Genomic DNA, 68298 nt, shown 5'->3' with positions numbered 1-68298 from the left:
TCGTTGACTAGTCAACGCGTGCATGGTCAACGGGCTGAGGCCACGGAATCCATCAAGTTATGTAAACGCTTATCATTGACACTCCACGCAAGATATGATAAAAGGACTCGAGATCTCCGAACGAAGCAAACGCAAGCGATGTCACAGTGTGCAGTCGCAGTCTACTTGGTGAACTCCATGACCCAGGTGTTGGCAAAGATGTAGCTCGCTTTGAATCCGGAGAAGCCTGCCTCCTTGGCCAACCCCTCGAACTCCTTCTCCGTCCTCTCTTTCCCTCCCCGGTTGTGCGCCAGCATGATGAGGTCGATGTTGAAGACGCCCTGAGCTCGGGGAGTCGGCTCCGGCACCACGGGCATGGCGCATTCCACCACTATCACCTTCCCCTTCTCCGGTACTGCATTCGTTAGTGTCAATCTCAGTTGGATTGCATTGAAGGAAACATGCACTCTCTGACCTTCATGAAGATTGCATCTTCGCTTGGGACGCTCGCGAACATGTCGCCGCCGACGTGTTCCACCCCTGCAAGGCACCATGCCGAGAGAATGAGAGGTGAGACGTATCAGGTTGCGGCGGCGCAGAACAGAGGAGGCGTTGATGGGGGGACCTGGGAAGGGTGGCGCCTCGGAGATGACTTGAGGGAGGTCGAAGTTGATGCCCCTGTTGTGGGGGTGCTTGGCGGTGATCATGTAGAGGGTGGCGCCGATGCCTCCGCCGACGTCGACGAGCACCTAGACGCCCTCGAAGCCGCGGTAGATGTCGAGCAGCTTCTTGGTGAGGATGGTGGAGTGGTTCCTTATTCCGTCGTTGAACACCTTGTTGAACCGGGCGTCCGTGCCGTGGTACTCGAACGCCGTCATCCCGTACGCCTTGTTGAAGGGGATGCCGCCGTCCAACACCGCATCCTTCAAGTAGTACCAGCTCTCCATGAGGACCTTGTCCTGGTTCATCAGGGCCAGAGCAGCCATGGACACCCCGTCCTCGTTCTTGGTCACGTACTTGCACGCCGACGCGGCGCCGTACTTCGTCGATGGCCTCCCGTCGGCGTCGGTTCCGACGGTGCTCTGCTGCAACCATTGCTAACCATTACTACATGTTTCCACAATCTCTCTCTCTCTCTCTCTCTCTCTCTCTCTCTCTCTCTCTCTCGTCGTCTTTGTGTAGACAATTTTACCTTGATTTGTTAAAGGAAAACATAATCTTTAAACATGAGAGAAAAAATAGTCATTACACTGCTGACTTTATAATCGCATACTGTCATGAAACGATATGTACGGAAGAGTTTGTGCCCCCTCCCCTATAGTTGCCGGTAGGTGCACGACCCTCTGGCCGTGTTCGCCTCAATCTTTGGGAAAGCTGCACGAGCCGATCACTAGCAACATTAATACACGACAATGAGGCTCATTGTCCTGATTTCTCCCTTCGGGTCATGATCCGTCATTCTCGTCGATCATGAGAGGGTTTGTATGTCCGGACTCAAGAAGCATTAGTCCTAACTGACATGATTCGGTTCTCCTTTCCGGATACCTAACACCGGGGACCATCTCACCTTATCTTAGATAAACTATAGCCATGATAAACGACACTCTCATAATCATTCTCTCCTGACTCAATCCTCAATGAGATGTGCTCATTGGCTACCAATATAAATGAGCCCCTAACGACACGAGGGGTTCCAAGATGAGTGATCGGTCGTCCTCCATCAGTTACTCAAGTATAAAAGTTAGCCCCAAAGCCTAGAGAGGCAAATGCTCTACTGTTATCACTGCCTTACTAACTTTACCATAGGAGGGTTCGGGTTGGGAATATTATCCTAACGCTGATTGATTGTACAGAAACCTCAGCGAAGTTCAAGCGCACCTTGAGGCGATACCAAACTCGCTCATAGCAAGCAAGCAGCATCTCGGGACTATGCTAACTAGGTCTTCTTCCCACTCTTACTATCTCATGTGACCCCTTAGGGGCCCCCTTGGTGATCAATCAAGCTGTGACATGTTGAGAAATTTGGGACAACATCATATGCGCAGTAAAAGAATAAAAAACAAAAATTTCAGATTTTCATATAAACTAGTTTCTTATCATCATGCGAAGATTGGTGCGTAAATACCTACAAAACTAAAAAACCATACGTGTTACCATATATCCATAAAACCCTATAGCTCTATAGTAGAAGATGAAGGAGATCACATTCCTCCTCTCTATTAGTGATCCACATGATAGGGGCTACAAATACGCTCCTCAAATCACTGCACAAACCTCCTCTTCACGTGCACTATAGGATCAAGAAGGGGCCAACTCTTCTTGTTATCCACACGCCCTAAACATAGGTTGTTGGCTGACGAGGAGAGAGAGAAGAGTATAGGTGGTAACTAAAAAGGGTCTAACTTATGGCTTTTTGGTTCCCTCTTATTTATAGAGGTTTCTATAAATTACCATAATGGATCATGCCCTATTGGGTACTAAATCTCTATCCAACTACTCAAATCTCTTACTCTAATGGATCCGGCGAATATCTCATATCTGAACCTCTACTCGTTGCAACACCTATTATATGTGTATGACTCTCTAGGCATAATATCAAGTTGGATGTGAGTCATATTTGTCAGAACTCCTTTTGGCTTAATAAATTATTATCTCAATAATAATTCACTCGACTAATCGACTACAGACATATTAGGCCACTACGCCGTAGTCCCCAGATGATACAAGAAAATCCAATCCATTAGTCATATCTATCCTTAGTTATCATGTATATATAGTCTCTTATTCATCTAATATCCCAATGACTGAATATCGGACATGGTATTATCAGACCCATATGGAATCTACTCGAGTCTCACTCTAATCAGATTCTCTTAGAGAACTCTTTTCTCTCTCAATCCAAATGACCCTAGCTAAGGATTTACTTGAGCAAAAACACGTAGGACATTCTTCTCTCATGACACCGAGAGTGGATGATGCTCTATTGACACTTAATAGTTTTTAGGGACCCAAATTAACTTATATGGACCATACCTCTTAAATAGAGCATAATATCCAAATTTGTAACAAAGTTAGATTTATTTCAGGGTAAAATATGTAAAGTTAGACCTTTAACAAATTTGGTTAGCTTTTGGTGAGTGTTACTTACAAAGCCGATTCTATCTCTTCTATGATCATGATCCTTTTTTGCAAGGATCATGTTTAAAGATTTGCTTCCTATTTCAAAATTTTCTAAGGTTTCATGTAGTAGCAAATTTTCTTGAACATGTTTTATACAAGGATGCAATATTTCATTATCATGCTTAATATTTAATCTATTGAATTCACTAACAAGAGAGGCATGCTTATTTTTTAATAATTTATATTTTTTACTAACTAATTTACATTCATCAAATAAATCATGAAAAGTATTCAACAATTTATCAAAGGATAAATGAGCTTCGATCGAGTTACTTGCCTCCTCACCAAGTGCCATTAAAATGTAGTTAGCAACTTTTTTTGTTAGTTGGCTCCTCGTATTCAAATGTGCTTGAATCATCCTAAGTAGCTTTTAGCATTTTCTTCTTTTTCGGTTGCTTCTTCTTCACTTGGGGACATTCACTTTTAAAGTGGCCCGGCTTCTTGCATTTGTAGCAAATTATTTAGTTTTTTTTTATGATTTTTTTGAATTTTCTTGTTAGAAGTGCCAAGTCGTCATCATCATCATCATCATCATCATCATCACTTAGTTTTCTCTCAAGTGGTATTCTTGAGTTCTGAGTGTCAAATCCTTCATATTCTTTGGAAAGTTATTTTCAAATTCTTCATATGCATTGTATGTCATTTCGTAAGTCATCAATGACCCGATAAGTTCTTCGAGTAAAAAGTTGTTCAAGTCATTGGCTTCTTGAATTGCAGTTACTTTATGATCCTAACTCTTTGGAAGAGATATTAATATCTTATTAATAAATTTAAAATTAGAAAGACTTTTACCAAGTGCTTTTAGACCATCGACAAGATCCGTAAATCAGGTGTATATGTCTCCAATGGTCTCGCTTGATTTCATTGGAAGCAATTCATAACTATGAACCAAAAGATTGATTTTTGACTCCTTAACCCTACTCGTGCCTTCATGTGTGATTTCAAATGTATGCCAAATGTCATAAGCCATTTTGTAAATAGAAATTCGATTAAATTCATTTTTATCCAAAGCATAAAATAAAACATGTATAGCTTTAGCGTTCAAAGAGAAAGTCTTCTTCTCCAAATCATTCCAATCATTTATTGGAAGAGAAGACTTTTGAAATCTGTTTTGAACGATATTCTATAACTCAAAATCCATATAAATCAAGAAAATCCTCATTATAGTTTTTCATTATGTGTAATATGTTACATTGAACATGGGAGGATGTGTAATAGAATGACCCTCATGATTGCCAGCAAAAATAATCTCTCTTGGGTTTTAATCCAAATTGAAAGTAACATTGCTTTCATACCAATTGTTAAGATTAATATGACATTAAGAGAGAGAGGGGGGGGGGTGGGTGGGTGGGGGTGTGAATTAGTGTAGCAATAAAAATTACGATTGTAATTCCAACTCTTTTCAAGTTGATAAAAATGTAACGAAGAAATCATATCGAGAAGATGTCAACTTGAAGTAAATGAACAATGCATAGTGCAGCTAAGTAATGAAAGTAAGCAACAAGCAAAGAACACACCAGATTTATAGTTGTTCAATCGTTGTGACCTACGTCCACTTTTGATTCTTCATTCGTTGAGGTCATCGGCATCCACTAATAGTCTTTCTTCAAAAGACGAAGACCAATCACATTCTTATAATACTTTCTCCTTTTTTGGGTTTAGGAGACAATCTTTACAAACCTCATACCTCACTTGAATGATCATAAGACATAGAAAGGGAGGAGGAGGACACTTAGTACTTTTACAACACTTTAAGATTTTATTCACACTTTTTTGCTTCCTCATGCAGAAAAGAGTGGGGTATTTATAAGCCTTAATGACTTTAAAATTGGAGCAAAAAAATATTTTCGGGGTACTAGCAGTGGTACCGCTAGTACTAAGCGATACCATCATCTGACACTCTAACATTAGGTGGTACCATCGTCCATTCTGACGGTACTACTGCTTGACAAAGCCTCGAAGATTGGGCTCTAGCGGTACCATCGCCTGGCAGCATTAAATGCTAGTGATACCACTGCCCAGACCACCTATGACGTTGAGCCTCAAGCAGTTCCATTGCTAGCTCCGATAGTGCCACCGCCTGACATGGCTTCAGGTCATTGTTTGGGCCATCAGTCCGGCCTAAACCAAATCGGGCTCAATTGGCCCCTAATTAAGTTAGTGAGATTATCTCTCAATCTTAACTCAATCTAAGTTCTAACTATGATAATTAAGGCATTAGCTAAGTAATCTTTGTCCAATATGTCAATTGTTCTTCCAACGAAGTCTCAACGAACTTCCGTGAACTCTCAGCAAGCTTTTGACGAACTGTTAGGATTGAGTCGACACTAAAGGGGGGGGTGAATTATTGTATACGTAAAAATTGAGTCAATTTAAAAAACTTCATGTGATGAAAATGTATCAGAAAGATGCTTGACTTGAAAATGTTCATAAAAGTAGTGAAAATAAGAATTCAGTTTGTAATTAAAATGAAAAGCTTAAAGTAAATGCAAATCAGATTTTTATAGTGGTTCGGTCGTTGTGATATACATCCACTTCTGATTCCTCTTCACTTAAGGCTATCGGCTTCCACTACCGATCTTCTTTTAATGAGTGAAGATTTTTATACATCTTTTCTCATTTTTATAGGTTTAGGAGATAACCTTTACAACCATTCACCCCTCTCTTAAACTTCACCCAATTCTTAGAGAGCTTGAGAGGAGTTCTAACAATATTATAATAGTGTTTTCCTTCTTTTTTTGCTCTTAGTTGATGTGCTTCTAAGTAGGGATGAATGAGGCTTTTATATGCTCCAAATTGATTCAAACTTGGAGTCAAAAAGTATCTCATCCCCGAATTTCGGGGTACTGGTGGTACCACTACTAGTACTGGGCATTACTATCGCCTAACACTTTGACATTAAGCAGTACCACCATTTGACAACCTTTATGGCCGGCGGTACCACCGCCTAGTACCACTTAAACCTCCTTGAAGGCTGAGCCTCAAGCGGTTCCACCGCCCACTCTAGGTGGTGCCACCGCCTGGCATGGTTCTAAGTGGCCGAGTGGGCCCTCTATTCGACCCAACTCAGCCCTTACTTAGGCCTAATAGCCCCCCTAATTGAGTTGGCTTAATTTTAATCCAATTACATCTTAACACTACTTTGATCTAGATAATTATTACAAGATATTAATCAAATATTTTTCTGCATATCATTAGTTCATCGGCGCTTCGTCCAATCCTTCGGTATATCACGTCCTCTTTTGCGGTCTTTGCCCAATCGACATATTGACCTCAACAACTTCGATTTCCTTGGCGTAATGTTCGCTCTTCTAAGCTCGATGCCCGAACTCATGGCACGAAGCCTTCTACTAATACATCGACCGATCCTCTGGCTCGACGTCCAATCTTTTGACATGTTTCACTCTGACCCAATATTGATTCTTCCTGCTTTAATTGTCTCTTCATGATCGAAGCTAGTCCTACGTTACTCAAAAATGTAGATTAGATCATAAACTCTATTAATTGGTTTCATAATCAAAATCCAAAATTCAACAATCTCCCCTTTTTTTATGATGATAATCAATTGATGACGGAGTTTAAACTAAACTCTCCCTATCAATATGTCATATTGATATAACATTTAAATTTAGAGAATTTAAGTATTTCACCATTGCATGCATTATGAATATTGAAATAACCAATTAATCATATCATGTAACATAAAATCATGCATAATCAAAATATCTAAGTACATCATCCCATGCATGATTATCATCATATCTTCTTATCATGATTCAACTCATCATTATATTTTCTCTCTCTTTGGCATCAACAAAACGAGAAATGTAATTAGTAATTTTTGAAACATTCAAGTTCTACTTCATTATAAAACATGCAAGCTTAGCAAGTTTTATAGATATGCAAGATAGCATTTTTGTCTCTCGTTGAAGTGTGTATGCAAGCTAGTAATTTTTGCTTCCTTTTATAATATGTAAGTTGTAAGTTTTGCTTCTTGAGATAGGCAAGATAGAACTTTTGCTTGAGATTGCAAGCTAGCAAGATAGCAATACATCATTTTAGAATATGCAAGTTAGAAAATTTTACATCATTTTAGAACATACAAGCTAGCAAGTTTGCTTTCCTTTGTGATGTGCAAGCTAGTGTGATTTGCTTCTTCTTGAATTGTGCAAACTAGAAAATTTTGGTTCTCTTGTGAGATGTGCACACTAGCAATCCTTTTTCCCTCTTTGTTATTGGTAAAAAGAAGGAAAGAATACAATAGTACAATTTATCTCTTTTTACATCAATGATTCAATCATATCATGAGATATACAAATCATAAATACATGAGAATTGTACATAATAAAATTCGAGTCATAAACATTAAAAAATCTAGATATAGATATATATAGATATATATATATATATATATATATTATTGGTTTATTTGGATAAATCTTTCTAAATACCAAGAAGAATCATATGAGAATAATTAATGAAAAATCTTGATTCATATAACATAAATTTCAATTCATAAGTATCAAGTGAAAGAATTAAGATTTATTTAGATAAGTCTCCTCTTTAATAAAAAGAGAGAATTATGCGAGAACAAATATGATATCTTAGTTCACACAAAAGAAATCTCAAGTATCAATCATCGAGAAATCAAGAATTTAACATGCATAAGTTTATCATTCCAACTAGCACTTTTTGCTTTCTTTTGTATCAATGTTCTAATCATAACATAAATACAAAGGAGTCATATAAAAATTATGACATAAAAGATGAAAGATCAAGAAAGATCAATTCATGAATGATTCATCTAGACAAATCTCATTTTTAGTAAATAACAAAAAGAAATCTTAGAAGATTAAATAGTCAATGATCTTCAAAAAAAATCTTAAGTTATGAATTCCGAGAAATCAATATCATGATTTGGATTAATAACTCATTCAAATTCAAATTGTCAAATAATCAAAATCACTTTCAAGATATTCATAAAAATAATATAAATAGATTCATTAATTTCTTTTCGAAAAATCGATAAGATAGTGATATAGAAATTTTCAATAATGCATTCCCTTTTTAGTTGTTTCAATTCATGTGATTGATTTCATACAAGCATGCCCAAATTTTTGTTTTTTGTTTTTATATCAAAATCATGCAACATGTGTAAAACTGAAGTTCATCACAACAAAGATCAATAGTATAACATAAAAAAAATTATTATTACCTCAAATCATCTTGCATCATTAAATTATCGGTTTCATTGAACATAAAGCATCTTCAATTAAGATCAAAACGTAATATGAAAATTATCAAGATACACATTATTGCTTCTTAAAAATATACATAGGATTAATCGGTGTACAAGTATTAGATTTAAATCTAATATTTTGTTCCTTTATCATAAAGAGATGTAATTATCATGATTAATTTTTTAATTTTTTTAAAACACTAGAAATAAAAGCATGATCCCCTTTTATTTATTTATTTTTTATATTTTATATACTAATTTAAAAATAACTTATGAAATACATCAAGTAATTTCATAGTAAACTAAGGGGGTTTTAGTTATCTCATCGTCGAAAGTCATTAAGGTGTATTTGGTCTTTGTTGGTTTGCTTCTCATCTTTGGATGGGCTCAAGTTAATTTTATTCTCAGTCTCATATTTTATAAATTTTATAAATTTACTTGTGAGGAGTTCTATGTCATCATCACTTGAGCTTTCGCTCGAGTGGTCTTCTTTTATTCTAAGTGCAAGTCCTTCCTTTTTGTTGAAAGATTATTCTCAAGTTCATCACGTTCATCATATGTCTTGTATGTTCTTTCATATGTCATTAATGAACCAATAAGTTCTTCATGTGGAAACTTGTTTAAGTCTTTTGCTTTTTGTATTATCGTTACTTTGGGATCATTTTGGAAGGAATCTTAGTATTTTATTAACAAGTTTAAAATTTAAAAAAAAATTACTAATTACTTTTAAACCATTAACAATATCCATAAAATGGGTATACATTTCTCCAATGGTTGTACATGTCTATAATCTTATGATATGTTTTATTTCGGCCCAACATTGATTCTTCCTGTTTTAACTATCTCTTTATGATCGAAGCTAGTCCTGCATTACTCAAAAACATAGATTAGATCATAAACTCTATCAATTGGTTTCATCATCAAAATCCAATATTCAACACGAACTCCAGATGAATTATTGGCGAACTCCCGACGAATTCTTGGCGAACTCTCGACGAACTCTCGACGAGCTCCCGACGAACTCTCAACGAACTCTCGACGAATTTTCGATGAACTCTCAGCGATCTCTCGATGAATTCTTGGTGAACTCTTGACGAATTCTTGGCGAACTCCCGATGAACTCTCAATGAACTCCTGATGAACTCCCGATGAGCTTCCGACACATCGTCTGAATCTTCGACGTATCGTCCGATCTTTGACTCTGGCCCAACATATGCTTTATGCCTTATTCATTATCATAGTTAATCCTGCAACACTTATCTCAATACATGGATTAGATCATTAATTTATTAATTGATTTCATCGTTAAAATCCGAGACTTAACACTAATAAGTAGTGCCCTTGTAGTCATCCTCCGCTGACAACGCACCTTAGGGAACTGTATGGGTTAGCTGTCCACATAAATGTGCCACAAGATGATGTATAGGCTAGTCTCCATCAACCATTGTTCCCCCTTCATCAGTTTCCCTGGTATAAAAGCTAATCCCAAGGCCTGAATAGGAGATCAAACTCAAATCCTCTACTATTCTTACTCCACTAAAACTAATTTTATCATCAGAAGGGTTGAGTTCAGAAATCTCTTCACACTGACTGCTTGTGCAGGATCCTCAAGGAGACCAAGGTTTACCTCGGCTCAACCCCAAAACCCGAAGAACCGACTCAAGAATTGCCTTAGATGCTCAACACTCACCTCGAGATCGTTTTGATCGAACCTTTTTCGACTCCAACCACCATGCTCAATCGCCACATAAGCTATCCAAATAATTTTATGCTTTCATGGAATCAAATTATGTGGATCCACGATCAACAATATTAAAACAATAATAACAATTACCTAGAGCCCTAGAAAAAAATTCTGGGGAGTTCCTTCCCTAGAAAGCCACCTCAAGTCATGGGTAAGCTATATCTCGACGTGGCATGTGAGAAATAGCTGCAGGACTGGTGAGTTTTGAGCTTGTAGGACTGATTAAACTATGTTGTGGTTAGAAAGTTCATCAATGGTGTTAAGTAAAAAAAAGAGGGCTGATTGTTGAACTGTTCATTCAAGTATCCACCATGATCCCAACTTTCTATAGTCCTTGTTTTAAATGAGTTGACTTACCATTGGATTGTTTAAGGTAGCTTGTAGCAGGCGCTGAAGTCCTCTATCCACATGGCTACGTTGGATAGAGAAGTTATCGTCTATGTACTCACCATAAGGTGTAGCCATCTTTGCAGAAGAGTTTGCATTTGAACAAGAGAACTGTGCCTTGCTGTTGCTTGAAGTATGAAATATATGGATGAAATATATGACATATGTGGCAGATCAGGGTATCATTAAGTTTAGAGACAGACACCCACAGTTAATTCTCGAAATGTCTACCAGCCAGTTCTTCAACTTTTTTTGTTCTTAATCATAATAATATCTGCTTCCTTTGAACCTTAAGTTCCTTATCTGCATTATTGTCTTCACCATGGTCATGCACGAACATGGCATCTGGATTGTGGAAGTCTAACCAGTTTCACATGCATCATCTGAGGTGAGCATGCATGATGATGGAATAGTTATGGTAAAACCTTTGTCAAAGGAGGGACAAATGTTTATGGGAAAATTAATCTAAGAACAAAAGAGAAACTTGTAGAAAGGGAAGAAGAGGACTTTACATATTGTCTCCATTGGAGGTTTGGAAGTAGCATATTTGCCCCTAAAAAATTTTGGATTATGGTATCACTCCAAATTTTGAGAAGATTAAGGATTATGTTATACTTTGTATAATGTGAAAAAATTCCATCATTTTAGATTCCCCAAATGAGTCATGGGACATTCAACTGACTTCCAAGAAAATAAAATTTTGTTTCAAATTCATAAAGAAAATAAAAAGGAAGTATATTTTTTCCTATATAGTGAGAATGAAATTTTACTATTTTATATGTCTATCATAAACTCTTGAGAAAATAAGAGTTATATTATCATTTCATGATTGTCTCTCTGATAGCAAATAAGATTTTTCCAACTATACGAGGAAATCTCTTTACTGAGAAAAATTTTCTATTCTATTGAGGAAAATTCTCTCTCCTAATCTGTATAAATAAGAGAAGGAAATGTTAATGTATTCAAGCTAAAGCTTCTTTAATAAAGCTTCTTCAATAATTCTTTTTATCTTCTATCTTTCCAACACTCTCGTGGTTTCACAAAGACAAATAAGTGGTCTTACGTACTCTCACAAGTGACTTGAAAGTTGTCGGTGTAGAAAATTAGAAATTTGTGGGCCAAGCAAGACTTGTTCAACCTCCTTGTCGTTGACAGCATGGATTTTTCCACCTGGAAAGATGTGTTAAAGTTACTCTATAGAAAATTAGAAATTGGTAGGCCAATCAAGACTTCCAACCTTCTTGTCATTGTCAGCGTGGATTTTTCCACTGGAATGATCAGCTTGTTCACATCAAGTCAAAAATATTTAGAAAGTAAAACCAAGTTTGTTCACTTATATTTTTTTTTTAAAGAATAGACGATGAGATTTGAGTTTAAGATCTTACGATTAATTATCAAAGTTTTTAATAGTTAAAATTATTGGCACCTTAAAAAAAATGTCAAATAAGATTTTAAATTTTTTGATACATCATCAACATTTAAGGTGTAAAAAATATTTGTTAATGTTTGGAACCCTCCTCAACTTTTGATAGGAGAGTATAGGATACCTACCACCTCTAAAGTAATGTTTAAAGTGTAAAGTATATCAATTGAGGTTTTAAATCCTGACTTTGATAAGAGGATTTGATATATTATTATTAAAATAATATTTAAGGTGTAAAAATATATCGGATAAAATTTTGAACCTTCAACCTTCAAGCTTCGTATATCACTATTAAATCAATATTTAAGATATAAAAATATATTGGATAAAATTTTAAATCCTTAATATTTGATAAGAGAGTCGGATATACCATATGACAATGCTTAAGATGTTAAAATATATTGAATAAAATTTTGAATAAACTTACTTACATCACTATCGAATCAATATTTAAAATATTAAAATATATTGGATGATATTTCAAACCGTCAATCTTTAATGGACTAAACCTACATAAGCTGCCAAAAGATTCGGTGGAACCACCCACCCCCACGTTGACAATTGATGTTGAATAGCATTAGTACTTGTCACTGTTATTGATCATCATTTGAACATTGACATCATATTCTCATACAATTTCTTCTTGCAATTACAGTGTGGTTTAGTTTGTAAAGATGCATATAGCAATAAATTAACAAATGTTTTCGTTGGATCAACAAATCACTTTCGACTCTCCCCTTTGTGTGGGTGAAATCACTTATACTTCCATCTTATTATTTGGAGAAAGTAACATCATGATAGAAGAGAATCATAGGCCAATGTTCTCTTTAAGGATAATGCTAGGTAGAACCTAAGTGCATAACATATCCCCACTCTATTTTGTGATCTCAATGATCCATGTATTAGCGAAGATGTAAGTGGCTTTGAATCCTGAGAAGCCTGCTTCTCTTGCCAAGCCCTCGTACTCTCTCTCTGTCCTCTCCTTCCCTCCCGGGTTGTGAACCATCATCACGACGTCCAAATAGAAGACTCCCCGGCCTCGCCCCATTGGCTCCGGAACCACCGGGAGGACGCACTCCACCAGTATAACCCTTCCTTTCTCCGGCAATGCCTTCCAACAGTTCCTCAGTATCTTCACGCACAGCTCGTCGCTCCAGTCGTGGAGGATCCACTGCATGCATCCCCAAAACCTGAAGTCAGTCCGCATGTTTGATTTGGAGGGTTTAATGGTGGTCTTATCACCTTCATCAGGATGGCGTCTCCGCTCGGGACGCTATCGAACATGTCGCCGCCTCTATGCTCGACTCCTGCGGCAAGCAAACAACCCCATGAGCGCTTGAGATGAGATCAGGTTGCGGCGGTCGAGATGGACCTGCGATGGGTGGCGCCTCGGAGATGACATGGGGGAGGTCGAAGTTGATGGCCTTGATGTGAGGGTGCTTGCCGGCGATGATGGAGATGGTGCCGCCGACGCCGCCGCCGACGTCCACGAGCACCTTGACGCCCTCGAAGCCGCGGTAGATGTCGAGCAGCTTCTTGGTCATGATGGTGGAGTGGTTCCTCATGCCCTCGTTGAACACCTTGTTGAACCGGGCGTCCGTGCCGTAGTATTCGAACGCCGTCATCCCGTACGCCTTGTTGAAGGGGATGCCGCCGTCCAACACCGCGTCCTTCAAGTGGTACCAGCTCTCCATGAGGACCTTGTCCTGGTTCATCAGGGCCAGAGCGGCCATGGACACACCGTCCTCGTTCTTGGCCAGGTACTTGCACACCGGCGCCGGTCCGTACTTCCCCAACGGCCTGCCGTCGGCACCGGTCTCGACGATGCATCTCACGACGTTGTAGGCGGCGAGCAGGCGGAGGATCCGGTCCACCATGACGGCCGCCTGGGGGTTCTGGTTGGGCATCTGGGCGGCGATGTCGTCGGCGCTCAGCTTCGGGGTCGGCCCGGCCTTGATGAGGATCTCGAAGAGGCCGAGCTGGGCGGCGGCCCCGACCGTCATCGGCAGGATGGGGCCGCCGGCCAGCTCGACGGCGTACTTGCAGGCCTCCTCGTCCTCCTCGGGTGTCAGCTGCAGCTCCTCCTTGATGGATCCCATGGCTCTGCAACTAGAACCACGGGAAGGATGAAGAGTGGGTAGGAGACACAGAGGAGATCAGTGGGTGGATGATTTATACACCTTCAGCTCGTCATCTTCATCACCTATTCTGCCATTATAGTATTTTTTATGCGTAATCTCTTCCTTTTCCTGGTCACAAAGTCACAAAATGGTAGCGACAAATAGCTGTCGATGATGATTACTTCTTCCGTGAGCGAGGAAAGGAATCAACGTTAGGACTTGTTGAGACGGAGTAAGTGTTGTGAGCACAAAACAGTGAGGAAAAGTCTTCTTCCTCATCGAAATCTGGAACCACACAAATGCTCACTAGTGTCTCTGAAAGCTACTAAAAGCTACTACGTGCATCATAGTGTATACTCCATGAAGACTTTTCGGCATTTATTTGCCATCATTTGTCAAAATAAAATAAAATACTAAACTGTTAGGTGAAATTATATTACTAAAAAAAGATAATTTTTATTGGATAACTCGTGTTGTTTCCTCTTCGTTCGTTCTTTCTTTTTGTTTTCAGTAGGAAAGAAGATTAAACTTGATCGATCTAATTCGATTTCATCTGAGTTAACACAAAATCATATAATAGATTAAAAAATCAAAGATATATCTGTTCTCTAAGGGTATGCTCTCATCATTAATATGCTCAAATGCAGTCAGTCATTCACATCTACAAGTTCTGCTTTTCTGCAAGACATTGACACATGGAATAGTCTTGCAATCGAGCATGTTGAATTGTATTTGCGGCCAGAAAAGGTCATTGCAAATTAAATTGCATTGAAAGGTCAAATTTACTTATTTCAATTTGTATTCTTGTTGTGCAATAGCGACGCTCGAACTACTCGATTATTTTTCCCATTTTTTTAATAATATTTATATTGTCATGCTTGATTGGAGTTGTTGTGGAATATATCGAGTTGAGATGCGTTCAGTTATCTTGGTCAGAATATGATGTAATACTATCTAACTAATACCAGATAGAACTCAAGAAATGAATTCTTAGAATGGATTGGTAAGTATGAAGTGAAGAAGATGTTCATAATGTTTGATATGATGCTCGTTATTTATATATGTTCTGACAAAACATTTTTTCTCAACAGAGTTATGATATTTTCTTATGTATTTGAAAAAATCTTAGCTGTTATTAAGAGAAATCTTAGTTGCTATCATTCCCCCGTAAGACGGTGCTCCAATCAAGGATGTTGATCTTGAACCGATGCGATGAAAATAATTTGTGGGCAAGAGGCTTCATGAGTGAGTTTGCTAATTGATCAATCGTATGTATATGAGAAACACATAGTTGATGTCTGACAATTTATTCTCGCACGAAGTGAAAGTCGATGATTATGTGTTTTATGCGTGAGTGGAATACTAGATTGGCGTATAGGTAAGTGACTCCGACATTGTCACAATATATTGTAGGAGTAGAGGTGAAGTTAATATCAAGTTCCTTGAGTAGATTTATAACCTTATTGAGTTCTGCAGCAGCGGTTGCAATGACACAGTATTCAGTTTTAACTGTAGATCATACAATTATCTTTTGTTTCCTAGAACTCTAACTAATTGGATTAGCTCAAAAGAAGATAATATACCATGACGTAGATGTTCTGTCATCAAAATCTCCTACTTAATCAGCATCAACAAAGGCATGGAGATAAATGAGAGAGTGTTTGCAGAAAAAGATGCCATGATAGAGAGTCCCGTGAAGATATCGTAAGATTCGTTTAATTACAGATTAATGCATAGTAGATGACCGATGCATGAATTGTGATAATTTATTGACCGCAAATGAGACATCTGGATGGGTGAGAGATAATTACTGTAACGAGCCAAGTATTTGGCAATATTGAATTGGGTCCATAGTAGGGTTTCCATTATATAGTTTGAGTGACTCATTAGTAGACAGAGGAGTTGTAACTGCTTTTGCATCTTGCATATTCATCATTGATAACAGATCTTGAATATACTTTCTTTGTAATAAGAAGAGTCCTGAAGATGTGTATGTTGCTTCTACTCCCAAAAAGTAGCTTAAGGTTCTTAGATCTTTGAGGGAGAATCGATCTATCAAATGCTAAAGGAATGCCTTGATTTCTAAAGGATTATTGCCCGTGATAATAATAAAATTCATATATACTATAAGATATATTATATTGCTACTTTGGTGACGAAGAAATAGCAAGGTATCAGGGAGTTGATGAAACCATTTAATGTCAAAAATGAGACAAGTTTGGTGTACTAGGCTTTTGGAGCTTGACAAAGTTCATAAATAGCTTTTTGTAGTTTACAAACATGCTTTGGATACTGAAAGTGGATGAAGCCAAAGGTTGCTACATGAAGACATCTTTAGTTAGAGTCCCTTGTAAAAAGGCATTATTAACATTGAGTTGTCATAAATGCTAACCTTTTGAGATGGCAAAACTCAAAATAAGTCGGATTATTGTGGGTTTAACAATGAGACTAAATGTCTTTGTGAAGTCAACATTAGGACGTTGATAAAATCTTTTGCCACTAGACGTGCTTTATATCTCGCATTGGATTTATCTAGGTTCTGCTTAATTCGAAAGACTAATTACACCCAATAATATTTTGTGTGGGACGAGAGGGTATAAGGGTCCATGTAGAATTATATAGTAGGGCATTATATTCTTCACACAGCTTTACGCTAGTATGGAGATTTTTGGGCCTAAGTAATTGTGGTAGGTTCATTGGTCTCTGACGGGGATTTTGTGATAGCATGTAGGTCAAGGACTTATCGTGGTTTAAAGATACTACTTTTGGAGCATGTTATTATTGGATGTATAAGTTGTGTTGTAGGTATGGGCGGTGGAGATATACTAATATAGGTTGGAGGTACTTTAGTATCATTGGTCCTAAAAAAAGGATAAAAGTAATAGTTGTGTTTCCGAGAGCATTATTTCAATAGTATGGGAACCTTGTGAAGAAGGGAGAGGAGCAATAGAGGGGGTGAGGAGCTGCTAAACCAGGAGAAGAAGAGAGTATGAATCCTGAGGAGAAGGACTGAATAGTGTTGTAGGAGACTCATGTGATGGGATCGACGGTGTGCTCTAATGATGTATATTTGTTGAAGTAGAGCGCACAATAGGAAACTCTGGGTTTTAAAATGGAAAGGTAGACTCCACAAAAACAACATAATGTGATATAAAGACTTTTTGAGTTTGGGGTTCGTAGCATCGAAAGGCGTTATGTTCAAGAAAGTATCCGATAAAAATGCAAGACTTAGATCTTGATGTTATCTTATGCAAGGCATAGGGACGTAGCCATGGATAACATAAACAGCCAAATACTTTGAGTTTTTAAAGATTTGGGGATTGTAAAATAGTTTTTCAAATGGTGTTTAGTAAAGAAAGACTAGAGTGAGTATACGATTAATAAGGTAGACACCAGTTTAAAAGGTTATTAGCATGGAGGCTTGATGAAGGAGTGTGAGATCAGTTTCAACTATACATCGATGTTTGCATTCAACAGAACCAACTAGTTAATGAGTATGTGAGGGTGACTTAAGATATTGTATACCACAAGCTAAGAGATAGGATGTAAGGGCTTGATATTCACCGTCGTATCAGAGTAAACTGTTTTGATTGTAGACCGAAAGAAATTCTCGACCAAACTTCTAAAATTGAAAAATATTGTTGAAACTTCATATTTATGGTGGAGAGAGTATAACCATGTATACTTGATAAAGTAGTATATGAAAATGATATAAAATCTAAACTTTGTCAAAAGAAATGATATAAAATCTAAACTCACATTATAAATAATTTCAAAAGGTTTACAGCAGGATATAAAGGAGATTCCAAAGGAGAGTATATGACTTTTATTCCTTAAATAAGCATCACAATGAGTTATTGCTACTGGTTTTAAGAGTAGGAAGTGAAAAATAAGAAAGTAATTTTTGTTGGATAGAAGATAAGGGATGACTAAGACGACGATGTCACACATTAATTGAAGTTGCAATGGAAGAGTAGGCAACAGGCTGGGTGATTTGTGGAACTGATAGTCACTCATAAATATTGTCCTTACTTTGGCCTTAAACCAAGGATGCCCCCATGCTCAAATCCTTGACAAGAAAGAAGTTAGAAAAAAAATTAATTGAGGTATTATTTTGTTTGTAGAATTAAGAAACGAAAATAAGATTTCGTTTGATGTGAGGTGTACACAAACATCATCGAGTGTAAATGTTGTGTTATGTGAATTAAGTATTATATAACTAGTATGAGTAATGAGAATTTCTTTACCGTTATCGATGATGATATCTTCATTTTCGTTATAGTTGTTGTGGATAGACAAATTCTGTAGATCAGATGTGATATGATGGAATGCGCCAGAGTCAACAATCCAATTGTGTTGACTGGTATTCGGAATGGTCGTGAGATTTTCTTGGAGCCGATCTAATGAAGGAGGAAATTTGGGTCGAGATCGATAAACTTTTGTAGTATCTAACTTTATCACATAGTTAGCAGATAACTCTTTGTTGATTTGAATGTTCAAGATGTTAGGATAATTGAATTAGTCGGCTTGATAGTAGTGACTAAAATATTTAATTCACAAAACACAATCTTTACTCATAATGTTTTATATGCGCCTTGATAGTTGATAGCAGCTAAGCTGTTTGCGGTGGCGAGAGAATCGTTGTTCAAGATCGAGTTGCCGGTAGAAGACAAGAAGACGAGAACAATGGAGGTGGTGCAGGTGCATGAGGTGTTGCAAGTATCCAAGAAGAAGATCCTTGAGCTGCCATTGCTGAAGGAGGACCAGGACAAGCGAGAGAAAGCGGTTCGTGGTCTGCACCAAGTGCGTTAACCAGATCCAGATGTTGCTCGACGAGGCGGAGGAGTTCAGGGGAAGTAGTCGCCGGAGAAGTAGCCGACAGACGGTGGAAGCAGCCCCGAGAGCCGGTTGTTAAAGAGGCTAATCTGGCCGAGGTCCAGCGAGATGAGGGCGGCGCTAGTGTTTGGAAACTCGTCTATGACCAGATTGTCTTGGAATTCGATCTGTAAGAGCCTGGGCAAGCTGAGCAGATCATCGGGGATCGATCCATTCACCAGAGAAGTGCTACAGTAATCGCAGGGAAAACAACCACCGTTGGAAAAGTACCAATGGGAATCGCCTCCTACAATCCGACCGCAGGAGCAGGCTGTCGAAGCAGGTGGCCATAAGAAAACCACCGGCTTAGGTGGGAGAAGAGAAGACACCGACGTAGGGAGGAGAAAGGGGCGGCCACAAGCGAGTCACTATAGAGAAAGAGAGAGAGAGTGCCGCAGCAGCAACGATGGTTGCGAGATCAGAGTTGCATCGGCGACAGGTTGGTGCAGATCGATGCCCGTGCTTCTTTCACCCACTTGCCCTTCGATGTGTCGCATTGCTCTTCATTGCCATCAGCAGAGAGTTGTGGGGAGTAAGAACTGTTATGCACTAGCGTCACACCGCTGGTGTTGGCAGGGAGAGAAGGGCTTTGGGTGAGAACAGCTCTAATATCATGTTAAGTACGAAGTGAAAGAACAGTTGGAGAAATCTTAGTCTCTCATCTAGTACATCAACCGTACATCTCGAATATGGACGAACAAATTTAATACAAAAAATAAAAATATATAAATAAAAAGTATTTATTTTTATGATATTTTTTCTTATTTCTTTTCTTTTTCCTTTTTTTGAATAGATGCTGTTATGTGACAACTTGTGACACATATAAAACACCTAAACTAATTAAAAAATAAATTGGGTCTGCAAATCGTTGACTATGTCAACGTGTGCATGGTCAACGGGCTGAGGCCACGGAATCCAACAAGTTATGTAAACGCTTATCATTGACACTCCACGCAAGACATAAAAGGACACGAGATCTCCGAACGAAGCAAACGCAAGCGATGTCACAGTGTGCAGTCGCAGTCTACTTGGTGAACTCCATGACCCAGGTGTTGGCAAAGATGTAGCTCGCTTTGAATCCGGAGAAGCCTGCCTCCTTGGCCAACCCCTCGAACTCCTCCTCCGTCCTCTCTTTCCCTCCCGGGTTGTGCGCCAGCATGATGAGGTCGATGTTGAAGACGCCCTGAGCTCGGGGAGTCGGTTCCGGCACCACGGGCAGGACGCACTCCACCACTATCACCTTCCCCTTCTCCGGCAGCGCCTCGCAGCAGTTCTTCAGGATCTTGGTGCAGTGCTCGTCGCTCCAGTCATGGAGAATCCACTGCATTTATCAGTGTCAGTCTCAGATGGATTGCATCGAAGGAAACATGCACTCTCTGACCTTCATGAAGATTGCATCTCCCCTTGGGACGCTCGCGAACATGTCTCCGCCGATGTGTTCCACCCCTACAAGACACCATGCCGAGAGAATGAGAGGTGAGACGTGTCAGGTTGCGGCGGAGCAGAACAGAGGAGGAGTTAATGGGGGGACCTGGGAAGGGTGGCGCCTCGGAGATGACGTGAGGGAGGTCGAAGTTGATGCCCCTAATGTGGGGGTGCTTGGTGGTAATCATGTAGAGGGTGGCGCCGATGCCGCCGCCGACGTCCACGAGCACCTTGACGCCCTCGAAGCCGCGGTAGATGTCGAGCAGCTTCTTGGTGAGGATGGTAGAGTGATTCCTCATGCCCTCGTTGAACACCTTGTTGAACCGGGCGTCCGCGCCGTAGTACTCAAACGCCGACATCCCGTACGCCTTGTTGAAGGGGATGCCGCCGTCCAACACCGCGTCCTTCAAGTAGTACCAGCTCTCCATGAGGACCTTGTCCTGGTTCATCAGGGTCAGAGCAGCCATGGACACCCCGTCCTCGTTCTTGGTCAGGTACTTGCACGCCGGCGCGGCGCCGTACTTCCTCGATGGCTTCCCGTCGGCGTCGGTGCCGACGGTGCAGCTGACGACGTTGTAGGCGGCCAGCAGGCGGAGCATCCGGTCCACCATCACGGCAGCCTGAGGGTTCTCGGTGGGAAGCTGGGCCACCACGTCGGCGGGGCTCAGCTGGGCGCCCGGGCCGGCCCTGACGAGGATCTCGAGCAGGTCCAGCTCGATGGCCGCCTTGAGCGTCATGGGCAGGATGGAGGCGCTCGCCAGCTGCATGGCGTACATGCAGGCGTCCTCGTCCTCCTCGGGGGTCAGCTGCAGCGCGTTCTTGAGGGATCCCATTGCCGCAACGACGGACCGAGAGAGAGATAGGGTGGGAGGGGAAGATGGAGGGTGAGGGTGGTGGGAGGTGGAGTGGGGAGTGGGACAACGAGGTGGTGGGTTTATATGTGTCTTCGGCTCACCCACCGCACCACCAAACCAGCCTTGTTGTGTGCGTTTGATGATGGGTGTGGTCGACCAAAGGAGCTTTTTGTGTGGGGTTGGGTATGATGGATGGCTTTGAGTGCAAAGGTGGCAAACATTACTAACCATTACTAGTTGTTTCCACAATCTCTCTCTCTCTCTCTCTCTCTCTCTCTCTCTCTTCTCTCTCTCTAGACAATTTTACTTGATTTATTAAAAGAAACATAGTCTTTAAACATGAGAAAAATATAGTTTGAGGTCTTTAAATTGTATGATACGTTATTACGTTTTCAGTGATTTGGCGCACACATTAAAGAGTCTCTGGTCTTTATAAATGATACAAAAGAGTTTTGGTCTTTAAATAGTTAGATTTCACATACATAATTCTATGAGATTTTGGCTTTAGTATTATTGAACGCTAGCCTTTTCTGAGTGATTTGGGTTTCATATTGACACTTTCTTCGTATTAATAAAAAAAGATTTATTTTTTTATGATTTAGGTCATAAGAGTAGTCATTGGTGAATTAGAATTTATTCATATAAATATAAATTGAGTGTTAAGGTTTTGGTGAGAGAGAGAAGAGAGAAGATAGATGCTCTTGGAATATTCTCTAATAACGAGGTTAGATCAATCCAAGAATTTATTTATTTTCGTAAATGTAAGATGCAGTTAGTCATCAAACCATGTTAAATCATGTGTTGGTTTTTTTAGTATTTTTTTTGGATGTTTCCTTTAATTTTTGAGTTCTTCTCATCCTTCCGAATAACCTATTATTTAAGTCAAAGCTCCCTAATCACTTGGGTTAGAATAATTATCAAGGTGGGAAACTCGATGTGACATACATTAACATGATTGATCTAACATAATAGTCATCGACATGACCAATATTAATAGTCACTGATATGATTGATATGTGACGATAGTCGTCGACGTTGATAATATATCATAACAACCATCGGTATGGATGATATCACATAACAACATTCGATAAGATTTATATGTGTATGCGTGTGTGTATGCGCGTGTGTGTATGTTTTATGTTATCTCCTAAATTCTAGATCTAAATTGATGTAATTGATATATTTGTTAATGAGAAATGTAAATAATAAATCAGATTGTTTTTAGTTATTTTGGCTTGATCAGACCGATAAAAAACAATTGATATCTATCGAATTGATCGGTATTTTCAATCACAGATACATATCCATCCAAACCATATTTAAAGCCATGGATTGGTGCCATCTTTCTCCATTAACACCTCTGAGTTGGCGAATAACATAAAGCACACACAATGGTGAATGCGAGCGTCACAAAGTTCTCAGCATCTGTCACACCATTTGGAAAGCATCGGCTCAGGTTGGTGCCATCAGAGGACCAAACCCTTACCACCATCTGCATGTTTAGTTCCAACAAATAATTGACTTCTGGGCCTGATGGTTGGCATTCATCGTCACCTAAAAATAAGGTCTCATAACCTAAAATGTATATATAAGTTGTTTGATTGAGTTCTTGCGGAATTTGTAACCTTTCCACCTAAACATTTATGATGGTGAACTTATAATAGTTAATGAAGACACACATAGTAGAGTAGAGGAGACACATCACGTCTCTCACCAACTCCCCATCACCTCCTTTGGACCTGCAAACCCTAAAGCAAAGCAGAAGTGGACTTGTAGCATGGTTCACCTACTCAACGATGCAGAGAGATGATTGCAATGGAAAGGGATGGCACACCAGGAAAAGCTTCTCCGCAGCATTGCTCTCCTTCACCTACCTAAATGATAGAACTTTCCTGTAAACCTCGGGTTTTTGGGTACTAGCTGACACTATGTCTAGGTACCTAACTAACTCGATTTAGATAGATACGATTACAAGCATGAATCCTATGTTGTTCGGTATGTTATTGGTTTATTCGGTACTTCGTTTTCTCTTATGGTATATTGCCCAATCGGTATGTTGACCTTCGCAACATTCGATCTCCTTAGCGTAATGTCCTATCCTTCTGGCCCGATGCTCAAACTCATGGCATGAAGCCTTCTACCAATACGTTGACGAATCCTCCGGCTCAATGTTCAATCTTCTAACATGTTCCACTCTGGTCTAACGTCTGATTTTTCATACTTTAATCTATTTTTCTTTTCTAATCAAAGTTAATCCTACGTCACTCAAAACGCAGATTAGATCGTAAACTCATCAATTTTATCATCAAAATCCGAGATTCAATAATTGGTTGATGAATTATAATTTATATTCTCCCCTTAGTTTTCAAAACTTGATCAAATATTAAGATATAATAATTTTTAAAAAATAAGAAAATTAGTGAAGGTATAAGTTTTTAGATGAAGAAATTCATACCAGAAAGCAAATTGCTATATTAAAAAAGAGACCACATTGTATATTTATTATTAAGTGGTTTGAAACTTGGACTGAAATTTGTTTGGCAAAATTAAGAAAATTCATGAAAAGAGAGTTTTTATTCTCTCCCTCTCTCTCTCTCTAGACATTGACTTCTTGAAAACATGAGGTCTCCTCTCTAAGTTGACTTATCTCTTTATATTTCTGGTCTTGTATGGACATTAATTCTTCATTTTCTTCTTTACCCATATTTGTGTGCACGAAATAGTGTGCATATGTGAAGTTTTAATTTATATCGTTCTCTTTCTTGTGTGTTTGAGTTGGAGTAAAACAAAACAGGTTTATCTACTTTCAGTGATTTGATTACAATGCAGAAAGTGTAGTAGGTGAGGAATGAAAGAGGCAGCACAATTTGGGTGGGTCCAAAGTTCACCATGGATCCACAACAAATCTAATGGCAACCTAACTCATAATCTTATATTACACAAAATAATTATTAGATTTGGTAGTGACACGCACATCCATAGTACACAAGAAGACACTATTAGCACATGTGTTGTGACGAAAAATGTATTAATATTATGTCGAGAGTCATTGTACATAATCTTTGTCGAACCCTAACACTTAGGCAATTATTGTCTTCTTCGTCGAGACACACTTATATAGAAAATACTTATCGCTAGGATAATTATTTAAGTATTTGAATCCGCAAGAACAAATTTAAATCAAATTTAGATACTTTTAATCTTTTTTTATATATATTTAGATAATTTGTCTAGTTCGAATGAAATTAATAAATAGCACAAAAGATCATATTGATGAAAGCCCAACGTTGATCCGAGTATCTAATTATGAAATTTTGGCTACCATATGTTGAATTTCAAATTTTGATAATGAAATCAATTGACGTATTTGTGATCTAATCTACGTTTTGAGTGACGCAGGACTAGCTTCGATTAGAAAAGATAATTAAAGCAAGAAGAATCAATGTTGAGTTGGAGTGGAATATGTCAGAAGATTGGACGTCGAGCCAGAGGATTGATAGACGTGTCGGTAGAAAGCTTCATGCCATGAGTTCGGGCATCGGACCTAGAAGAGCAGACATTGCGCCAAAGAGATCGGAGTTGCGAAGGTTAACATGCTGATTGGGCAAAAGGCCACAAAAAAGGATGATGCGTCGAAGAATTTGACAAAGTGCTGATGAACCAATGACATGCCGGACAATATGTAGTTAATACTTTGTAATAATTATCTAGATCAAAGTAATTTTAGTTCTAATTGAGTTGATTTAAAATGTAATTAGATCAACTCAATTATAAACCAACTAGACTCGAATTATGATTGTTTTGGGCTAAGAGAAAAGCTCATTCAATGACCCAAAACAGTGTCATGCGATAGTACCACCAGTCTGAGTGGTGGTGCCACACAAACAATCTCCCAAATTGTGTTAGGCGATGATATCGCCAGACTAAGCGGTGGTACTGTCTAATATCAGTGCTGTAGACGATGGTACCGTCAATACCCCAAAAACAAGGGAAGAAATATTTTTAGACTCCAAGTTTGAATCTATTTGGGGCCTATAAAGACCCCTCTTATCCTTGCTTAGTACACACAAATACCAAAAAGAAAGAAAAACATTATTGTAATCTTGTGAGAACTCCTGTGAAGCTCTAAGTGTTAGTAAAATTTAAGAGAGGAGGCAGTAGGGGTGTAAAAGTTCTCTCCTAAACCTGTTAAAAGGAGAATCGAATTGTAAGAGTAGTTGATCTTCGCCCATTAAATTTAAATTAGATTTAAATATTTTTTAATTAAATTTTATTTATTTAGGTAATTGGTCAAATGAAATTAATAGATAGTCCATAGGGTCACATGAAAGCCCAACCCGATCCGAGTCGATAACAAATGAAAACGCAGGTTACTTTTTTCTATAACTCTGATTCACTTAGAAGTGTTCATCCAATTATGATGTTTTAGGCTGCCGTGAAGGTCGAATTAGTATGATATATGCTCTATCATGATGATGATTGGAGACATATATGCACATCAAAAGCATCATGATACCTTCGGGACAAGATGAACTGATGAACTGATGAACTGAGGAAGATGACAATAAAAAGGAATAGCAATTGCATTTTGAATCAACAATTCCAAAGAAATAGATTAATGTTGTTGTTGGAACTGAATCTCTAATGTTTTATTAGCTTATAGATTGAGCATTAGTTTCATTAAATTTTCAATTTTCTTTACAGACGTCATATAGAAAATATATCTAAAAAGCTTTCAATCTCATAAAATATGCTGATATGATTTTGTTTCATTACATTTGGATGCATATATGGACTCGAACTTTAGACATTTTAATTATATAATAATTTTAAATTTGATCCAAATAAATTTTCTAATAAAATCTCTAATTTGACCTTTTCCCACACTTCTCTTTTCATTTTTCCCAAAGAATTATATATATATATATATATATATATATATATATATATATGTGTCGAGAATAGTTGTGACGCTACTTAAGACACGACTGTTCTTCAGTTTAGGACGTGGCGGAGATCCACGAGTGAACCGCCCCACTTCGTAACTAATGTCGGAACATGAAGATGCTCGAGATGACAAATTGACCATATTTTATTGCGCCTTTTATTCACCTCTCTCTCTCTCTCTCTCTCTCTCGCTCTCTCTTGGTTCTTTGATTCCCCCGATCTTGGAAACCCTGAAATCGCACCATTTCCCCGATCTTGGAAACCCTAAAGTCATGGATTCTCTCTTTGTTGCGAGTCTGAGTCTCTTGATCTTGGCGTCATCCATGTACCTGCAAGCTAGGGCACGTTTCCCGCCCCTTCTCTTCGATTTCCGAGCTTTGTTGTGGTTTCGGTTGTCTCTTGTGGAAGAATTGTTGATCTTGTGATGGCATCGCGAAATTTACTTGGAATTTGTCCGTGCAGGGAGAGAGCAGGGGATCGGTCGTCTTCTTGGATGGTTCTCCCCACAGATACATCAGGAATCACGCGCAGGATAGCGCAGGGAAGGTAATCGTAGTGTTCTCTGCCTTTTCTTATGTGCATCGCTGTAAATTCGGGTCTTTCAGCTCGTGGTATGGGTTTCTCATCTTATTGTTTGGGGTCTTCACGCATTCGATATGTCTTACTATGCATAGCTTTCTGGGTCTAACAAGTTCGAGTCGGTGGTCAGCCGGTTGAACAAACTATTAGAAGAGCAGTCTTTAGTAAAGGAATTGGATGCTGGTTATTTTAATTCAGATGGCATCAATCGAGGAATTGTTGCTTAATTCTTTTCAATATATAATGTTGTTGGAAGCACTGATGATTCTTCACCACCTCTTAATGTTATGACCTCATACACTAGAATTTTTAACCTGGATCCACGACATGATTGGTACCTAAAAATAAGGATTTATGTATTACTCAAGAAGCCATTGGTGGAAGTGGTCTGAAGATATTAGTGTTTCAGAACAAGGTTCTTCATGTTCATGACTTAGTTATTAGGTGTAGATGGACTGTCAGGAACTCACCACATACATACTTCAAGTTTGCAAATGTGAATAAAATTTAACAATTGCTTACCCCTATCATGAGAAGATTATGTAGGTGTTGTTTAATGAGGAGTGCTGAAGGGAATCCATCTTCCTTTCTCTGTATTTATAGGGAATATTATAAAAGATGTCAATCATGTCTCTTAAGAGTTAACTATCCTTATCTTCTCTAATCACATTTTCATACTTGAGTAAAACACACCAATAAGTTCTTTATATCTGGTGTCTGAACTGTTGTGATGTCCTGTACATTTGCTCGTATGATCCTCAGTGTGTCCAATTTAAGCTAACTTGCATGTTTGAAGTCTTGAAAGCAATAGGATGGAAAAGGGTCAGAAGAAGTTCTAAGCCAAACCAAACTAAAGAATCCAATGGAGGTTTTTAGTATAATTGTTCTACAGAATCTCTGGTTTCTTTTAGTTATAAGATAGTTCTTCCTATATTAGTCTTGTTTGTATTTTGAAAAAAGAACTCTGTTATGTGTTTGCAAATATTGGTTGCATTCATAAGAAACATATCAATAAGTTGAAACTTGTAAATTTTATATTTTACCATCTGTTTATCGTATATGAATATTCCTGGAATTTTGTTTTGATGAAGTTTGTGATCATTAGTGTATGTGATGGAACTTCATCTTGTCAATATATGATTTTTTGTTACCTCACATTTTTAAGTTCATGCGAAGTTTGTATTTTGTTCATTGTTTTTCTCCGAACACCTTATATGACATGATCATGGAGCTTCATGCATTCTCACAGGTGAACTCAATGTCTTCGAATGAAATTGCTGCAACAATATCAGCTCTACTTGGTTTTGCACCATCTTTATCACTTTCCGTTGATTCTTCATACAAGGTACTATTTGTCGTTAACCTTTAGATCTGCTTAGCTTTATTACATATGGGGCTGTTCTATTGATAGGTTTTGTTGGAAATGGACATTCCTATTTTGTCTAATACCCAGGGCAACTCTTACATTACTTTGTGAAATGCTGCACTTATGAAAGCTAAACCTTGGTGCTTGTTTTGCTGGCAGTTAAACGAGGTTCTATTTCCCAATCCTTTTGACAGACCTAATGCTATTTTCTTGCTGGAAGTTAGTGGAGTTGAGGGTTAGTGTATTTGTTTCTTTTGAGCTCTGAACTATATATATAACTTGTAGAGGTGTTTATACTCTTCACTTTCTTGCAGAACCAGTTCTCTCATCTGAGTACTTAAGTAGCCAAACTGCTAATGTTTTCAGAAGTAGGATTTCTGGATCGAGCAATACCAAACTAGAACTTCCAGGTGTCTGATTTTTTTCTGTTGTAGTTTTCCTCCAAAGATATGCATATCTATGATGGCCCTTTTTTTCTTTTCTTTGTATTGCATGAAGCATCACAATTTTTTTTCCAGGTGAAGATGAAGTTTCTGTTGTTTCTTTGGACAATTCTTTGGATCTTGAATGCAATGCCGCTTGCCTTGATAAGGAACTCAGTGATCTTGTAAGATTTTTATTTTCTAGTTAATTAGTTGTTGGATATTACAAGTTGTTGGAAATATGTTAGTTTCCTGAAAAGAGCATAATGTAAAATGGTATCAATACATTGCAGGCAAAATGGATGGGGGGATCATATGTTGGCACCATAGAGTCACTAGATGGGAAGTTGACTGTTCCTTTAGCGAGTGGTAGCACTTTGAGTTTGCATCTTGCAAAGGTTCAACTTTCTTAGCACCTTGTATATGTTGTTCTTTGATTCATGACATACTTGTAGTCTAGTGTTAATTCATCCTTAAAACTCCTTTTAGTTATGTATTTCCTTTTTCTTCTCCAAAATCCTTAAACCATTGTTCCTCCTAAGTAGGATTGTCTGTAAATTAATTGAGTTTCTTATAGAGTTCATGGTTCAGTTGTTGGATTCATCTGTACTGTTTTCTGAATAACATATATTTCAGATCTGTATGCTAGCACTCACGTTGCACCGATTTCTCCATGTATATATGGATATATTTCTAGTGGTTTTTATGTGATATTTTGACAGCAAGAGGTTGGATTACATTTTGCACGCCTATCATGACCAAGGGAAAGATTGTGTTCAAGTGGCATTCTAATGACTGTGTTTGTAGTTACAGAAGTATCAGTTAATTCTTATCATGTTGTTGGTTTTAGAGTTCAGATGCTATTTGAATTTTTATCTGAATGAAACATTTTATGCAACCGAAAGCAAGAACAATTAAATAGTGAATTAACGCATATTTATTTTGGAATAGTTACTATCTTCGTCGGGATGGTTATAAGGATATTGTCATTTGAAGTCTTCTTTTTAGGCTAGTTCAATAGAGACAGTTTAACAAAAAGTAGAAACACTAATAGAATATATTGTTTTCAAAAGTTTTTTCTTTTTAAAGTTACCTACCATTGTTATTGGCCAAATTGAGTGCCTCAAAGATGGTCCGGGCGACGTTTTAAACATGCGCGACTTGGGTGCACACCTGAGCCCAAGGGCTGGGCGAATCAAAGTCTAGGTTCAGTCAATTTGAATTAGTTGGTTTAGTCGAACCAACTAAAGTCTCCCACTTACCACCCCCACCCCTACTCCCCCCACCTCTACCTAGATCTCATTTTGCGAGCGAAAGAGAAACCCTGCATCATCACCATTCGTTCCTCTGCCATTTGCTTCATTCCTTTGTCGTACATTGTTGGCTACTCTCTTCCTTGGCCATATGTAGTCATCCACGACCTTCCTCTGCTCTACGCACCATATGCTGTTAAACGCAATCTACCCCTCTCCTTCCCTCTGAGTGTCCCCTCCCTCTTTCTCCTCCTCCATCGTCGCCCCCTCCCTCTCCTCCTCCTTTAACTAATTATGTTCCCTGATATCTCCCCTCCCAACAAATAGCCGCTGAGCCTCCCCGTTCCTAGACAACTCCCTTCTCTTTCCTCCTCCTCCTATCCCATGCCTCATCCCTCTTCTCCTTAATTATATATATTTTAATATTTTCAAGTGTCTTGCTTTGCTCGGGTGAGTGCCTATCACCTCAGGCAGTTTGACAGCTTGGTGCCTTTTAGCGTTTAGTACCTTTAACCACACTAGTATATGTAAATCTTATTAATTTGAAAATTCAGAAATGATCATAGCACTTGATTATTTGTATTTATTAATCACCTCACTTGAGTAGTTCTTTCTTGTCAACTCCTTATGAATTTTTCTACCCCTATAACTGAATATCTTTGTTCATAGTCTGAGAATGATTTAATGTGGTAAGAAATTTAACCAGTGGTAGTTTATTTACTTAATGTCATTGACATTCATATTGGCACATTTTCTTTGACATAAACAATTTGTAGAATGTTGACAGCTACTTGCACATGCTTTGCAGAAAGCAGACCTTCAATTTGCATCTATTCTTGTTTCTTTGGTTAGAAATGTTAAAATGGCAGTGGAGATTCACAAAGATTTATCAGAAAGCAGCTTTATGCCTTCAGAAATTATGACAGGCCGTTTCACAGGCATTGAGGTGATCTTTTATTGTCGCTAATAGGATGTGATCATATGTTTGGCTTCATCCTGAATAACACTTTGTTTATGTCTACTTTCATTGTTCCTGTTATTATTGCTATTTGATGCATTATTCACAAATGAAACTCATTATTGCAAATATATAATGCAAATACAACCCTCGTTGTTATCGAAGCATTTTTCTGGCTGATGATATTCTTTGTGTCGGCCTCAGGTTACAAGATTCCAAATTCTTGGACACAAATAAATGCCTTGGTTTCTCTGAACTATGGTCATAGAGTTATAATTTGAGCTTAAAAGTTGTCTTACAAATATAGGCTTTTGATGAATTTTTTCCAGTCAAAACATTCTGATGACATTACCAAGTCTACCAATTTCTACTGTTTCTCTCCCTTTTTACGCAGAAGACTTGTCGAATACTGGGCTGAACTTACTACAAACAGTTTACTATTGTTAGCTTTGGCTCTTCTTTGTTCAACAAAAGAAATTCTCAAATTTTTACAATGAGGTTACAAGATTTCAATTCTTGGAACAAATAAATGCCATGGTGCCTCTGAAACTATGGTTATAGTGTTAGAGTCGGATAGCTTGAACATTTCCTTATGAATACTAGCATTTGATGCATTTTTCCAGACAAAATATTCTAATGACCTTAGCAAAGTCAGGTAAGTTAACTAGTTTGGTTTCACTTTTGTAACAACAAGTGATTGTTTTTGAAGGATATTGTTTAAGAATTTTATAATAGAATTGTATCCTGATGATTGTTTACTGAAGCATCTTATAAAAGTTTGCTAAAAATTGTTTTGGCTGTTCTTTATTGGCTTATCTGAAACATATGGGTTCCATTATGTTTCAAGAGATGGTCAAACCACAGCTTAAACAAAATATGTTGCTGCTACTAAGTTATAGCTTGTTGTTACTTATTTTATTGCTGCTAAGAATGTTCGACTATCATGGTTGTCATGCATGTTTCTTCATCCAGTGGCATTTCTAATCTCTTGTATTTTCCAGTTAATAAATAATTGCTTGATGGCAGGATTGGCCAGAAACTATAGGAATTCTGTTGAAGTTTGTGACTTCTATAATTGATTTTTATGTTTATTTACATGTGTATTTTGTGACTTGATGAATCTATTACAGGCTCTTAGAGCCGAATATGGTTCGGGGGACACTGCTCGACAGGGGGTGGAGCTGCTTCAGACAACACTTCTAAAGTTGTCTGATATGTTACAAGTGTCTTACAAAGGTTAGTGATGGTTATAGGTTTAGGCTTGTGTTTATTTTCTAGTCAATGTTGTCAACTTAGAAATAGTATTTAACTTATGGTTTGCATCTTTCTGGAAGGTGGCTGTTCATGAATGAAACTAAAAGATGCTTTACGAACCTGGTTATGTTTCTTTGAGACTGAGACTGCAGATATATTGTCCACTTCTCATTTAATGGGACTACATAAAATGAATAAGCAGTGACTTCTAATTCTTCTTCAGTTACTTAAATCTTATTATTTTGCCAGATATGGTTTAATCTTTGATATAAAAAGCTTAAGTTGTTGATTATATCCTTGTTATGTTTCTGTGTAACTGTTGATCTTCACAAGACTCATAAAGAGTAAGCATGCAAAATTCTCAAGGTATGGTAAATTTTTCCTTTTCTCATATGATAACTTTTGTCTGATTTTTGACGATTAGTGAAGGTTCTCACTTCAGATCATTGGTTTTGCATAACCGTTTAAAATGATTTTGGAAGTTTGTTGCTAGGTAATATTGTAATTGGCCAAGCAACAAGCTCCAACAAATTTATGACCGCTGTTGTCATGGTGGCCTGGTAGTCCATTAGCAGCAAATTTCATGTCTGCCTTAATGCTTAAACTGAACATATGCTGCAATTAATATGAAATAACGCTTACATATATGCTGTATTTCAATGAAAGATGATAGACTACCATCATATTTGCCTAAGTCAGACAGGTTTTATGGCCTAGTTAAATGTTTCAGGTAGCCCACCTTTAGAAACATTGTCAGTGACTAAACTAATTTTTTTGGGTTGAATTATTTCACTTAATTCTTGGGCAACTTTTGTGAGAGTTCTTTATATTATTTTCTTTTGCCTTTTAGGGAAGCTTGTTGGAGTTGTCGTATTAAACAATGAGTCTTCACCAGAGTCGGGAATGTTGTTGGATGTAACTTCTACAGCAAGATTTTCCAGATTGTTGGAAGAAGAAAGCTCTAGTACGACTGAATCAGAGGTGCTGCTCGTCAGACGGAGTTTGGCTTGGATAACGGGAGTTATCCTTCTTCTATCAACTCTCATTGGGGTGAGAAAAAAAAGTTATATTTTGTTTAATTATATTTGAACAAGTTAAAGAAAAAAGAACTTAAAAGCATTTGTAGTTCTCACTTCATTGTGTGGTTGCTGCATAGTCTTGACAAGAGCAAATTTATTTGCTGAAGAACTAGAGTTACTTTTTTACTTGTAATTATATCTTTTAAGCAGGAAATAGGAGTGCAACAAATAGTCATAGACTCTCAGTTGATAATATATTCATTTTCTTTTTCCTCACTTTTTTTTTTGTCTGGGTGTACTTCATGTTACATGCGATGTGCGAAGATAGATCATCATTTATGGCAATATTTTAAAATAAAATTTTGAACCCCTCTCACCATTTGACATCCAATGCTGAGGATTCCTATTGATTGCAAAAGGTCCTACTGTTTTAGATTCAATTTTGTGTGCTGATACTCTGGCATTGGTTTCTCAGGTCTACTTATTACTCAACATGCCGCTGACAAGGGACACCCTTCTTTATTCCAATGTCAAGCTAGATTGACTTAAAGGTATAAACACAAGTCTTTCCTGAAGTACCCAGTAGAGGCTTTTCAACTACATCATCAGACAAGTTTTTCCTGGTCATGCTCTTAGCAACAGCCAAATGGATAATTATTTCCTGGTTCTATATGCTTACTCTTATCTGACTGATAAATGTACTATTCACTTGATGGATCTGATGCAGAGCCAGTGCTTGGAGTTGTATTAATAATAATAATAATAATAATAATAATGCTGGTTTTGAACAGCATTATCAGATGAAAATTTTTCACAGCCATGCTTGTAGCAGCGGCCAAATTGATAACCATTTCTTGGTTGTATATGCCACTTATATGAAAATGCTGCAACTTTATTGTTGTAATGTACAAAGTTTACTTTTACGAATTACTGGCTATAACTTTTATCAGTTTGTTGAAGTTTATATAAGTTGTGTCATCATTTGTGAAATTTTTGGAGTATTCCTGTGTTCTCTTCCTGTTAAGAGTTACATGATACTCTGCCACAATTATGTTGTATATAAGGTTATCCTTTCTAGTTACTTTCAAGACTGAAAAAACACATGAACTGGTCCAATTAATAACAGGATATGATGATGTTGGAAGCTTTAAAGTAGGATTTCAGTCACAATGCTCATGTCTTCTCCATTGTTTTATTTTACTGAATGAACGATGATCTTGTCCAGATTTGCACCGAGGGTGGTGACATTGATAACTATTGAGTGTGAATCCACAAGAATTCTTCTGCAACTTCCTTTTGTAAATTATTTGTTGTTTGAAGATAGGGAAGTCCTTCCATGATGGTGGAGAAAAGAATAGCACTAATTATTTCTTGGTATCTGATACCAGCCTTTCATTTCTTTCAGTGTCGGTATTAAATTGTACCGAGCCAATGGTACTACTCAGACAACATTCAAAAGCCATCAATGAATCACTTTTGCAGTAACAGCTGGTAACACCAACTAACTCGCAGCAGTGATTATTTTCATCGGAAGCTATGAACAAGAAAAGTATGGCACATTCTTCTTCCCCACTCAATCTCTTTAAGATTGATATGACTTAATAAATAATAGAATGGTAACAGCAGTAGATTACTATGAGCTCGCACTTTGTTTTGTTTTCTCCTCGAGATTGATGTCACTCATATATTACCTATTTGCTTGCAAGCAGAACAAGCCTTGGCTTTTGTGTGTGCCTTGCATGCAGGCTGTGGTGACACGATTGTAGGTGTGTATTAATGGATGCTACATGCAAAATGGAATATGGAAAAAGATAAGCAATTGTATACATGAGAATGGATAGTGCCACAGTAATGGTGAGGAAAGTTATGGTGTCTGAAGAAGAGGAGGATGATTGCACAGTATGGTCCCTAGTCTACTTCCCAGGAGTATGATAGACACAACACAACATTTTGGGTAGTAAGACAAGTTCCTCCCCTCTGAAACAAACTGGTGATGGAGAGAAGAGAGAGGAAGGGTAGGCAAGGTTGCTTTGCCCACCAGCCAAACTATTTAAAGGTCATGACCTAACTTGGTTCCTAGGTTTCCTATCAGAATTTTCCTGTCTCTCCCTGTGATACTTGGCTAGGGTTTGCACTTCACATTTACTAACCATAATGCGCCTTTTGAAAAAGATACATGAGTGAGAAGGTATGTGGACATGTTAATAATTGAAGACAGTTTCACAAATGAAAAGAGGATATTATTTAAAAGAAAAAAAGAAAAAGAAAACAATGGAAGGAAACTCTTTGTGACACCACTGATTGCATTTTGTATGTGGAATCAATCATCTAACTGGTGTCTCTGTGGTCCATGTCCCAACCAGTCATTTAATGCATGATCTCCAAGGATCAACAAGCTGTAATTAGGCAACATTGATTGTGATACTTTTGACAGCATGTGGAGGCTGCCATGGTAACTAGAAAAAGTAGGTCACCCATACACACAGTTTCACACACCTAGGAGGGTCCCCAGCTCACCCTTCAATACAACAACAAGCTCTAAGGGCACACACACACAATAAAAGCCACACAAGTGATAATTCTCTATGCTACTAAACTGATTTGTTCTTTCTAATCTTCTCTTACAAGCATAATTATAAAACCTGGATCCATATTGTTGTAGCTAATTAGTTGACACCAAATCCTCTTGTACTTCACAAGCAGGCTGGACTCGATATTGTAGCTAATTTTTTGTTTTGACCACAAAAAAAAAAGAGATCGTGTTAAGTAATTAGTAGGCTGAAACCAGATTTTTTTGGTCTGCCACTGTTATCACATGAGAGGTTCTGTGGATTCCCTTGTGAGCAGTGTAAGAGGTATACAAGGCAATTATGAGTCCTTATCACTTCTCTGCATTATTTGGGACTGTTCTTTTGATGTCTCAACGAGATTAATTGAGACTATATCGTGTAATGCTTCCAAGTAGAAATCCATGTCAAATTAGTATTTAGTTCTCTCTCTCTCTCTCTCTCTCTCTCTCTCTCTCTCTCTCTCTCTCTAACTTGATTCTGACTTCATGTCTTGTAATTTTCTTGTATGATGTACTCATTGGCATATCAGGTACTCTTATATCATCAAGCCATGCCAAAGATTCCCTTTGGAAGGTGATGTCTTGATCTCATCCCAATTCAACATATGATATTAAATAGAGCAGCTGGAGGAAGTGATTAAAGTACAAAAAAAAATGACATATATATTTACAAGCACAGAAGAAAGACATTTAAAAGGATGTATCTAATTATTTCTAGCTAATCTGTGTGAGACGATATGAACACAGCCACTCACCCATTTGCAAGATTGAAAAGCACCAAATACTCTTTCCCTTTTTGACTGAATCTAAGTTCACAAAAAGTGTAGAAACTTTAAGAGAGAATTTTGTGGTCATACTAGGAAAATAATCTCATCTACCAAAAATTCTCTCTCTAAACAGAAGCTGCTAGTAAATGAAGTTTTTACTATCAAATGAAGGTGTTGTTTCATGCATTTAGAGATGTTTTTAGGATAAAAAGGATTGGTTCAGGAAGCCTCACTAATTTTTTATATAAGGAATGACCTATTAAATCATATTCTAATCTATGCTCCAATGTGTTGGGCATAAATTGTATTAGATTGCTGAGATGAATCTCTCTCTCTCTCTCTCTCTCTCTCTCTCTCTCTCTTAACAATCTAATTAGAGTATTCTAAAGAGTGCACAGTCTCCTTCTTTCTCCTGTGTTTGAAATGCTAAAGCATTGGTTCTACCAACCAATGTCCAGCAGAGTTGCATAAGAGACTTCCTAATGTTTGCATGTGGTGATTCATAAGGATTGATTCCCTTTGGCTCACATGTGTTCATAATAAATAGGCACTCTCTAACCCTACCCAGTGCCTACTGCACACAACAATAAAATGTACTACATGACTTCTGCCAAGATATGAAGTCGACACACCTACAAGTACAAATACCTGCATGACATGGAGACTACCCCAATAAATAACCACACCTGCAAGTCTAAGACAAGCTCATGAACAGATGGCTGTGTTGATCCAACCTAATGCAGCAGGAGGAGATGAAGAAGAAGAAGAAGAAGCTGTAGCTGGTTTTTGGGGGTGTGCGCTGCAAGTGGGATTGGGAGGTGGTGGAGTGACTTTTCCTGATCTCAAAGTCAACTAGCAAAACCTTAATTATTGTCATCCTAATCTTTGTTAGGATCCATAAACCAACGTCAGGCTTCTTCAAGCTGCTGGCATCATCATCCCATTAAACTAGAAGAGAACTTTGTGCTGTTCCTTGTTGGCTGCTGCCACACCCCATGTTGTGTGCTTGAACATGACTGAGACTTCTTCTCTATTTCTTTCCCGTATCATACGGTCTGATTCTTCTCGGTTCATCTTATGGCAGTTTACATGTTCCATTAAACATGACATTGCAGTTTAAATGCCTTTCATAATGCTTACTTGTTTTCTCCTTAGCAAGGCTTCTTTTCTTGGATTCGAGACAACATCTCTTCCGAAGGTTGAGTTGTAGGCACAGTTAGCAACGAATGCATGAGGGCTAATGGGCATGCATCGTTGTCTTTTGACAGCCTGAAAGCTAAAGATTAACCAGTGTTCTTCAGATTCTTAATGCCATACTTCCAGCTCGAGATGTGTTGGATTTGCTACATTCAAGTCTTTTAAGATCTCTGGCATCCAACAATATGATATATTTTTGGGCAAGTCATGGAGGAAAATAATTGTGATTCAACCAACAAAAAGAACATTTCAAGACCGAGATGTCGATCCGTTTGAGATCAAGAAATGGCAATGGCATCAGGAAGAGTTTCACTGTGGATAAACTTGCAGATTCTGATGACAATGAAATATAATGTTCTTGGAATCTCTGTCAATTGTCTGGATCACATCACAGGTTCGGGAAACAAGATGTTGTTCCTACCATGTCAGATCTATTGATCCGTGTTGTCTTTCTCCCCTCCACTGACTCTGCCACAGCACCAAACCCATGTTGAAGCCACAGCTAAACAAGAAGACAGTGCAGTGTGTGTTTGTGTGCGTGCACCACATGTTGTGATGGTTATCCATACAAGTACCAATGTAGCGATGATACTTTTATCTTAATTAGTTGACATTAGGGAGCTGCAATTGCAGTCATGGAGTAAACAAATGCACAAGGTTTCTGCAGGGTTAGTAGTGTCATATTATTCCTAGGGTCTCCTGTTGTTGTCTTCCTTCTTCCTCTCTCTCTCTCTCTCTCTCAGCTACCTCCATCCTTTGTCTTCCCATTCTCCTTTTCCGATTAGGTTGAAGGTAAGCATCCCTACCTTGTTCAGGGAACCTTGTGGGGCATGCAGGATCAGGTTGGTAAAGCGAAGAATCAAACAGTAGTAACCCTACCTTCTCTCTCTCTCTCTCTCTGACATATTCATCCTTCCATAAGGGAGTACAGACATGGTGATCTCCGATCCTTCTTCTTCTTCGTCTTCTTCCTTCATCCTCTCCTGATTGATCTCTTTCCGGAATCATCTTTCTCATGTAAGAAAGAAGCAGGACAGCAGTGTCATTCTTGGATCCTTTGAAGAAAAAAGGTGGCATGAATATGGAGGTATTTAGGCCGATCCCCTTCGCTGCTTCTACCTCGCTTTCATCCTACTCCTCCCTTCGGCTTGGTCATGCTGATGCTGCCGACTGCTCCGCTCCTCCCGTGGAGCGCGAGCACATGTTCCACAAGGTAGTCACACCGAGCGATGTCGGTAAGCTGAACCGCCTTGTGATCCCCAAGCACTACGCAGAGAAGTACTTCCCCCTCGACCCCTCGTCGGCGGACAAGGGCATCCACCTCTGCTTCGAGGACCCCAACGGCAAGCACTGGGAGTTCCGCTACTCGTACTGGAACAGCAGCCAGAGCTACGTGATGACCAAGGGGTGGAGCCGGTTCGTGAAGGACAAGCAGCTCGATTCCGGAGACACCGTCTCCTTCAGCCGTGCCACCGCCGGAGAGTCTGGACACGGCCGCTTCTTCATCGACTGGCACCGGCCCGAACCAACCTGGCGACGCCCGGCCCTTCCCGTCCTGCAATTCTCACCCTGGGGTAAGCTTTTCTCACCCACTATGCCCGCCGTGCACGGTGCTGCGGACCTCGGGCGGCCACAGCTGTTTCATCGAGCGATGCCCCAGCCGCCGCAGCAAACCAGGGTGCAAGTCGGTGGTGGAATGGCCGGCACGCCGCTAGTTCTGGAATCAGTGCCGGTGCGCCGTCGCATGGCCGAGCCAAGGCGAGTCCGGCTGTTCGGAGTCGACCTCGAATGCTCCGAGATGGATGGCCATGGAGAGACCTCCATGGACACTGCTGGTCCTGCCTAAACTCTCTCTCCACTGGAAGCATGATCAAACAAGCCACCACTCAACGAGGAAGAAGGAAAGGGAGAGAAGCAGCCATCATGCCGTTGCTTCATAGAAAGAGGTTGCAGGATCCTATCATTCTTTTTGTCTTCCTTGCCATCTTTAGCCTAAGAAATAATTCTAATCTCTTGCTGTGAGTATGAGTTTGGATGAGAGGAGAGAAAGGATTGGGTCGCATGTCAACAAAGACATGATTGCTGTATCTCTTCTATCTTAGATATGAGCTACAGACTCCAATCACATATATGTCAAGACATCTAACTACATGAGGTTGTAATCCAATCTTTTGGTTCAGTAGTTGGACTATGTTCTTACTTGCTCTTTCTTGAGGAACCCTTTTCCCTTGTCATTTTTGCTAGGGTTCTCCCAGCTTTCTCCTGCATGTTCCAAACACTCAGCAAGCTTGGCAGCATGTTAGGGTCACTTGAGGTTGGATCTCCCAATTCTTTCATCTATCATGTTGCCATTTTCTTGTTTGTTTATGCTTTAATGGTTGATTAAGCTGGTTTAGCAATGCTTCAAATTGGTGGATATGGTTGCATGGAACACACAGACGGTGTGCAGTGTCTCTATAGAACTTGAAGCTTAATATTACAAGATCATGTGCTATTCACAAGGTTTCATCATCTCTTTATCAGTCCTTTCAATTTCACTGCTCTCAATGGGGTACAGACAACATGGATATACATTAGAAGATCCTTGTGGGATCAATTCACAAAGGAACAGAAGGATTCAGCTCTGTTGAAATTGTAGTTAGGGGGTTTTCTGCCACATTTACAAGGCAATGAAAACATTAATGCCAAGTTACATGAAAAGGGAAAGCATGTACATATGTTTGCTTCAAGGTTTGTGATCATTATATATAGGATGTTCCTCAACACTCCCTCTAGGGTTCATTTATTCATCCTTAGGACTACCCCACATTCTTAGACACTGCTCTTGAGGTACATGAAATCAAGCATTTGGCTTCTGTAAATCACTTGATTAATCTCTGTGTATGCCATAGAGATATAGAGAGAGAAAGAAAGAGGACAGTCTAATTGTTGAGAGGATACATGAACTTCTCATTCCATCATGATGATTGCATACCTTAATTTTTCTTGATGTCATAAATTATTTAGCTGAAAATATTAGGAGTTACAGGTTTCCTAATGTTTTGTATCTTCATGATACATGTATGTATCTCAGGAGCAAACATGGATACACTCACATCAGACACAAATGTTTATACTCTTTGATCATATGGATTGCATGAATGTCATATTTTGGGACACAAAATTGCTTGGAAAAATGCATCAAGCTCCTCTCCAGCACACATCAAATCCTCTTTTTTCTTTCATGCAAATACTTTAGTAGAATAATTTTCTTCGAGTCTTCTTCACTTGTTAACTGCATTACAAAATTTTCTAGTTTTATATCAGCTTTTGGATTAAATTCTATCATGAGAAATCTTAAAGAAACTAACTTTTGAAACAAAAACCTTAATCCTTTAGTAAACCTTGTTGGGATTGATAAGTATTTTTAGATTTTTAGATTTAATTATTCTAATAAAACAAAGATTCCTAGTAGAAAACATGGAAGAAATTTTAAAATTAAAATTTGACTATTCTATAAATACGTCGGTAGACAAAAGCTATAAATTTTTTTTTTAATCTTATATAAGAAGATATACAAGGAGAATTATGTTTGAGTTAGGTTTATCAATGGTTTGATTACTATGTCAAGAATTTAATTTTTCTTTACGAAAATAGGTAGTGGCGGTGTCAAAGCCATATTAATCTTGTATCGATTTATTGATATATTTTTTATTATCGATATCTGATTTTTTTAAAAAAATTTCTTTCTCCCGAACAAAACTAATGATTATTGATTTGACTTGATGATAAAATAATTAAAAAACATTTATTGACTTCAAAATTTTTATTTTTATTTCTAAAAGGTATTGAATGGTAAACACCAATGAGCATTCTATCAAAAAGAAAGAAAGAAGAAGCTAATTTTACAAAGACAATTCCATCTGTTTATTCTCAATAAGAAACCTCATCAACATTACATATCCTGAAAAATAGTTGATTTGTGTGTTAAGCTTCTAACCTACCACAATAACTCAATCTTTAGCCTTCAACTGAAATCATCAACTCATGAACAACATGATCTTCAAGTTAAGCTTGAAAATGATTAGTAAATGGTTCTCAAATGGAGTGATGCAATTTGTGATAAGACTGATAGTGTTCAAAGGATACCTTTCTATTCTATTGTGTCATTGTTAAACAGTAAAGTATATTTATTTTAGGCACAAGTGTTGCCAGAGGTTACTCAGATACTTGGAAGATGGAGGCAATTGACTGAGAAGTCTAAAGACCCTTAGGTTTTATTATAAGTAGGAAAGGGAACAAGATTCACAAACACTACTTTACATTCTTATTGATCTATTTTAATATCATTTGTCATAGTTTAATTTGATGAAATAATTGACGAATACACCGATAAACTTACACCATAAATTTGTACCCCATTTCATCGGAATTAGTATCGTAAAGAATCTCCCATGTATCTTAGATCTTACTATTAAGAATGGTAGTGTTACTTGAGTTAGCCCGCCAAAGTTTCTAAGTCGGAGGTTTTCAATATCACAGCTTTATTATAAATATGAATATTTATAATAAAAGATATCTAATTCACAGTAAATCGTTTTCTTTTTCTGTTATGCTAAGCGGTGGGCAGAATCGTCATTTGAACCGGCCGAAATCGGCTAGCTTCCAAGACCGGCTCGGGTCGAGCCCGAGCGGAGCGCATCCGGTGGCAGTGCGCCGGTCCCGGCGGACCGAGTTCGCCGGGTATCGCAGCTCACCGGAGACTCCCGCCGATTCAGACACCTGGCTGTGCCGCCCGCTGGCGCCCGACCTCATCAGCGGGCTCAGGCGGACCGTAAACCCCGACACGCAGCCGACGCCTCGCAGTTGTTGTTGTTGTTGTTGCTGTTGGTGGTGGCGGTGGCGGTGACGGCTGCTCGCGGAGATCCGCCGCGTCGGAATCGGACGCCTCCACCCGTTCGAGGACTCGCTCGTGTACCCGCTCGCGTCCGACTCCTCCTCGTCCTCCATGGCCGGCGACATCCCCCGCTGCACCAACCGACACGACCTCGTATTCTGTTCCGGTGCCGTCTCTCCCTCTGCCGCCGAGAAGGGCTCCGGTTGCCGCTTCTTCCTGCGGCGGCGGAGGCGAACGAGCGCCGAGAACCATGATCTCGGTCCGGAGCCCTTACGAGGCACCCAGTCGTCCTCTCCCTTCTCCGATGTGTGATGCCTGAAGAGCGCTTTGAGGACGGAGAACCGCCCGGACCTCCGGTTCCGACCGCCGTCGAATTCGCCATCCAAGGTGTGGCCGAGCCCGGGGGTGCTGAAGAAGCTGGGGTCGTGGTGGTGCGAGGCGTCGGAACCGACGGATCGGCGGTGTGGCAGGTAAGGCGACACGGACCGGGGGAAGGCGATGGTGGGCGCGTCGAAACCCCATGGTTGGCGGTGGGGGGATAGCTCGTTCTCGGCGGCTACGAGAGCGAGGAGGCGCTCCCTGAGGCAGGAGGCGCAGACGCCGGCGCCCAATTCGTAGGGATGCTCCTTGCACTTCATCGCCGCTGCCACCAGCTGCGGCCTCCGGCCATCGACCGCCAGATTCAAGCCCCAAGGTTCGTTTCTTCGTCGATTCTCCACACACAATATCGAGAGATCGAGAGAGAGAGATATCTTCGTCGCGTCCTCCAGTCTCGAGCTATTAAGTAGGGCTCTCGATCGGCCAGATTAATTAGATTCACGCAGCAGGAGTTGTTCACCGATGAAACAAATGAAAGGTGACGTGGTCCTCCCTCTGACGCGCGATACCACATGGCTTAGAGACGTGACGTCACCCCGTGCAGCTCTTAGGGGTGACCCGTGCGGAGTCGGAAAGAGATCTGCCAACGAGACCGAACTATACTTTTCTTAACGTACTTCTCGTGGCCCAACGCTTCTCGTCACTGGGGTCCACCGCTGTCTCCACTTACAGAGCAGGTAATTCACGACGCGAAGCGTCCTGAGTACCAAAAGCACTTCCGTCGAGAAGGGTGAGACGTGGGTATACGCCGACGGGTCAATTTTGTGATGCGCATTAAATGTTGGGATTTAAACTACAAAATAGAATTAATAATAGATTTAATAGGTAATTTGGTCCCCTGAAAGAATAGGTGGAAGTCAAACAATCGGAGAAGAGATTAATTATTGAGTAAACAACTGTTAATTTTAAAATATTTAAAAATAATAATAAAATAAAGAAGAAGGGGGAAAATGTCTAATAAATAAAATAAAGGATAAAATCAATATTTTTGGGGTTTAAATTATTGACATAAATCTTTGTACTGTGACCATACACATTATGTGCAAGATATCATCACCTTGGTGGATTTGGGACTTTTTGTTCTTTAAGTAATGGTAAAACCTATATACACAATAATTTATTTTTGTCCAATTTTATCATATTAATATAAGCTTAAGGATAATAAACTAGGAAAAAAAATACTAACTTAATTTCTTGAAGATATCTTAAAAAGAAAGGATGAAATCATCACCAATGTATAGTGGATTGTATTAAAATGATCAAATCTAAGAATGTTCTATGCCACCAAAGTCAACGTGTAGGCCCATCAATGGACTTGTATTCATGTGATCAAAACTAAGAATGTTCTACCGCACCCTAGTCAACATGAAGCCCCATCAATGCTTTGGTGTTGAATTCATTGTGATGGAAACATGGCAAATTAGTCAACCATCTGAAGCCATGTCAATTACAGGCCACTACTTCTGAATTGCCTTCCACACTTGTCAATGGTCACAACTTGTGACTCTTACCGTGTCAGAAGTGCATGATGTCAAGTCAACCTCATCTAGAAGAGACGAAAAAAATACATGTCATTAATATGCAATGGCTTGGACTGCATTTTTTTCTTTTTTTTTTGTCTTCTTCTAGTGAGAGATTGCAATTATTCTAAGAAGTTTCTCAAACAAAACATCACTCTCCATCATCAACCTTCCTACATTAAATATGGTCAAGTTTGACAAGAAAGATTCCGTGCCAATGAGGGAATTCTGCCAACCATGAAGCCCAGAGAGGAGGGAAAATGATGTAGAATAATACTTAGGTCACAGGTTGAAGGTTGACATCAATTTCCTAAGCCTTTTCACATTCAGATATATTTTTGAACAATATTAAGATCTTTCACACATATCCCTCCTGCAAATTTTAATTCAAATAATTCAGGTTTATCATAACTATAATCAACATTGGCTAATTTCAGTCAAAAATATAAAATCATAATTTATTTTTTTGAAAGATACTAACATCATCCTTAAATGATAGTTAGCTGATGAAGTGATTACAATGGCACTTGTCCAAATGCAAATATACGAATCACTTCAATTCTTCAATGACACATCAGCAATTTAGGACTGATCCTTCAACATTTTTCTCAACTAAATATATATATTAATACTGAATCAGTGGCAGGATATTTGACCTACCAATAACATTGTGTTCATTTCATAAGAAGGTCCCCTGAAAAGGATCAAGTTTGCATACAAGAAATTAACTCATAATGCCTAAACTAATACAACTTTTGTTTACCTAATGCAGTTTGTAGTGGTAGCTCAATAGAAAATCTTATCTAGACAACAAGGTCAATTACCTGGTTCTCAATATCTACTCTGATGTCTTTGACTATCATGATCTACTCACTTGTTCATATGTAATTGTTTCCTGTTGACAGAGCTTCTATTACATTGTTCAAATGAATTCATAGCAGGTGCATGCCTATAGCTATTACACCATAACCAGTGCTAGCATCTTTTGGAACCTATGCCTTCACAGAATAGTAGTTGCAGTGTCCTCTCAGATTTTTCACCTTTACTAGAATCTTGTTGTGCATTTCTAAACCTTGCAGAGATATTTCAGCAAGTGCCATATCTCCTGTCTGTATCACAGGAAAAAATAACCTTTTGTAACATGTGATATTAAAGTTAAAAAATAATTTATTCCAATAATCAAAAGGTATAATACTATTCCCAACATCTTTCAAACAACAAAAACAAAATCTAGTAACAAACTGTGTGGCAGCACAGTTGCATAAATTCACAAGCAGCAATTGCCTCTTCTCAATGAAAGGAAAGCGCACCTCTGTACATGAGGGGAATAAACAGGTGTTTTGTAATTCCGTGATGAGCTATTAATCAAGCATTAGAAGTAACTATACTCGTCACGATCACTCATCTGAAGGAACGACAAGATCGCCACACCAAAGACCACGAATGAAGACAGCTCCATTGCCAGAGCACCCCATCCAATGAGATTTGCATGCTTCAATATGGAGGGTATCGCGATGCTTCCTACAACTGATGCTCCCGTCAAGAATTTCGTGAAATTCACCCAGCTGGTAAGCATGGAAGGCAAGAAACTTGTTATCTCAGATCTAGGAAAGCAAAAAAGTCGTTCTTGTTAGAACAATAAGTACTAACCCATCTCCATCACCGGACATGAGTGAGCTGGAACCCCCAAAGAACAGCAATGGCATAGGAAGGATCACATACATCAAGGCTGCAGAAAAATTTCACAAACTTACCAAGATATTACATTCATTGTCAATATATTCACAAATCAATTACTCCATTACCTGTTAACATAGGCCACCAGTTATTGTATAAAGCACATGCCTGAAATCACAATGAACAAGAGAGAATATAGAGATGCAGTTGTAAGCAATGTAATAGACTAGCATCTAGAGTATACTCACCAAAATTTGTAATACTATTCCACCAGAGACCAGAATTGCCAAAAGAGCAAGCTGCCCAGTGTGCAGGCAAGCAGTCAATCTGTTGGATAAACCCGCCATTGTCTTCTTTACCGATCAATGGTGAGCTCAGTGGCGTAAGAAATCAACAATTCAAAACCTGTGGAGATAGATCACAATATAGTTTTCCTTAAGCATCACAGCATAAGGAATTAACTCAAGATCTCTTGCTGGTTTACATCTTACGTAACATAGTAACATATGATAACACGACCAGACATCCCATATTTCCGGTAGATTTAAGCCTATACTACCAAACCAAAAGCTAGAAATGAGAAAGAGAGAATTGCAGAGAACAGCTACTAGACATACTGATATGAGAGGAAAGGAAGTAGCTAGAAAACACCACCCACTGGACAGCATGCTCCTACATATCAGTGATGCAGGGTATGGAACGGTTGTGTACAGGCATGTTACCAAGTGGCCCATTGCAAAAGGCCCCCGCAGGATCCAGAGAGGGTCAACAAATGTAGTATTATTGAAGAGGCATGTTGGCAGAACAAACAAGGAAAAAAGAAATAGAGGAGTAAGTATAAGAAAAAAAGTAATGTGCATGTCTCTTGAACAAAGTCATCCATGGAAGCCTCCACTCAATTTATAGTTCAAGTATAGTTTGCAATATCAATAATGGCATCAAGATTAGTTACATGTGATATAAACAGAATTCATTGGATCAACCAAATCAAAGTTGCTCAGATCAGGATTGACCAAGAAAATAATATGAAAAAGGGATTAAAGGATCACTACAAAACAAAAGAGGGTGACCCACTGCTTGAGGCTCCTGTCATACTTTATTTGTTAAAGATTCAAATTAGAAACAAATTTGAGAAAACATATTTTAATACAATAAAATATTCGTTTACCATCATATTTTGTAGGTTAAATAACTTTATATTGATAGTTATAATTAAAATATAAACCATAAAATCATATAAAAGGCGCAAATGAAAATTAACAGGTAGTAAATGGAACTATGATATAATTATTAGAAAATATATACTAATCAAATCATACAAAAATATTACTGTGTAAATAACTATTGTATAAACATATTATACAAAAAAAAAAACTAACGGATAGATTTAAATACTTTGATGGTCCCACAATGGCCCAATATTTCTGGATGAAACTGTTGAGTGATGTAAAAATAAATTAAAAATTTAACAACTCTTTTAAAGCCTTTTAACTTCCAAATCCAAACTCTTCTGAATAGAATCTTCTCCCCAGGAAACCTTAAGGGTCTAAAAAAAATAGGTGAACTATCCTATTCGGATCAAGACCAGACCTCACAGGTTCATGTCAAGAGGTGCAAGAAACAAAGAAAACTGAGTAGCTTATGGGTTCAACTAATGAAAGAGTTAACTAGATTGCAGACTAATATGTGTAGGATAGTATGCATAGTATGATAGATAACAGGAACCCTTTCTTTTCATTCTGGCAATGGCATTTTCACAACCATATAACCAAGGTCAGTCGTACCGTACCGTACCGGCGTTTCGACCCGGGCTCGGTACCGGTACCGGTACGGTATACCGCTCGGTACACCCAGGTGCTACAGCTACAGTACTACAGCTACAGTATGGACTGATATAAGGCGGTTCGCATACCGCTGGCCTGTCGGACCGGTATGTACCGCCCGTACCGAGCAGTATGATCCGGTACGACAGACCTTGCATATAACACAACAATTGATGCATGTAGAACTTGTTGCCCCAAAAAGAAACTATCACCATCTAAGGCTTCATGATGTATCAAATTGTAAATAATACCAAAAAGCTTCTCCCATCATTTCAATCTCTACTTTGCCCGACACTTCTTTTAGAATTCCAATAGACATCTTTCCCAACAATGTCTAATCCTAGCACCATGGACACAGGCCAACCATTAAAAGAATACTGATTCAAGTATAATACATTGGATGCCACACAAAAGAATGTATTGAATTCAGACAGTAACTGTTCTCAGCTTTTACAGGATACAGTATGATAGAGCATGATACCTTAGATTAAAACTACTTAATCTAACCACATAAACCAGCTGACCAGAAACCACACAAACTTTCTAAGAGATCCTAGACTTTGAAATAAAGGCATCTTAAATAGAAATTACAACATAAGGTAATTAAAAATGCAAGCAATAATTACTAACCCAATTTAAAATTTTTACACTCTCAGATTTAATTGGGAGGTCACTATTTCAGTGCTTTGTACTCACCACCATAACATAAGAAAGGTACCACCTTCTAGTTGTAAATGGTACGGTACATGCAAACTCCTGATCAATTTGCTGCCCAAACACCAAGCTGAGTTGATTGCTAATGTTGAACAATTCTTATAGTCTGAACTGTGTCATAGTCTTTAATCGCATGCAATCCACAAGGAGACTTCCTATATTCTTAATCTAATGCCACAACAATAGCTTATCCTGCAACTAAACAAAGAAACCTCAAACGATAGATTCATAATGTTTTCTCCTCAACCAAATTTGGGGATCTTTCTTAAGTTTTCTCTACTATTAAAGCAGCCACACTTTTCATTCTCCCTATCCTGCTTCAAGAAATGTATCATCTTAATCTGCTCTTTAAAGACATCTGCCTTATGTCTAGAACCCTGTTCTGTATCGTCTGGTCATCAAATCGTTCATCTCAATTAAACAGAATTGCTAACAACAAAACATTCGAAAAACCCTCTCGCAGGCTACAGCTAGTCCAACCAGACACAATACCTCACTATGTCAGTATCCTATTTCATCAAATTACATAAGAATTCCTCCTACTTTCTCTACCTCATAACAAATTCAAATAAATATTGCATGATGAAACAGACTGAATCACCAGTTTATTCGCATGATGAAACCAAAAGAAGATTGCATCCTTTTCCATAGCCTAACCGGTATACCCTGATCAAACCAACTCATATCACGATAGGCAAAAGGGAACATGGGGCGTACTACAACGGGAGGAAAGAAAGGGTTCCGCCGGAAGGATTCGGGCTCGTAGATCTAGGGTTTCGTCGGCAGTGCCGTCAAAGCCACCGACGGGCTCCGTTTGTCCTCCACCTGACGAAGCAACCAGAAAGAGAGAGACGTATACGCGTACCGACTTGCCCTAACAGAAGTGAGACTATATATAGGATATGAATGAAGGCTAAGTTTTGACAAATGGTTTCTTTGTTATTGCATTCAAAACTTTATTTTGAATGTTCGAGCATAAATCAAATATATTATCTTTATATTGTTATTAATTTTGTGTGTTTTAGGGTCTTATTATACATGGATTCTCATTATTGATTAATAAAAAATTTAATTATGATAGATTTTTTTAGAAAATAGAAAGACTATTATAATTACTTATTTTATATTCTTTATTCTCGCTTAAGCTATAGGATATGATCTCGCAGGAACAAATCAACCTAGTAATCAAATAAATAATAGTAAAAGAAAAGAAGATGAATTTAACTTTTATTATAAATCGACATCGTATAGCTTTTAGATCCGATGATAATATACTTATAAATCAGATAAAAACTTTATGAACAACATTCAAATATATGTATTGTATATTTGGTCGATATTAGTTTTTGATATTAAATTTTTTATATAGCTATAGTATATTATGATTTTTATGCTTAGTTCATTAATAATTAATTAAATACATAGGATAAGTAATAAAATATCACAATTAATAATATATAGATTAAGGAAAAATAATAAAAAAAATTATAAATTATTTTTATAATATTTTATTAATAACATTAGAGATAGGAGATAATAACAGTAATTGGTCTGTTCACAAATTCAGACTAAATGGTTTAAAGAATGTTTTTGATGGTGTTTCTATTAAGATATGAAAGAATTAAGTGTATATATCTATGTCTCTGTTTATAATCTTCAACTAATCTGTAGGTTGAGAGACACCTTTCATTGGATCCTTGAGAAGGCTGATTGATAGATGTTACTTAAAACTATGAACACAGATAACCAATGGCTTGTCATCTCTCTCTCTCTCTCTCTCTCTCTCTCCTGGTTGTAGTTTTGCCTGTAGAAGATAAGGCTGGATGAAGTCCTGCAAAAGGGAATGTGTTGGTTCCAAAGTTGATGTAGACATCACTGCCATGGATGTGCTGTTTATATGCATGCCTCCACCACCTCAGCCACACTTTTCCTCTGCCAGTCTCACTCACACCATCAGCCAATGAATGACATGATGGAAGAAACTTTCTTCTTCCTCTCCTCTTTCCGCCGTCCTTTTTGATATCTGCAACTGCAGGCATACACCGCCATAGAACAGTTATTGTTATAGGATATATGAGCGCACAAGTCCAACACAGTATCACTGTCCTTGTAGCTGTACATAATATTCCACCACCACCTTCCTTCTTTGTTCTTCTTTGTTGCCTTGTGCATGGCTACACTCTTCGCTGCTCTAAATTCTGCACCTCCCATTGCCTCCTGTAGCTGTCTCCAACCCATTGGCTCCATCCATGGGCTTCCAAGTTGTGGAGCAGACTGGCTCCTACTGTTCTTCCATGTCTGCACCTCCGTCCCCTGTGCCCCGGTCGCTTTCGGTTAGTTCGAGATGTAGCGGTCGTGCCGGTCGCAGTCTTTCCCACTCGCTCAACGGTGCATACCGCGCATGACCTGCGTTGGCCAAGTTGATCGCTGTTGGAGCGACATGCGCATCCTTTTCTGTGCCGACGACGATGCCCAGCACAGCCAGGAAACGGAGAGGAAGCTGGCGAGCAGATCCCGCGGTTCCGGTTGATCCGTGGAGTCAGCAAGTTTGAAAATTTCGGGCGCCCAGGTCTCCGCCTCCGCCACATGCTTGCCGCCCCTCCTTTTCTCGAGCACCTTTTGGTCGTACGTTGCCTCCTTTTTCGAGCATCGATTGGAGGTCATCGGTTACGCCATCGGGGAGGACTCTTCTTTTGATTTGATGTCGTCGGTGCACTCTGCATTTATAGTAACTTGGGCCGCTCGCGAGACCCCGATCCGAGTCGTAGAAGAGGAGAGGAGACCATGAGAACCAGGAAAGGCCGGCGCTCTGAGGTGCTGCTCTTTGCCTGTCCAGTGTTTGTTGAATTGCTTTTTGTTGATCGGTGACAAGGTCTTAACTGCTCTGCTTGTGCTGTTGCTGCTCTGTCTGTGATCAGTCCTTCTGGCCCTCTATAGTAATGAGGAAGTGGCTCAACATCAAGCCAAAGGTGCATGAATTCAGCGAGGATGAGGTCGACACCGAGAGTGATGATGATGGTTAGTTTAGATGAATGTTAATGAGGATGCAATTCTAGTTTGTTCAAGCTGATCACACTGCCATTCTAACTACTTGCGTGCTACTCTTCTACAGTCCAAGATGCAAGGATCTCAAGCATGGCTTCATTTCTTGAAGCAGCAGGAAGCAAAGATGAATACAAACCTCATGCATCAGGTACCGACAAACCGATAGATGGAATCATGGACTGTGTTTCTTGTTTTCCATGCCAGAATTTTGATCTCTTGGTGTTTACATTAGCTGTGCTTCAGCAATATATTTCTCATGTCATGCAATAAGTCAAGCATTGGTTGAAAAAAATGATACAGCTTGATTTAGAAGGATTAGCTACTATTCACAACCACTATCAGGTTTAGATGTATTGTTTGGTACAGATTTCATTGGACTTCCAACAATTTCATGTTTGAGATCTTGTAGTCAACAGGACTTGGAATTTGAACCCAGATTTTACTCAGTGCTCCTACAAGTTTGGAAGAAATTTTCATGTAATCCAACCATGCAAGAATAAAACAAAATCATGTTGGATGAAGCACTGATAAGCATCATGTAGAACATGGATATGAGCTTTAGAAACTATATACATACATAGCATTTTCTGTGAAACAATTATAAAGACATTACTTACCAATTTCTTGAATCGCTTGATTAGATCTGCTTGAGTTTGTTCTCATGCATTGACTTCTTGTTCTTGTGTCAAACACTCCAGAAACAGAGACAATAATTCCCTTGTCATGGATATGAGCTTTAGAAACTATATTCATACATAGCATTTTTCTGTGAAACAATTATAAATACATTACTTACCAATTTCTTGAATCGCTTGATTAGATCTGCTTGGTTTGTTCTCATGCATTGACTTCTTGTTCTTGTGTCAAACACTCCAGAAACGGAGACAATAATTCCCTTGTCATAGATATGAGCTTTAGAAACTATATTCATACATTGCATTTTTCTGCCAAATAATTATAAATACATTACTTACCAATATCTTGAATCACTTGGTTAGATCTGCTTGAGTTTGTTCTCGTGAATTGACTTCTTGTTCTTGTGTCAAACACTCCAGAAACAGAAACAAGAATTCCATTGTCAAGAATTCGGAGAAGAAAATCCGAAACTCTGCGTTTTAACTACATAACTAACAAAGATGAGAGGTTTGGATCTGATACTCCATCGAGTTCTTGAAATTTTGGTCCACCATTAGTCTCAAGAAAACTGGATCACAATACTCGGAGTATTGATCGGTGTTTGTTCTCCTTTTTCGATCGATAGGGTGATGGTCGGCACATGGAACGTCGCGGGAAGGTTCCCAGTGGAGGATCTTGAGCTTGATGAATGGCTTGACACCAAAGAACCTGCTGATATGTATGTTCTTGGGTAAGTAGATGCTCATCATCAAAACTGTATCTGTCACTCAACAATCTTCTAGTTGCTCAAGTGATCTCCTCTTGCAGCTTCCAAGAGGTAGTCCCCTTGAATGCCGGCAATGTGCTCGGAGCTGAGGACAACAGGCCAATCCAGAAGTGGGAGGAGATCATAAGGAGAACACTCAACAAGTCTTTGCAGCCCAAGGCACTCTGCAAAAGCTACAGTGCTCCTCCCTCGGCTGCATCCATGTCCTCAACTCCTGCTGATGCTGACACACACAACAAGGAGGCAGCATCTCTACCGACTACTGGCACCGACGACTACGGTAAGCTCAACCGGAAGAAGACCAACGCCAGTGATGGTGGCATCAAGCTAGACTGGCCTGAGTATTCACTAGATACGCCACATCAAGTACTGACATCCGGCAAGAGACTGAGAAGGGTGTTCAGCAGTTCTGCCAGAATCGGATTGGATTGGCTGGAAGAGGCTCAGGTGTTGGAGCCTCGCAATCTGGCCATCAATGCAGGGCTGAAGAGAGTGTGCCACAGCTCGGGGAACCTCGGAATGCTGTGGTCAGAGCAGCAAGTGGCAGCCGATGTTCTCGATTCCGTGAACGACATCTCCGACAGGTCCTCCGAAGAGGAAGCGAAGAGCGACGAAGCTGACGCGGACGAACAGAGATCAAGGCCGCGCTCCAGATACTCTCGCGTCGTCAGCAAGCAGATGGTGGGCATCTACGTCTCGGTCTGGGTGTGCCGGAGGCTGCGCAGACACGTGAACAACCTGAAGGTCTCACCGGTGGGCGTTGGACTCATGGGCTACATGGGCAACAAGGTGTCGTGCCTTCTCCTCTCCGGAATCGTAGCGCAAACATCCGGTGCTCAGCTGTTTCCATGGAAATGGTGCAGGGATCGGTTTCTGTGAGCATGACTCTCTTCCAAACGCGTCTGTGCTTCGTCTGCTCTCACCTCACGTCCGGCCACAAGGAGGGGGATCAGCACAAGCGGAACTCCGACGTTTACGACATCCTTCAGCGCACGCGGTTCGCTTCCGCCATGAATGCTGATCATCCACAGACGATTCCGTCTCATGAGTAAGTATTATATCCATGGAGCTGTTCTTGGTCCGCTTATAGCATTCCCCGGTTTGATCTCATGAATGAAACAGTCGAATCTTCTGGTTGGGGGACTTGAACTATCGCCTGACAATGCCGGACGCTGAGATCAGAGGTCTGGTTGCTTCACGACGGTGGGATGAGCTCATGAAGTTTGATCAGGTACCGATGCATGTTCCTTGCGATGCTGATGATGAAATGATCTCATTTCGATCATTGTGGCAGCTGAGCAACGAGCTGAGAAGTGGCCACACATTCGATGGATGGAAGGAAGGGTTGATTACTTTTCCACCCACCTACAAGTACGAGAGTAATTCCAACAGATATGTTGGAGAGGATGCAAGAGAGGGGGAGAAAAGGAGGTCCCCTGCGTGGTATCTCTCTCTCTCTCTCTCTCTCTCTCTGGTACACTCCAGTATCTTCGTGTGCTTCAAAGGAAGCCAACCGTGTCTTGCATGATCTTTCAGGTGCGATCGCATTGTGTGGTTGGGGAAGGGAATCAAACAGCTATCGTACTGGAGATCTGAGCAGAGCCTCTCCGATCACCGCCCTGTTAGTTCTGTGTTCCTGGTTGAAGTCGAAGTCCTTAACCAGAGGAAATTGGAGAGGGTGTTAAACTTCACCTCTGCTGGGTTGATATCTGAGAAGAACTTGTAGATAGGAGTTTTGATTTTGATGATGAAGATTTCTGACTTCTTCTCTTGAGTTCAATTGGGATCAAATGCATATTTGGGTATCTAATGAAAACTAATAGTAAAAATTTCTATATATATATATATATATATATATATATATATATATATAGTTAGCTATGCTTAGTATTATAGTCTTTATATTTTAAATATTTATATTGGGATCCTTATACTTACCCAAGTGAAACATTTAATCTTGTTTCTCTTGTTTCTCTTCATGCTGTCAACTTGTCAACTCTTCTGCTACAAGATATCGCATATGTTTTCATGTGTAGAAAATGATACTATAAAAGGAATAAAAAGATAATTTTATAGTTATTATTCTCATAGTCTAAAAATATTAATTTAAATATATTTTCTGTGAAAGCTTCACTATCTTTTTCCGACTTCGTTATCCTCCTGAATGACCTATTAGGAGGAGAAAGTTTTAATTAAATCTCGAAAGCTTGTTCATTAGAACGAGCTCGTTGAGAGTGGTCGCTATCTTGCCAATGTTGCTTGGAAGGCAATCATAGATTTTATTGTTGGTGATGACAACAATGAAGGTTTTGGAGTTGCCAAAGTTGTAAGACATTGAGAGTTGAAATAGTTGTCGTTCAAGAATATGATGTCGAGCTCCTTATCGAAGAGCATTCCTCCAAAGTCATTGAATTGAAGGTCGAGGTACTTAAGTAATGGTAGGCGAAGGGCAACATCCGAGAATGAGCTAATTAAGCGATTGTTGCTAGGGTTGAGCTCGTTTCTCTTCATACTGTCAAACTCTTTTGCTAGAAGATATCACATATATTTTCATGTGTAGAAAATGATGCTATAAAAGGAATAAAAAGATAATTTTATAGTTATTATTCTCATCATCCAAAAATATTAATTTAAAGATATTTTCTGTGAAAGCTTCACTATCCTTTTTCGCCTTCGTTATCCTCCTGAATGGCCTATTAGGAAGAGAAAGTTTTGATTAAATCTCAAAAGCTTGTTCATCGTTCTCGTTGAGGGTGCTCGCTAACTTGCCAATGTTGCTTTGAAGGCAACCATGGATTTTATTGTTGACAATGACGACGATGAAGGCTTTGGAGTTGCCAAAGTTGTCAGACATCAAAGAGCTGAAATAGTTATTGTTCAAGAATATGTTATCGATCTCCTTCTCGAAGAGCACTCCTCCAAAGTCATTAAATTGAAGGTCGGGGCACTTAAGCAACAGTAGGCGAAGGGCAACGTCCGGAAACGAGCCAATGAAGCGATTGTTGCTAGGGTCGAGCTCGTGGAGGAGTTTGAGACGAGAAATGTTTTGGGCGATGATGCTACAAAAGTGATTGGAGTTGATGTGGACATGGGCAATGTCACTCAAGAGGTCGAGCTCTGCGAACTATTAAAGTTGACATCGATGTGAGGGTTTGTTAAGCATCACGATGCAGAAGATGTGATGATAGCCGCATATGTCAAGACCAACCCACCCAATTGCCAATGAAGTTGTCCGGGTTAGAGTATATGACCTTCTTTTGTACTCTCGAATCGACAAAGGCACAATGGGCAAGGATTAACCATGGCAACATCAATCTCAACATGGAACTCCAAGTCATTGAAAAAATCTTTCTTCTCTAAGAGAGCCCAGAGCTAACGGTGCACGATAGAAGTAACTCCTATATTAGAAAGGATAGAGAAAAAAATGTAAGAGGAAAGAAAAACAAAGTAGGATAACAAAACCGAAGGATAAGACGAAGTCAAAGAAAAATAACAAATTTTTTATAAAAATTATCTTATGTAAAATTAATATTTTTGGATGATAAAAATAATAATTATAAAATTATTTTTTAAAAAAATATTTTTTATATATGATAACACATTCGATATTTTCTGTTAGTATAATCGATGATACGAAGGATCAAATTATTAAATATAAAGAGTAATATGAAATCAGCTCGGAGGAGCAGCAGGTTGTGTCCAGGAAATGTTTCCTAAGATGAGATAAGAACAACAAAATCAAATGTTATCATGCCATGTGTCTTACCACTCAGCCTACTTCCACGTGTTACCTTTTCACTCGAAAACATGGCAGTAGAAGACTCGACATGAGCTGCATGCATTCCACGTAGTTCACCCCATCAACGTTTACCCTCCCCGACCTGTATACATATAAAGCACAATGGCACCTGCTCTCATACTCCTCCAGGTTATTATCAATCAATAGATCACGCAGGTAGCAGACATACATCGAAATGCAGGCTGTCAAGAAGGTGAAGGACATGGCAAGCACCGCCAAGGAGAAGCTAAAGGAGCACGAAGTCAAGGGCGAGGAGAAGGTTGAGAAGGCCGCTGCTAGGACCAAGGAGGAGAAGGTGGCAGCGGAGGAGCGGGCCAAGGCCAAGAAGGCCGAGGCCAAGATGAAAATGCACCAGGAGAAGGCCCAGCATAGCGACGACGCCGCTGCACATCACGGCTCCCACTTGCTCCATGGCGGCCATCACCACCTGCCAATCGGCGCCGCCACTCCGACTCCTCCGGGAGTAGCCGTGCCGACCTTCCCGGTTTCCAGCGTCCGACCTGCAGCCACCAAGTACTAGAACTAGAATGTTTCTGTTTCCGTCACGTCCTTCGTGTACAATTAGTATGTGTTCATGTACGGCAATAAAGAACATACTACAAGAATCTGGTGGTGGTGTGGGTTCATCTTTCATCATGCCCACTGCAATTTTCCCTGGTACTCCAGGCTCTGGTGGATGTTCCCGTCCACCGCGATGACCTGCTTTCTCATGGCCATGGCGGTGGGCTGGGTGTTGTGCTTCACCTGGAACTTGGGAAGTACTACGAGGTTCTCGGGTGAGACCTCAGGTGCAACTTCGTCCAGGAACTCGTTCGCCACGTCCCCGTCCTCGTCGATCCGGAGTCTTCTTGTGTACCACCTGAACCCCTGACATGAGAAGTCAACGATGGAAACAAACAATTAGATCTAGAGAGCTTTTTGCGGATTTGGTAGATCGTACATTCAAATCCAATGAGCAAGCAATTGAGACGGCATTCCAAGAAAGATTAGTGGCTTTACACGGGACGAGAATTCTAAGATCACAGTCAATGTATAAGGACTTGGAAGAACTCCGAAAAAACTGAAGGAGACAAATATAGTTCGAGGAATGATAGCTCCACCCTCTTCCGCCTATCAATGTCACTGATTCAGTAGGAATGATAGACTGTAGCAGAAGCATTGGACTCTCAGATATGAGACCAACGGATGAAGAGCAACAACGAGGATTGCAGATCTTCCACATATATCATGAGGCAATTAGCAGACCAGAAGAAAGGGAGGCCATTGTTCTCGAACAAGGTATTTGCCATCCAAATACCTTGCCATGGAATATACATCTAAAATGGTAGACCTTGCCATTAGAGATTTGCCATCCAAATTTGGGAGAAAACTTTACCGACAGAAGCTGCTTCTTTGTGTGATCTACAGTTAGCCACAAGTGACAGGGGAATGAAATTGGACTGACACTTGACATTTGGATGACAAGAGATGTATAAGATGAAAACTAAGCTTCACCATATATGGTTTCCATGATAGGTAACAAGTAATACAGTCAGCAAGATAAAAATTCTGTAAGAATGGCATGTCTATTCACGTAGAAAGCAATAATATCCAAGTTACCTATGAAAGCAACAATATCGAAGTTACCTATGAAGTACTTTCTTGGAGATGTAGAGTCGAGGTTCTTGCTAATAATTCTGAAAGAATACTTTTTGACTGAGTAGTCCTCATAAGAACTCCCGTATAAGCAACAAAAACAGGATTTCATATGTAACAGGTTATAGATCTAATAAATTATTTTAAGAAATGGCGTATTATGTCCTCTCTTTCACTGTTTGTTTCTAGCAAATATCAAACTGTTTTGGGTTTGTATATATCATACTATAGGTCATAGATTGCGATATCAAACAATAGGTTAAATACCTAAAAGGTTAATCTTTCAATTTTTTGAGAAATCATTGTTAGGCTTGAGGAAAAAGTAATGGTTATGACATGTTAGTACAGAATTATACATTAGGAAGTTTAAACAAAATATTTTATTACTTCGAAGAAAGACAGAACAATTATGTCATGGAGGGCAATTTATTTTCAAGTCTTTGAACTCATCATGATAGCAGAATGTGGTTGACTTTAAATTTCTGAGTTTTTCTATTTAGTTCCATAATTACATAATAATCATACTCTAAGATGACAAAGTTCATCAGTGCATTGTCATAAAAGTTTATATTTTCTCCATATCCTATTGTTTCACTTCTTTTCTGTTGTTCTGCTTCGAAAATCTAAGATCGACTTGAGTCATAGGCAAGCTCTAAATATCGAGTATGTTAAAAACATTTACTGTTTCTTGCTTTGGGGACATAAGCATCGTACGATATTAAAGTCTTTAATAAAATGAATAGCATACACAAGTGCCTTAAAATGATTAATTTAATTTATGCATTCTTTGGCAGCTAAAGGGGTCAAGTTGTTCGATTCACCAAATAAATTTCTTGACAGATATAAGCACCACAAAATATCCTTAAACTTTGATAACCATGGAAGCCTACAATCTTCTGTGTGGTTGCAAGTGTCATGTCCAAGATATATATTATCTGGTTACCTACAATAATTTTCTAAAAGCATAAAGATAGATGTTGAAAGATTAAATGATCATATATTAATGATACAATGTGAATCTGTTGGAAACAATGAATTATGACAAGCTAATGAGTTTGGCCGATAAAAGTTTGAGTTTTGAGTCTAGATGACTCGCTTTTTGTAACATTTCTTAACCTTGGGCTTCAAAAACTAATAATTTCTTATAAAATGAACATCATACACAAGTGCCTACAATAATTTTCTAAAAGCATAAAGATAGATGTTGAAAGATTGAATGATCAAATATTAATGATACAATGTGAATCTGTTGGAAACCATGAATTCTGATAAGCTAATGAGTTTGGCCAATAAAAGTTTGAGTTTTGAGTCTAGATGAGTCGCTTTTTGGAACATTTCTTAACCTTGGGCTTCAAAAACTAATAATTTCTTATAAAATGAATAGCATACACAAGTGCCTACAATAATTTTCTAAAAGCATAAAGATAGATGTTGAAAGATTGAATGATCATATATTCATGATACAATGTGAATCTGTTGGAAACCGTGAATTATGATAAGCTAATGAGTTTGGCCAATAAAAGTTTGAGTTTTGAGTCGAGATGACTCGCTTTTTGTAACACATCTTAACCTTGGGCTTCAAAAACTAATAATTTCTTATAAAATGAACAGCATACACAAGTGCCTACAATATTTTCCTAAAAGCATAAAGATAGAAGTTGAAAGATTGAACGATCATATATTAATGATACAATGTGAATCTGTTGGAAACCATGAATTATGATAAGCTAATGAGTTTGGCCAATAAAAGTTTGAGTTTTGAGTTTAGATGACTCGCTTTTTGTAACATTTCTTAACCTTGGGCTTCAAAAACTAATAATTTCTTATAAGGGTGTCATTCGTTTCTTATAAAAATGTTCTATTGTTATTATATTTTCCTTCTATGACAAGGGTGTCATTTCATTTTTCATCACTAATTTAATCAGATGCAACTCACTTGTTTGACAATAATTCACTAGTGTCTAAAGAACATGTAGCATAATATAGATGTTATCATGCTTTCCTAATCCATAATTGTTCCATATAATTCTTTTTAACCCGCATATAATAGAATCAGCTTTATCCTACAAGCTCAATTTTGTGATGGTAACATAGGTGAGATTGGCAACCAAGCAATCAAGCATCAATTAGAAGCTCTAGGGTTCTTGTAATGGGATGACTAAATCTCCTTTGATTTGTAATGTTAGACAACCCAAAGTGCTAAGGCACTTAATCTGTGTTCGAAGACCAAATCAAACCCAAAGCATCACGCAACCACAATTCAATCCGTTCAAGAAGGCAATCCAGGAGAAGGAAGAGGGGGAAATGAGGCTAATCCAGTACCTGGACGCCGCCTTCGCCGGGCTCGCAGGGGACGAGGACCGGGCTGAGAGCAGGCTTCTCGACGGCGACGGGAACCTGGACGCCGAACCCTCCTCTTGCAGCGGCTGCGGCGCTACAGCCCGCCGCTCCGCTCGTTCTTGTCCGCTCCTCGCCGCCCCCTCCATCGCCTCCTCCTCCTCCTCCTCCGCCACTGCCTTCCTTTCCTCTGCGGGCGTCGTCCTCCTCCCTCGCGAGGCCCAGCAAGCCGGCGATCCGTCGAAGGAGCCTCATCGGATCCACCCAATAGTTCACCCGGCTCGACGAGAGGGAGATCGAGATCGAAGCTACCATTCTATATGGTTTAATGAACTGTATCGGATCCAAACCCGAACACCCGGATCCGATTCAAGTTGGGTCCTCAGCAGCTGTGTCCCTCGGTCGTTTAATGGACCTTTTTGAGTCAAGATCCGAACCCGAAGAACCGAATCGGATTCAACACCCAAATTTACGTGTGTCCATCCGCATCCGTCCTTGATAGGCTCTGTTCACAAGGATCCGATCCGAAACAAGCATAACAGTAGCTCATGAAATTTGATTGAATCTTTACCAACATTGAGATATATAAATCAATACTAGTAATTTTTTTAATTATTCAATTATTTTATTCAATGGTATCCAATGATATTGATCAATGTATCATCCAATATATGTTGTCAAAATCATTATGATATGGATATTTAAAATCCTAGATGAAGATATGAACCTTGTGAAATATCTTATATCTTACATGTTCCTCTACAAAATGCAAAAATCCTGTTTGCATATGCTTAATTTTAAGCTCACACATTCTTAATTCTCATTAAACAACTAATGAAGAAAGGGGTTTAAAGATTTATAGATGCATAATAAACTTGAGTCTTTTAGAGGGATATACAAAATATGATGGTATTTTATGTGGACAAACTGAAAATTTTTTGAAGATTTTTTTTTATTTTTCAAAAATAATTGGAGGTGAACACCAATGAGGTGTGGTTTTTCTATATGCATTTAGTGGCAACAGTTTAACTAATATGAGGGGCTAATATTTTTAGCTACATGTTGTAATGATGGCAAATAAGAATTTGTATTCTATCTTTGGAGATTGATAGTATTTTGCTTGGGTTTTCATGAACTCATCATTACCAATCATAGCATAAATGAACCATTTTAATGTGGCAGCTACTAATGAATTAATACAAGTCTTCACATGATAGATAAATAGTGGGCTAATTATAGATTATCATTTGTATTTATATTTTATTAGCATCATGATTTTTGTACTTAAAAAATTTATATTAAGATTCCTATAGTTTTAAAAATAAAGCATATAACCTCATTTATTCTAACCTTATTACATGTATTAACAGAAAACACAACATGTGATATCACGTATTAGATTGATACAAAATGACAAGCAAAAAGATAATTTCAATATCCCTTCTGTTATCATATTGAAATTATCTTTTTATCGATAAGTGAAACAAAAAGAATATTAAAATTACTTTTTTGCTCCTCACTTTTATATCGATCCAACACGTGATATCACATATTATATTTTTTGTCAATACAGCTGATGATATTAGAATAAATGAGATTATTTATTTTATTTTCAAAACTATAAATATTTTAATATAAATTTTTTAAATATAAAACACGATACTAATAGGATATAAGTATAAGAAATAATATGTAATTAGCCCGAGAGATAATACTGACATTCATGTAAAACATGAAAATAATGAGCTTATCAATAACCTAATGGTTGGCAAGGATAGTAATAATTTCTTTGCCACAATGGTTAATTAACAAGCAAAGAAACGAAAATGACAAGCACACATGATGTGCAAAACATGAATTCTTGTTCATTTCTGTATGTTCATTAATTTCCACTATGAACACAGTAGTTATGTTTAAGCTCATAATTTGCTCTGCAATCACACATCTAGGGTTTTTTATGACAGACACAATTCAAGAACTAAAGAAAACCTGAAGCATGCTTCACTTTTTCCTGGAATTCCCTGAAATTGTGGATCAGAACTTTAGCTGAAACAAGTTAGTATGTACATTCATATATTTTTCGTCGTCGCTGAGATCACTGTTAGGTGATCACATCTGACTTCAACCAAAACCTCTAGATGCACCAAGAACAAAGAAATTTTGAGAATGAGAATGAATGTAAATTGTTGAGTTATAAGCCATCAAATGGAGCAGTTGTGTATATCTCATGTTCATGTGATTGACTTTAAAGTTCAAAGTTTGTTTGAATTTTGCATAAGAAAGAATCTACTAAACCAATCAGGATTTATAAGATCAAATATATATGTCAAACTTAGAAACTAAATTGATGCCAATGCATATGATTTAACTCTGTTGAAATAGGTAGATCATGTAGCAACTTGACGGCATCATGACTAACATTCACCAGTGTCCAGATTGAGATCCATCAAAGCTACATGAATGATAACTTTACAATAATGACATTCTAATTAAGTTTTGCAATATTTGTCTAAGATTCTTACTTCAGTATGTATGTATATATATAAAGAAATATGCACAAAAGTTGTAATATTAAATCATATATTGGACTTGCACACTGATGCAAAAAAAATTGAACTTATTGGCAAGAGATAGATGAATGAACACTTCTTTTCATCTAAATAAGAATATGCATCAGAGTATGCAACCATTCCTTTTCATCTAAATAAATTATAAAAGGGTGTCAAAGATCAAATCATATTGAAGATTAAATGTTATCAAAGAATAGATGACATGCTTTTCTTTGTCTTCTTAGTTAGGGTGATGCAAATCCAGGAGGCACAATTCTTTCTAATTCTGATGGATGAGAAAACCCCACTGAGATGGAGAGAAGAAGAAAACCAAAGGAGAAAACAACTACAAAAGGATGAGAGTCCAGTTTGCTGCACTTGTAGCCAAGTCTGCTGATCCAACTAAGTTATGTTCTATTGCTGCATTTATAATCAATAAGAAAGACTTAGTGGCTACCCTTAAAACACTGATGCATGAGCCAAATAGATAAACCTTTTCTTTGCAACATGTTGATTGAAGAGGAATCTAAGCTTAAACCTTCAATGCTTGCTGAAGTCATATATGTATTAGGGACTCATCATTTTTTTTAGTTTCCTCTATACTTCATCCTTCATATTATATATTAGATCCATCAACATAGTCCATTATTAAGTTGGAAGGTCAACTTCCTTGATAAGATCATAAAGACAACTGATGTTAAGGTTGCCACCACTTGATAACCAAATCTTGGTGGAAAGAACAAGCTTGTTTGGGAGTAAGATTATGCTTATATTTCTTAATTAGTGTTAACTACTCATATAAAAGAGAGAAGTAGAGACACTACCTGCTATAGACAAGAAGAGTTTCCAGAGTACATGATTGTTTGATCTCCAAAATGGAGATCATGAAACTTCAAACAGGCCAACAAGAGCTACAACAACAGGACAGTGTCATGGATTTAGGAGCCACCATAAGCTTTTCTTGGTATCATCAAAGTAACAAAAAAGGAGCCTATGTTTCTCATGCATCAATAGGTTTAGATTTCAGATGCAAGAATAGAGAGCAACGAGGGATAAGAGAACACAGGTTACCTTGAGATAAAAGCTATATAAACCCTTAAACAAAGATATAAATGGAGTTCAAGTGATATCACTTCCAAAATCCATGTCTCTTCTCTCTCTCTCTCTCTCTCTCTCTCTCTCCCCGTGCCTTGTTGTTCCTATGCACCCCTGTTCATCACTTGGAACCCTAAATACAAAAAAAGTGACCATCATCTAACTTCAAGAAGATGATCAGATCCATACTGTGTGGAGTACATGCCAGAGAATAATATTTTCTCAGAAAAGAAAGGAAAAACAAGATCATAATCATGATTGGAAGCTTATTTTTCTTTGTTATCCCCATGCCTTCTTGTGTCTTTTACTTAACCTGGAAATTTCTAACAAGGCTGCCATCAAGATCAAGAACTTTCAACAAACAGGTGTGTAGAAGAAAGAAGAAGCAGATCAGTGAAAGAAAAAGAAGTAAAAATGCATGTCTTAAACCCATCACTTTAGCGAAAAGATCAGAATTTTCATGATAGAACAACAAACGACATGGTTCGAGGAAGATGATCACATGAGAGAAGACCATAATATCACAGCATAGGAGGAGGACAAAGAAGAAGATGAGATGAGAGAGTTTTCAGAGACAAATTAAGTTTACATGGAGATCGTCCTCATAGATCCGTGTCTAACCTTTGCTTGCTGCTACCGCGTTTTGGATCCGTGATCAGTACGGCGGCCGGGCAGCAGAAGCACCGCCGGCCCACCCGCTGTGCCCGTCCATCGGCAGCTGCGGCATGTTGAGCGGCAAGCTGAAGAACGGCAACCCGGACGACGGGTCCGTAAAGGAAGTCCCGACGCCGCCGCTTGTTCCACCTCCGTCGGCGTTGGGGCTCTGTGACACCGGCGGGTGCATCTGGAGCTGCTGATGTGCTGCGGCCGCGGCCGTTGCCTCCTCCTCCTCCTCGTCCAACGGCAGTCGCTCGTAGGCGACGTTGGTAAACGACGCCGCGATCACTATCACGGGCCCGGCAGCGATCAGCGCGCCGACGACGCTCCCCCCGACCACCTGCCCAGGCCCGCCGGCCAGGAAGACCGCGAGGCTGGTCGCCCCCGGCGGGGCGGGCGGCGGGAGGAAGGAGCCCGAGAGGGACAGGATCTCGAAGCGGCCCTGCAGGGTCGCGACGGGGGCGCCGGCAGGCTGGCGGAGGCTGACGTTGGCGACGGTCCCGCTGCCGCTGAGCACGCACACCCCGCGCTGCCGGCGGCGGGCGTACGTCGACAGGCACTCGAACACGTCGCAGCCGCCGGCGACCTCCAGCATGTGCGCGCGCAGCGCGTTGGCGCTCTCCCGGGTGATGATCACCGGTGGCTTCGGCTTGTTCTTGGACCCCGGGGGGCGCCCGCGGGGCCGGCGGCCGACGACGTCGCCGGGGCCAGCGGGGGCGGACAGCTCCAAGCCATGGCTGGCCTGCACCTCACCGGAGGCCCCGTCGCCCCCGGCCGCGGGGGATTCCTCCGAGTCGGGCCTGGTGTGGGGAAGGTGGAGGTGGAGAGGGTGGAGGAAGCGGGAGGCAGTGCCGAGATCGAGCCCCGCCATGCGGGGTTGAGAAGAAAACTTGTATTGGCTTAGTTTTCTACAAATAAAAAAAGGAAATAAAATAGAAAATTAAATCAAAAGGCCTTTAAAAAAATATTTTTGTGAGTGGAATACAAATTTTTATGTGAATAAGGATGACAAGTAGGTGAGGAGGAGAGATCATGGAAGCCTATGAGAGGGGGAGAGGAAATATAGAATGGATGAGTGCAGAGAGAACAGGAAGACCTTGGAGCTTCTCCAACTCCACAGAGAGAGAGAGAGAGAGAGAGAGAGAGAGGGTGGAGAGGAGAATGCCTAGATTTTGATGAGGGTGAATAAAGTATTGGGAGGGAGAAAGGAAGGTGGTGGGCTATGAACAGATGTGTGACATAATGTGATGGAGATGATGGATGGCTTTGCCTGTGGGGGTGGAATTATTTAAAGGGTGCTGACTATTATATTAAGAAGGGTAAGGGTTTGTAGGCTTTTGAGAGAGGAAGCCTTTGGTGAGGGGTTAAGGTTAGGGTTGATAGAAGGAAGAGTGAATGGGGGCCTCATTCTTTCTCACCCCATTTGTGCAAGGGTGACTTGTGGTGATTAGCTTGGCATGAAGCATGGCTTGGCTTGCACCCAAGAGAACTTTCCTAGGGTTTCTCTGTGATGATGATGGGATTGGATGTGGTGAACTGACCATTTGGTTTAGCTCTATTTTGCATGCTTGAGGTGGTAAATAGATTGAGTGGACAGTAACATTCTTCACACTTGAGCTTCTCCATCAACTCATTACTTTAAGGTTTTTTATCTCTCAAAATCAAAGATTTGTTAATGCAGCTAAGCGTGGACTAAACTGCTATAATCCCTCACTTCGTCGGCATATTTGCATAAATGATTAAGCAAGAAATAATAAGATTAGTACTTTCTCGTGCAATTCAATATAACTTATTAACCTATCGATTAGATATTATATCCGTAATTGTACATGATGAATTAAAAAAGAAATTTACGTTGAACGACTATTTAAATTTATGATAAGATATTTTGAAAATAAAAAAGTTTATACGATTTAAAACAAGCACATAAACACATGGCATAGAACCTTGTTATGATGTAACTTGGTCACCAACTTAATATTTAAGCAATCCATGTGTAGTACTACTTCATTATATCTACAAACACATGGAAAAAAATGTCGGCATACTTGAATGATCATGAGAGTAAAGATATCTATGAAAAAAAAACATGGTTCATGTTTTATGCCCAACCAAAAAAATGAAACCATTGTCAAGAAAGAATGTTGATTGGGTCAATGATAGCAAGACAAAAGAATGGTAATATTTGTGTTAGACAAAAGAACATTCCTACTTGTGTGCTCAAATGCTAATAGAGATTAAAGAACTACATAGCATGGGATTAGGCTGGGAGATGCTTAAATATTTGTTTGATCAAAAAGCCCTCCAAGCATGTCTTTTATATCAATTAGTAGACTTCTTTGATAAAGCATGTGAAGGGTAGGTTTTGTCACCTCAGTTTTGATCGAATTAGGTTCGTTTCTTCTTCCTCAAGTCAATGCTTTCATATGATTTGGATTAGTTTAAGTTGCGTAGTGAAGTGTAGATTGGACAACAAAGCATTGGTGGTCAAAAAACTTAATCTTATTCATTTCTTTTGGCTATTTTGAGGGGCAATTCATCCATGCCTTGTATGATATAATTGACACAAATTAAACTATTTAAATGTAATTAATTTCAAGGCATAAATTACATAAGGAGTTGAGAAAATCCAAAACAATAATCTTATATATATATATATATATATATATATATATATATATATATATATATATAATGCCATATTAAAATTTCACCAAATAATTAAAGATTTTGAACCATAATTGATATGTTGTATTATCATTGACTACAATGTTAGAACCCAACAATATTGCAACCTTAGCAGTGACCATAAATTCATGAAATCCAATTAAGATCCCTTTGCATCTCTCTGTTGTTTCACAAATAGCAAGTTAGATCAAATGATCATCCATTTGTTGTAGGTGAGAGAGAGAGAGAGAGAGAGAGAGAAGGCAGTGGACTCCTCCAATGGATTGCCTAGTTTCAATTTAGTCTTGTTGAGATGATACTCCATTTGTTATGAGAGAGAGAGAGAGAGAGAGAGAGAGAGAGAGAGAGAAGGCTGTGGACTCCATCTCAAGGAGCACAAGAAAGAGTAGAGCAGCTATGTAAGGATAATGCAACGTCTCTCCAATTCCATCCATTGCCGAGGGAGGAGTGAAGCCATGAAAAGGCAGGGCTTCAAGCCGAGGCATTGGTTGAGGCGAATGGAGAGAGAGAGAGCGAGAGATGCACATCGGAGAGAGGGAGCGG

The 68298-nt window shown here is 39.0% G+C and overlaps 11 protein-coding genes across 19 annotated transcripts in view; 4 read left to right on the top strand and 7 right to left on the bottom strand.

Moving 5' to 3' along the window:
* The window catches only part of LOC103998982 (uncharacterized), a 1160-nt gene extending 59 nt beyond the window's left edge, over positions 1 to 1101 (bottom strand). The window contains exons 1-2 of the mRNA XM_065083888.1: positions 605 to 1101; positions 1 to 519 (exon numbers count right to left, since the gene is read on the bottom strand). The exon at positions 1 to 519 is cut by the window's left edge and continues 59 nt beyond it. Coding sequence (XP_064939960.1) covers positions 162 to 519; positions 605 to 1074 — 828 coding nt within the window. The 5' untranslated portion in view covers positions 1075 to 1101 and the 3' untranslated portion in view covers positions 1 to 161. The remainder of the gene's footprint in view (positions 520 to 604) is intronic.
* An 11589-nt stretch (positions 1102 to 12690) lies between these two features.
* On the bottom strand, positions 12691 to 14164 carry LOC103998764 (tricetin 3',4',5'-O-trimethyltransferase-like). Its single transcript, XM_009420343.3, has 3 exons — positions 13325 to 14164; positions 13195 to 13259; positions 12691 to 13123 (listed from the first exon to the last, which is right to left on the bottom strand). The coding sequence occupies exons 1-3, from the start codon at positions 14049 to 14051 to the stop codon at positions 12827 to 12829; spliced, it is 1089 nt and encodes a 362-aa protein (XP_009418618.2). The 5' UTR covers positions 14052 to 14164; the 3' UTR covers positions 12691 to 12826.
* Positions 14165 to 19861: 5697 nt separating this feature from the next.
* LOC103998763 (tricetin 3',4',5'-O-trimethyltransferase) lies at positions 19862 to 21274 on the bottom strand. The gene is made up of 3 exons (XM_065083886.1): positions 20479 to 21274; positions 20329 to 20393; positions 19862 to 20268 (listed from the first exon to the last, which is right to left on the bottom strand). The coding sequence occupies exons 1-3, from the start codon at positions 21203 to 21205 to the stop codon at positions 19972 to 19974; spliced, it is 1089 nt and encodes a 362-aa protein (XP_064939958.1). The 5' UTR covers positions 21206 to 21274; the 3' UTR covers positions 19862 to 19971.
* Positions 21275 to 26336: 5062 nt separating this feature from the next.
* On the top strand, positions 26337 to 33976 carry LOC135593667 (uncharacterized). Of its 2 annotated transcripts, none has more exons than XM_065083884.1 (11): positions 26337 to 26517; positions 26639 to 26722; positions 28005 to 28100; positions 28281 to 28356; positions 28436 to 28531; positions 28640 to 28728; positions 28837 to 28941; positions 30605 to 30742; positions 31885 to 31990; positions 32859 to 33058; positions 33503 to 33976. In XM_065083884.1, the coding sequence occupies exons 1-11, from the start codon at positions 26449 to 26451 to the stop codon at positions 33569 to 33571; spliced, it is 1128 nt and encodes a 375-aa protein (XP_064939956.1). In that variant the 5' UTR covers positions 26337 to 26448; the 3' UTR covers positions 33572 to 33976. The 2 variants fall into 2 exon arrangements, with proteins under 2 accessions (XP_064939956.1, XP_064939957.1); XM_065083885.1 differs by having other exon boundaries at positions 26342 to 26521; positions 26643 to 26722; positions 33503 to 33716.
* A 4217-nt stretch (positions 33977 to 38193) lies between these two features.
* LOC135594371 (B3 domain-containing protein Os03g0120900-like) lies at positions 38194 to 39739 on the top strand. The gene has a single exon (XM_065084754.1). It carries the CDS (start codon positions 38636 to 38638, stop codon positions 39404 to 39406), a length of 771 nt encoding a protein of 256 aa, XP_064940826.1. The 5' UTR covers positions 38194 to 38635; the 3' UTR covers positions 39407 to 39739.
* A 2435-nt stretch (positions 39740 to 42174) lies between these two features.
* Positions 42175 to 43074, bottom strand: LOC135594135 (uncharacterized). The gene has a single exon (XM_065084549.1). It carries the CDS (start codon positions 43072 to 43074, stop codon positions 42175 to 42177), a length of 900 nt encoding a protein of 299 aa, XP_064940621.1.
* A 1958-nt stretch (positions 43075 to 45032) lies between these two features.
* LOC103998759 (vacuolar protein sorting-associated protein 55 homolog) lies at positions 45033 to 49422 on the bottom strand. Of its 5 annotated transcripts, none has more exons than XR_672745.3 (6): positions 49266 to 49422; positions 46260 to 46416; positions 46140 to 46179; positions 45985 to 46063; positions 45645 to 45899; positions 45033 to 45443 (listed from the first exon to the last, which is right to left on the bottom strand). XR_672745.3 is itself a non-coding variant. In XM_065083882.1 (6 exons), exons 3-6 carry the CDS (start codon positions 46356 to 46358, stop codon positions 45707 to 45709), a joined length of 411 nt encoding a protein of 136 aa, XP_064939954.1. In that variant the 5' UTR covers positions 46359 to 46416; positions 46629 to 46683; positions 49266 to 49416; the 3' UTR covers positions 45484 to 45706. The 5 variants fall into 5 exon arrangements, 4 of the variants coding, with proteins under 4 accessions (XP_064939954.1, XP_009418608.2, XP_009418610.2 ...); XM_065083882.1 differs by lacking the exon at positions 45033 to 45443 and adding an exon at positions 46629 to 46683 and having other exon boundaries at positions 45484 to 45899; positions 49266 to 49416; XM_009420333.3 differs by lacking the exon at positions 45033 to 45443 and having other exon boundaries at positions 45484 to 45899.
* Positions 49423 to 50455: 1033 nt separating this feature from the next.
* Positions 50456 to 54811, top strand: LOC135594370 (type I inositol polyphosphate 5-phosphatase 2-like). The gene is made up of 10 exons (XM_065084753.1): positions 50456 to 51362; positions 51467 to 51566; positions 51661 to 51741; positions 52649 to 52736; positions 52855 to 52959; positions 53037 to 53784; positions 53859 to 54043; positions 54118 to 54226; positions 54290 to 54438; positions 54532 to 54811. Exons 1-10 carry the CDS (start codon positions 51333 to 51335, stop codon positions 54719 to 54721), a joined length of 1785 nt encoding a protein of 594 aa, XP_064940825.1. The 5' UTR covers positions 50456 to 51332; the 3' UTR covers positions 54722 to 54811.
* Positions 54812 to 56688: 1877 nt separating this feature from the next.
* LOC103998758 (uncharacterized) lies at positions 56689 to 61045 on the bottom strand. Of its 4 annotated transcripts, none has more exons than XR_010479765.1 (3): positions 60752 to 61045; positions 56964 to 57661; positions 56689 to 56876 (listed from the first exon to the last, which is right to left on the bottom strand). XR_010479765.1 is itself a non-coding variant. In XM_009420332.3 (3 exons), exons 1-2 carry the CDS (start codon positions 61019 to 61021, stop codon positions 57428 to 57430), a joined length of 504 nt encoding a protein of 167 aa, XP_009418607.3. In that variant the 5' UTR covers positions 61022 to 61045; the 3' UTR covers positions 56689 to 57310; positions 57392 to 57427. The 4 variants fall into 4 exon arrangements, 3 of the variants coding, with proteins under 3 accessions (XP_009418607.3, XP_018686641.2, XP_009418606.3); XM_009420332.3 differs by having other exon boundaries at positions 56689 to 57310; positions 57392 to 57661; XM_018831096.2 differs by having other exon boundaries at positions 56689 to 57294; positions 57392 to 57661.
* LOC103998757 (late embryogenesis abundant protein 18-like) lies at positions 56970 to 57314 on the top strand. Its single transcript, XM_009420330.3, has one exon. The coding sequence runs from the start codon at positions 56970 to 56972 to the stop codon at positions 57312 to 57314; it is 345 nt and encodes a 114-aa protein (XP_009418605.2).
* Positions 61046 to 64825: 3780 nt separating the features above from the next.
* LOC103998756 (AT-hook motif nuclear-localized protein 23) lies at positions 64826 to 66298 on the bottom strand. The gene is made up of 2 exons (XM_009420329.3): positions 66164 to 66298; positions 64826 to 65975 (listed from the first exon to the last, which is right to left on the bottom strand). The coding sequence occupies exon 2, from the start codon at positions 65936 to 65938 to the stop codon at positions 65066 to 65068; it is 873 nt and encodes a 290-aa protein (XP_009418604.2). The 5' UTR covers positions 65939 to 65975; positions 66164 to 66298; the 3' UTR covers positions 64826 to 65065.
* Positions 66299 to 68298: the final 2000 nt, after the last annotated feature.

This window comes from Musa acuminata, chromosome BXJ1-9 (genome assembly GCF_036884655.1).
Source record: "Musa acuminata AAA Group cultivar baxijiao chromosome BXJ1-9, Cavendish_Baxijiao_AAA, whole genome shotgun sequence".
In the NCBI taxonomy this organism is placed as follows: domain Eukaryota; kingdom Viridiplantae; phylum Streptophyta; class Magnoliopsida; order Zingiberales; family Musaceae; genus Musa; species Musa acuminata.
Note: the sequence above shows the minus strand (reverse complement) of the source record. Positions and strands in the feature narration are given on the sequence as shown.

What these genes read in the sequence shown, in the direction of transcription:
- LOC135593667 (XM_065083884.1), top strand. Translation starts at nt 26,449, where the DNA reads ATGGATTCTCTCTTTGTTGCGAGTCTGAGTCTCTTGATCTTGGCGTCA. An exon ending in CCGTTGATTCTTCATACAAG is followed by an intron (nt 28,101 to 28,280) that starts GTACTATTTGTC and finishes TTTTGCTGGCAG; the next exon opens with TTAAACGAGGTTCTATTTCC. An exon ending in GGAAGTTAGTGGAGTTGAGG is followed by an intron (nt 28,357 to 28,435) that starts GTTAGTGTATTT and finishes ACTTTCTTGCAG; the next exon opens with AACCAGTTCTCTCATCTGAG.
- LOC103998763 (XM_065083886.1), bottom strand. Translation starts at nt 21,205, where the DNA reads ATGGGATCCCTCAAGAACGCGCTGCAGCTGACCCCCGAGGAGGACGAG. An exon ending in CGAGGCGCCACCCTTCCCAG is followed by an intron (nt 20,394 to 20,478) that starts GTCCCCCCATTA and finishes GGTGTCTTGTAG; the next exon opens with GGGTGGAACACATCGGCGGA. An exon ending in GAGATGCAATCTTCATGAAG is followed by an intron (nt 20,269 to 20,328) that starts GTCAGAGAGTGC and finishes TGATAAATGCAG; the next exon opens with TGGATTCTCCATGACTGGAG.
- LOC103998764 (XM_009420343.3), bottom strand. Translation starts at nt 14,051, where the DNA reads ATGGGATCCATCAAGGAGGAGCTGCAGCTGACACCCGAGGAGGACGAG. An exon ending in CGAGGCGCCACCCATCGCAG is followed by an intron (nt 13,260 to 13,324) that starts GTCCATCTCGAC and finishes TGCTTGCCGCAG; the next exon opens with GAGTCGAGCATAGAGGCGGC. An exon ending in GAGACGCCATCCTGATGAAG is followed by an intron (nt 13,124 to 13,194) that starts GTGATAAGACCA and finishes GGATGCATGCAG; the next exon opens with TGGATCCTCCACGACTGGAG.
- LOC135594135 (XM_065084549.1), bottom strand. Translation starts at nt 43,074, where the DNA reads ATGAAGTGCAAGGAGCATCCCTACGAATTGGGCGCCGGCGTCTGCGCC.
- LOC103998759 (XM_009420333.3), bottom strand. Translation starts at nt 46,358, where the DNA reads ATGGCGGGTTTATCCAACAGATTGACTGCTTGCCTGCACACTGGGCAG. An exon ending in GAATAGTATTACAAATTTTG is followed by an intron (nt 46,180 to 46,259) that starts GTGAGTATACTC and finishes TTGTGATTTCAG; the next exon opens with GCATGTGCTTTATACAATAA. An exon ending in CTGGTGGCCTATGTTAACAG is followed by an intron (nt 46,064 to 46,139) that starts GTAATGGAGTAA and finishes ATTTTTCTGCAG; the next exon opens with CCTTGATGTATGTGATCCTT.
- LOC103998757 (XM_009420330.3), top strand. Translation starts at nt 56,970, where the DNA reads ATGCAGGCTGTCAAGAAGGTGAAGGACATGGCAAGCACCGCCAAGGAG.
- LOC135594370 (XM_065084753.1), top strand. Translation starts at nt 51,333, where the DNA reads ATGAGAACCAGGAAAGGCCGGCGCTCTGAG. An exon ending in GGAAAGGCCGGCGCTCTGAG is followed by an intron (nt 51,363 to 51,466) that starts GTGCTGCTCTTT and finishes GTCTGTGATCAG; the next exon opens with TCCTTCTGGCCCTCTATAGT. An exon ending in ATAACTAACAAAGATGAGAG is followed by an intron (nt 52,737 to 52,854) that starts GTTTGGATCTGA and finishes TTCGATCGATAG; the next exon opens with GGTGATGGTCGGCACATGGA.
- LOC103998758 (XM_009420331.3), bottom strand. Translation starts at nt 61,021, where the DNA reads ATGAGGCTCCTTCGACGGATCGCCGGCTTGCTGGGCCTCGCGAGGGAG. An exon ending in CCGGCGAAGGCGGCGTCCAG is followed by an intron (nt 57,662 to 60,751) that starts GTACTGGATTAG and finishes TTCTCATGTCAG; the next exon opens with GGGTTCAGGTGGTACACAAG.
- LOC103998756 (XM_009420329.3), bottom strand. Translation starts at nt 65,938, where the DNA reads ATGGCGGGGCTCGATCTCGGCACTGCCTCCCGCTTCCTCCACCCTCTC.
- LOC135594371 (XM_065084754.1), top strand. Translation starts at nt 38,636, where the DNA reads ATGAATATGGAGGTATTTAGGCCGATCCCCTTCGCTGCTTCTACCTCG.